The sequence below is a fragment of the Eucyclogobius newberryi genome, unplaced genomic scaffold (genome assembly GCF_026437365.1).
Source record: "Eucyclogobius newberryi isolate DKJ021-1_F unplaced genomic scaffold, fEucNew1.0.hap1 SCAF_6, whole genome shotgun sequence".
In the NCBI taxonomy this organism is placed as follows: domain Eukaryota; kingdom Metazoa; phylum Chordata; class Actinopteri; order Gobiiformes; family Gobiidae; genus Eucyclogobius; species Eucyclogobius newberryi.
Genome location: NW_027316278.1, coordinates 39,302,850 through 39,374,504, shown reverse-complemented (window position 1 = coordinate 39,374,504; position 71,655 = coordinate 39,302,850). Strand labels below are relative to the sequence as shown.

The 71,655-nt window shown below is 51.2% G+C and overlaps 1 protein-coding gene across 1 annotated transcript; it reads right to left on the bottom strand.

Moving 5' to 3' along the window:
• Window positions 1–12,000: 12,000 nt before the first annotated feature.
• On the bottom strand, window positions 12,001–56,454 carry pias2 (protein inhibitor of activated STAT, 2). The gene is made up of 14 exons (XM_072433279.1): window positions 56,411–56,454; window positions 46,159–46,318; window positions 39,841–39,928; window positions 37,620–37,670; window positions 36,131–36,221; window positions 35,097–35,231; window positions 30,239–30,344; window positions 23,735–23,808; window positions 22,285–22,445; window positions 19,864–19,991; window positions 14,179–14,350; window positions 13,232–13,377; window positions 13,131–13,168; window positions 12,001–12,327 (listed from the first exon to the last, which is right to left on the bottom strand). Exons 2-14 carry the CDS (start codon window positions 46,271–46,273, stop codon window positions 12,112–12,114), a joined length of 1,521 nt encoding a protein of 506 aa, XP_072289380.1. The 5' UTR covers window positions 46,274–46,318; window positions 56,411–56,454; the 3' UTR covers window positions 12,001–12,111.
• Window positions 56,455–71,655: the final 15,201 nt, after the last annotated feature.

Sequence of the window (71,655 nt, the reverse complement as noted above, 5' to 3'; positions counted from 1 at the left end):
AGGTGATGGTGCGTTTTTTGGGGTTGTGGGGCGAGGGTAGGGGGGCGGAGAAAAGGATGCAGAGATGATCAGAGAGTGGGAAGGGGAGGGGGTGGGGCTTAGATATGGGTAGGAGAGAGGAACAGACTAAGTCCAGAGTGTGGCCTTTGGTATGGGTGGGGAAGTCAATGTGTTGGGTGAGATGGAAGCAGTCCAGGAGAGAGAGGAAGTCGGATGTCAGTGGGGCGTTGGGGCAGTCAATGTGGATGTTGAAGTCACCAGTGAGTAGGAGGCGGGCAGAGAGAGAGGATGCGATGGTGAGGAGTTCAGACAATTCAGTGAGGAAAGAGGGGTGGGGCTTTGGGGGACGATAGATCAGGATAGCGGTGATAGAGTTGGGGAGGGAGAAGGCGAGGTATTCAAATGATGAGATGGATGGAAGGTTGAGGTTCAGTTCAGTGATGGATGTAGATTTTTTATGAATAACAGCAAGACCTCCCCCACGCCCGGAGAGGCGGGATTTGGCAGTGTAAGTGTAGTTGGAGGGAGTGGCTTGGTTGAGAGCATAGAAGTCCAGGGGCTGTTGCCATGTTTCACAGAGGAGAAGCAGATCAATGTTATTGTCCAGTAGCAGTTCAGATATAACAGGTGATTTGTTGGAGAGGGAGCGGCAGTTCAGCAGTGCAAGGGAGATGGATGGGGGCGCGGAGATGGATGGGGGCGCAGGGGTGGGGGGGCGGAGGTTGCTGAGGTTGGCAGTGCGGCAGGTGGGGGTGACAGGGGGGCGAAAACTAGTCCAGAGTGAGGGGATAGGTGAGCCGTCGTTGGAGTGTTGGTTATGGGAGAGACCAGAGCCCCGGTGGATGTAGCGGGGCCGGCGAAGGATCCCAGCTGAGCTAGCTGCAGAGGCAGCAGCAGCTGGGAGACGGTGGTTATGGTTGAGGAGGTGAAGGTCAGCAGCGGTGTAGGTGAGTAGGCGAGAAGTTGGTGGAGCGGTGGCCTGGAGGCGCGGGAGTGATAGTCCGAGGAGGAGATGGAACGTAGCAGCAGATGAGAGTAATCCAGTTAGTATGTTGGCGGTGGCTAGAAGCTGGTTAACTAGAAGCTGGTGGGCAGAGAGTTGTGAAAAAGCAGCAGTGGACCGGGTGTTGAAGCTGGTGGAGTGAGTGGCGTTGGTTGCCCCAGACCTTGTCTGCACGACAGGGAGGCCCCGTGATACCATGACGGACCTCAGCAGGTGTTAAGCCAGCTGTTAGCTGGCGGCTAGGGCAGTAGATAGTCCAGGAGTGAGGGAGGAGATGAGCGATGGACGGTGCAGTAATGTCCGATGAAGTTAAGGAACAGGGATGTAGACAGAAGACAACACAGAGACGCGGGAACAAAACAAAACAATGGAAACGACTAACAAAACAAAGACGTTGGGACAGAAGCGGCAGTCCACATACCAGACGCCGGCGTTGCTCTAGCCCAATCAAGACGCATTTGAGTCCAGTTTTGTGACCAGATCGCCCCCGTCTGTGGAGCGGGGAAAGCAGAGAAACAGGGCTGTACCTTGGTTGTATGGGGCTGCTTTTCTCCGGGTGGAGCCGGTGCCCCGCTCTCCGTTTCTGCTCCTGTGGCGGGCTGGGGCCACACCTTCGCCCAGGTACAGACCTCCGGGGCGGCGGGAGCGCGGAGCCGGTGTTCGGGCGTGGAAACGCCGGTGCAGCGGAGGAGAAGCGGCGCCGCTCGCTCGTGGTGCAGGTGTACGCCAAAGTACGCAGAAGTACGCAGCTGCGGTAAAATGCCGCTTGCAATTTCTTTTTGACTTCCAACTTAAATACAAAAGTAAATTGAAAATGCAATGTGCTGGGGTTTAGACAGTGAAACTGTACAGTACGAATGTTCACGTGTTGAGCTGCGTTCACATTTCCACGTCAATATTGGGACTAATTCTAGGACTAAACCCTGAATTAAACCTGAAGCATGATTGACAAAGACAATATATATATATATATATATATATATATATATATATATATATATATATATATATATATATATATATATATATATATGCATATGTATGTATGTATATATATATATATGCATATGTATATGTGTATATATATATATATATATATATATATATATATATATATATATATATATATATATATATATATGCATATGTATAAGCAAATAGACATTTAGTGAGTGGCGCCCCCTGGTGGTCTCTTCTACACTAACAGCCCGATAACTTGATTCCACTTTTAAACAGAAACACTAGAAATGTCACAAACATGTGATTTAACTGAAGAAATTGGGATTAAACTCAGAATATCACAGAATATGAAACATTGGGGTTTTGTGTAACAAAGATACACGTGTTGGTTTAAAGACATTATCTAGTTTTTTACTGCATTTGTTTATTCAAATTGTTAATTTTTGTTTTGTAAAACTCCAGAGAAATGTGAAGCCAACAATACTTTTTCACTTCAACAGATAAATCACATTCTTTCCAAAAATGATGCTTATTGTGAATCTCAAATCCTCTCTCATTTTTTTTACATGTTTTATAATTAAAAAGGAAAAATAATTTTGGAAATGGTTTTATTAAATATTGTTCTGTTTTTGTTCTTGATCCTGTTTCACATGTGAATTATGAAGTTGAAGTTGAAGTTTCCTCAGTGTGAGTCATGCTCTAGAGGGGACAGGGCGCCCCCATGTGGTGTGACATATGAACTACACTCATGCAAATCTAACTTAACTGTCTTTTTAACAACAAAACATTAAATTCATTATAACATGAAATAAAAAGTGTTTCGGGGTGTGGCCTATACCGCAAAGTCATCATCAGTCCATATGTTACTTTTATCAGTTACATCAGGGGCCATTATCCTCCAAGGGCCAAATTCAAATCCAGGCAAGTAGCGGAGGGAAAAATAAATACTATACATATATTATATATGTATATAAAATATATATAATATATATAAAATATAAATATATATACATGCATTAAAACATACATAAAATATATATAATATTTATAATATCCGCTACTTGCCTGGATTTGAATATGGCCTTATATAATATATATAGCATAGAGGACCCGAGCTTGAAAAAAGGACCGCGGAGGGTGAGGTGAGAGTTAGTTTAGTTTTAGTTTAGTTTTAGTTTAGTTTTAGTTATATATATATATATATATATATATATATATATATATATATATTATATTATATCACGAAATCTTACCAATGGTCTGAAGAACAGCACAGAAGCCCTGATCATGGCACAGGAGCTTATATATATTTTTGTGATGGATCCTGTACGTTTTGTCCTGGATAGTGGCTCTTACACTCACTAGTCCCCGGCCTCTTTCCTAACGGCTAGTGTACAGTCTCAGGGTGCTAGTGTACAGTCTCAGGGTGCTAGTGTACAGTCTCAGGGTGCTAGTGTACAGTCTCAGGGTGCTAGTGTGAAGTCTCAGGGTGCTAGTGTACAGTCTCAGGGTGCTAGTGTGAAGTCTCAGGGTGCTAGTGTGCAGTCTCAGGGTGCTAGTGTGAAGTCTCAGGGTGCTAGTGTGAAGTCTCAGGGTGCTAGTGTGAAGTCTCAGGGTGCTAGTGTGAAGTCTCAGGGTGCTAGTGTACAGTCTCAGGGTGCTAGTGTGAAGTCTCAGGGTGCTAGTGTGAAGTCTCAGGGTGCTAGTGTACAGTCTCAGGGTGCTAGTGTACAGTCTCAGGGTGCTAGTGTGAAGTCTCAGGGTGCTAGTGTACAGTCTCAGGGTGCTAGTGTGAAGTCTCAGGGTGCTAGTGTGAAGTCTCAGGGTGCTAGTGTGCAGTCTCAGGGTGCTAGTGTGAAGTCTCAGGGTGCTAGTGTGAAGTCTCAGGGTGCTAGTGTGAAGTCTCAGGGTGCTAGTGTGAAGTCTCAGGGTGCTAGTGTACAGTCTCAGGGTGCTAGTGTGAAGTCTCAGGGTGCTAGTGTGAAGTCTCAGGGTGCTAGTGTGAAGTCTCAGGGTGCTAGTGTACAGTCTCAGGGTGCTAGTGTACAGTCTCAGGGTGCTAGTGTGAAGTCTCAGGGTGCTAGTGTACAGTCTCAGGGTGCTAGTGTGAAGTCTCAGGGTGCTGGTGTACAGTCTCAGGGTGCTAGTGTGAAGTCTCAGGGTGCTAGTGTGAAGTCTCAGGGTTCTAGTGTACAGTCTCAGGGTGCTAGTGTACAGTCTCAGGGTGCTAGTGTACAGTCTCAGGGTGCTGGTGTACAGTCTCAGGGTGCTAGTGTACAGTCTCAGGGTGCTGGTGTACAGTCTCAGGGTGCTGGTGTACAGTCTCAGGGTGCTAGTGTACAGTCTCAGGGTGCTAGTGTACAGTCTCAGGGTGCTGGTGTACAGTCTCAGGGTGCTAGTGTACAGTCTCAGGGTGCTAGTGTCCAGTCTCAGGGTGCTGGATTTGGGATAGAACCCTCCATGGTCAGGAGCTTTTGTGTCTTAACATTTGTATCTCCTCCTTTGGCCAACTGATTATTCCTCCAGAATTCCTGCATACATATATATATATATATACATATATATATACATATACATATACATAATATGTATATGTATATATATACATAATATGTATATGTATATATACATATATATATATATATACATACATATATATATATATATATATATATACACATATATATATATACACATATATATATATATATATAAATAAAATTGTGTGTGTATATATATATATAAATATCAAATAAAATATCACTTCTGTCAAATATAGGTCATTGAATCATTTGATGTTTTAAATTAAATTCTTATTTCATAAATTTCATGTCATCTTTATTAAGGACACAAGTGCAGACAGATGTTACAGACAGTTAAAAAATAGAAACTAAAATCTTTCTAGGGGCCAGATTAAAACTTGACCCTGGGGCCACAAATGCCCAGGTTTATTAAATATTACTTGGCATGTTTGGCGGGCCGGATTATAAAGATAAACGGGCCGTATGTGGCCCGCAGGCGGTAGTTTGCCCAGGTCTGAGTTCAAAGTGAAAGGTCAGAAGTTCAGTCCATAAGGTGCATGACGTCTTCAAGAAGACCATATGTGTCTCCAGTAGAAGCTCCTCCCTGACATTCCAGGGCTGCACCTTCTCTGAGGAAAGTTTCTGAACAGAATAACCTCCTCTCATAAGAACATGTCAGGCTTTACCAGTAACCAAAAGTATCCAATAAACAAAAGTATTTTCTAGGTCATGTGATCAGCACTTCGGGCTTCGGAATTGCGTTAAAACGCCTGTTTTTCCATACGGCCATCACTACTCAAACCTGAGCAGCAGTGAGATACAAATCTGATCTTCAGGTCCATGTGGTGCTCAGGTGTCAGGTGCTTGGTCCGGGTGAAGACGCCTGAACACATCTGCAAACCACTAGACATCTGTCTTAACACCACAGACTTTCAATTCCAGGGACATTTCTACAGACAGATTCATGGCTGTGCCATGGTCTCTCCCATCGGGGACGACCTGTCCATGCAGCACTTTGAGAAGGCTCTGACCTCCTTTTCAGGCATTGCCCCAAATCTTTAGCACCGCTAAGTGGATGACACATTTGTGACGATCAAGAAACAAGAGCTGAAGCCTCCTCAGAGCACATCAATGCTGTGGACCTGAACATCAGGTTTACAAGAGAAGACCCTAAGGAGAACGCTTGGTCTTTCTTGATTGTTCCACGATCAGAGGACGAGAAGCTCCAGACAGATGTTTATATGAAACCTACAAACACCAGAGTCTGCTCCAATGCAGTGAAGAAAGTTGTAAAGAGCGTTACATTAGTAAGACTAAACGGCCTCGTCACAAGAGGCTTTATCAGCACAGAAGACACTGGAGTTCAGGACCACAGAAGACACTGGAGTTCAGGACCACAGAAGACAGAAGACACTGGAGTTCAGGACCACAGAAGACAGAAGACACTGGAGTTCAGGACCACAGAAGACACTGGAGTTCAGGACCACAGAAGACACTGGAGTTCAGGACCACAGAAGACAGAAGACACTGGAGTTCAGGACCACAGAAGACAGAAGACACTGGAGTTCAGGACCACAGAAGACACTGGAGTTCAGGACCACAGAAGACAGAAGACACTGGAGTTCAGGACCACAGAAGACAGAAGACACTGGAGTTCAGGACCACAGAAGACAGAAGACACTGGAGTTCAGGACCACAGAAGACAGAAGACACTGGAGTTCAGGACCACAGAAGACAGAAGACACTGGAGTTCAGGACCACAGAAGACAGAAGACACTGGAGTTCAGGACCACAGAGCGCCGTGCAGCTTCATCTTAAAGCCACAAATCACTCAATCGAAGACGGTGAGGAGAAGATTCTGAGCAGGAGACGAGATGGTTTAACAGAAGAGCTGAGGTTCAACCTCCCGTCGTGTATAATAGTGTGTTGAAGCCATGGAGCGGGAGACGCCCAGGGAGGAGGGAGCGGAAGTCAGATTACAATAGGATTTTGATAGCCCATTACAGGGCTGCTAGGACACAAAGAATAGTCTATAGTGAAACTGTAAGCGCCCTTCATCAGCGGCGGGGCCTGCTCAGAGTAGGATATAAAACCTGAGTTCCCAGACTTGATTCGTCGTTTGAGAATGACTCTAGAGTCGAAACGTCTTGTTTTCCTACAAACTGGTCGGCTTTTCAGGGAATCGGTGCATCGTTGATTTGTTGGTCACATGAACGTTGGACATTTTACACAGAACATATTGTAGCCACTTTCCCTCCACTTGAGGAATGGAGTTCTCTCTGATCCGGGGCAGAAGTGGGCGGGGCTGGGATAAGGTCCCAAGGCTGCGTCATCAATATGTCACATGACACACTCCATATGAACACATAGGACTAACATTTGTGGGTAAAATTGTACTCATTTCTGGGAAAGAATTCAATCTCGTGGGAACAAAAAGTTATTTGAGCACAAATTAGATCATTTTCTTGCCACATCAGCATCGGGGCTCAAAGGGAACTCTCTGACATAAACATGTGTCGCTTTGAGGGAATTAGAGAGAAATGAAGTCATGACCTGTGACCTTCAATGTCCAGGACTCATTCTGTCGTTTGTCGTGAGGTTGAACTCTCAAAGAAATAAATAAAATCAACACATTATTTTCAGTACAAAATCATTTTAATAAAAAAACACACCTGAAAAGATCAAATACACAAATGTACAACAACCAAAACATCTCCACAGCAAAGTCAGTTTTGTGGAGTCAAATTTTGATTTAAAATATTAAACCTTTTTACAATAATATTCTAAGTCCATAAAAAAGGTTCACATCAAAGACGAGACTAAACGTGGCACTGAATTCATCTGCAACAATTATATTTCACTTTATGAAATATTCATGGAGTTTAAAATATGAGCGTAAAAAAGATCAGAAATCAAATCATCAGATGAATAATAATGATTCACAAGGAAAATGTTTGAATATTTCGCCCCTTAATCCAAGTCCAACTGTCATGGAGGAAACGTTCAGCACTGCAAAAGAAACCGACGCACGAGTTCAAATGACTTGAATTCAGAATATACAGATTATTATTATGAGTCGTTTGGACTAGTTCAGATTAAGACATTTGGGTTTAAAAAAAATTATAATAATTTCTAGACTCTGGCAGAAAAAAGAGCTTGAATAAAAGAACTTGTATCGACGAATCAGAAGCGACGAAGGAAAAAAAGTCAAAAATCCAAGTCAATCCCGCGACGTTCAAACAAATCGATACAAAACAGAACATTTAGTCTTTTTATGTTGAAATGAAATGTCTTATTGGACTCGGTTTGTCCAGGAGAAAGTAACTGTACATTTAGTCTAAATGTTGACGAGGGGTAAAAGGGATTTATGAATATAATATATAATTTATATTTGATTTACTGCAAACATTGTGCCAGTTTCAGGATTTGAACCGTTTGAACAGTAAACGTGATGAACCAGAAACTGAAGACAGGGTTTTACTCAGAATATTCATGTACTCAAATATTGTGATGGACAGAAATGTGTATTTTGACACTTTTAACCCACCGGTGCATTTAAAGGTTGAATGGACGATTTTTGGGCAATTTGAGAACTCAGGCGGAAGCGCTCATGCCACTCCCCCGTGCTCATGCCACTCCCCCGTGCTCATGCCACTCCCCCGTGCTCATGCCACTCCCCCGTGCGCATGCCACTCCCCCGTGCGCATGCCACTCCCCCGTGCGCATGCCACTCCCCCGTGCTCATGCCACTCCCCCGTGCTCATGCCACTCCCCCGTGCTCATGCCACTCCCCCGTGCTCATGCCACTCCCCCGTGCGCATGCCACTCCCCCGTGCGCATGCCACTCCCCCGTGCGCATGCCACTCCCCCGTGCTCATGCCACTCCCCCGTGCTCATGCCACTCCCCCGTGCTCATGCCACTCCCCCGTGCTCATGCCACTCCCCCGTGCGCATGCCACTCCCCCGTGCGCATGCCACTCCCCCGTGCACATGCCACTCCCCCGTGCACATGCCACTCCCCCGTGCACATGCCACTCCCCCGTGCACATGCCACTCCCCCGTGCACATGCCACTCCCCCGTGTGGACTGATACAACACACACGTGCGTTTGTTTATCAGCGCGATGGATCACATCGCATCTCTCGTCTCATTGTGAATGTGTATGTATGTATGTATGTATGTATGTATGTATGTATGTATGTATGTATGTATGTATGTATGTATGTATGTATGTAAATATAATATTGCATTCAGTTCATCCTTTTACACAAATGTAGGTGTAGTTCAATGTGACAAGTTTTGTCAAAATTAAAGGGATCACGAAAAAAAGGAAGACACAAACTGCACCAACGATTAAGGACAGACATTCGGACAACGGGGAAAAAGAAACTCACGGATTCGACTTGAGGAACTCCACTAAATGGGACTTTTGTTTTGGACCTTGTGAGCCTGGACCTTTTTCATTGGACGCCCGATTTTACTTCAAATCACCATTTTTCCCTCTGGTTTTGCCCCGTTTGTTCTTGTTTTGTCTTTTTTAAGTAAAAGGTGCAAAAACAACAGTTACAATGATTCAGACCTGGTTTGGCCCGATCATAATAATAATGATAATAATGATGATGAGAGGGAATTAAATATGTCCTTTTTTTGGCAGTCTAAATTTCTTTGCACTAATGAAATAAACTGATTTCAAATATTTGTCTGGATTTGTTAAATTAGACAATTACTTAAAGGAATAATAGAGGATTTATTGCCGATTTGAGAACTCAAGCGACTGTTAGTCCCTCTTTGAAAAGTGCACACTCCCCTCGTGTGGAGGCGCGCAGTAGCCTCGCATTAGCCTCGCATTAGCCCCGTGTGGAGGCGCGCAGTAGCCTCGCATTAGCCCCGTGTGGAGCCTCGCATTAGCCCAGCGTGGAGGCGCGCATTAGCCTCACATTAGCCTCGCATTAGCCCCGTGTGGAGGCGCGCAGTAGCCTCGCATTAGCCCCGTGTGGAGCCTCGCATTAGCCCCGTGTGGAGCCTCGCATTAGCCCCGTGTGGAGCCTCACATTAGCCCAGCGTGGAGGCGCGCATTAGCCTCACATTAGCCTCGCATTAGCCCCGTGTGGAGCCTCACATTAGCCCCGTGTGGAGGCGCGCATTAGCCTCACATTAGCCCCGTGTGGAGGCGCGCAGTAGCCTCGCATTAGCCCCGTGTGGAGCCTCGCATTAGCCCAGCGTGGAGGCGCGCATTAGCCTCACATTAGCCTCGCATTAGCCCCGTGTGGAGGCGCGCAGTAGCCTCGCATTAGCCCCGTGTGGAGCCTCGCATTAGCCCCGTGTGGAGCCTCGCATTAGCCCCGTGTGGAGCCTCACATTAGCCCAGCGTGGAGGCGCGCATTAGCCTCACATTAGCCTCGCATTAGCCCCGTGTGGAGCCTCACATTAGCCCCGTGTGGAGGCGCGCATTAGCCTCACATTAGCCCCGTGTGGAGGCGCGCAGTAGCCTTGCATTAGCCCCGTGTGGAGCCTCGCATTAGCCCAGCGTGGAGGCGCGCATTAGCCTCACATTAGCCCCGTGTGGAGCCTCGCATTAGCCCCGTGTGGAGGCGCGCATTAGCCTCACAATAGCCTCGCATTAGCCCCGTGTGGAGGCGGGCATTAGCCTCACATTAGCCTCGCATTAGCCCCGTGTGGAGCCTCGCATTAGCCCCGTGTGGAGGCGCGCATTAGCCTCACATTAGCCTCGCATTAGCCCCGTGTGGAGCCGCACATTAGCCTCACATTAGCCCCGTGTGGAGGCGCGCATTAGCCTCGCATTAGCCTCGCATTAGCCCCGTGTGGAGGCGCGCATTAGCCTCGCATTAGCCCCGTGTGGAGGCGCGCATTAGCCTCGCATTAGCCCCGTGTGGAGGCGCGCATTAGCCTCGCATTAGCCCCGTGTGGAAGCGTGCATTAGCCTCGCATTAGCTTTGCATTAGCCTCGCATTAGCCCCGTGTGGAGCCGCACATTAGCCTCACATTAGCCCCGTGTGGAGGCGCGCATCAGCCTCGCATTAGCCTCGCATTAGCCCCGTGTGGAGGCGCGCATTAGCCTCACATTAGCCTCGCATTAGCCCCGTGTGGAGGCGCGCATTAGCCTCGCATTAGTCCTGTGTGGAGCCGCACATTAGCCTCACATTAGCCCCGTGTGGAGGCGCGCATTAGCCTCGCATTAGCCTCGCATTAGCCCCGTGTGGAGGCGCGCATTAGCCTCGCATTAGCTTTGCATTAGCCTCGCATTAGCCCCGTGTGGAGGCGCGCATTAGCCTCGCATTAGCCCCGTGTGGAGGCGCGCATTAGCCTCGCATTAGCCCCGTGTGGAGGCGCGCATTAGCCTCGCATTAGCCCCGTGTGGAAGCGTGCATTAGCCTCGCATTAGCTTTGCATTAGCCTCGCATTAGCCCCGTGTGGAGGCGCGCATTAGCCTCGCATTAGCCCCGTGTGGAGGCGCGCATTAGCCTCGCATTAGCCCCGTGTGGAGGCGCGCATTAGCCTCGCATTAGCCCCGTGTGGAAGCGTGCATTAGCCTCGCATTAGCTTTGCATTAGCCTCGCATTAGCCCCGTGTGGAGGCGCGCATTAGCCTCGCATTAGCCTCGCATTAGCCTCTCATTAGCCTCGCATTAGCCACAGCTACACATGCGTTTGTTTATTAGCATGACAGATCGCATCATCTCTCGTCTCCAAAGATTTAGGTCTCTTTTGAGCTGGAACACAGTCTTCCTCTGCGTCCTTCAGTAACTGAAGGAAGTCTCTAAACACACACCGGATTATGAACCTCACATGTGCAGCCATGGAAACGTGCTGCTGTCCTGGGAACGAGGCTGCAGGTGTGCAGTAGGGCACAAGGGATGATTGACATGTGGGAGGATTTATCGGCTGTCCACGAGGAAATGAGACTCAGATTTGGCGCCAAAAAATTCCTTTAAGTTTAGATGACCTGAACTAGATATTGTGAAACATTTTAAAAGTTTGGCCTCTGAGGATTAACTTATAAAGTCATGGCCAAAATCAAGATGCTCAGAGCTAGTTCTGTTTGTCACATCGAAGACTTCAAAATCAGGTACAGCACCTTTAATATTCTGCTTTCAATTCATTTTAACACAGATTTGCTCCTTTTGCAGTGTGTAGTACTATTAGTCACTTTTGCAGTGTGTAGTACTATTAGTCACTTTTGCAGTGTGTAGTACTTCTCCTGACAGAAGACGGGCACAGTATAATGGGCGGCGTGTGGGTGCGTACAGAAGTTCACCTCAGTGAGACGGGGGTGGAGCTGGTTTGGTCCGGATGGATCCTCTTAGTCCGGCTCCAGAGGTAGGCGTGTTCTGCAGTCCTGTACTTGGATGTCAAGTGGTTCATTAAATGTCCAGGTAGGGCAGGTCATGTTATCCAATAGCTTTATGTCGCCTTTAAGAGGTCATCTGTGCCATGTGCTGCTGCAGAGCGTTCACACTCGAGCCGCCGGTCACTCAGAGCAGGACTATGGCAGGACCATGGCAGGACCATGGCTGACCAATAGGACGAGTGGGTGTGTGTGCTCGTGTCTGAGCTGCACTCATAGAAAAGCACCATATTTCCAGGCGGGACAGGCCAGGCTCAGCCGTCAGTCCAATGAAATTATGTCTGAGATATTGCTCTCGGCCACGCCTCCGGAGGCTCCTCCTCCCTCTGAGATGACCCGGCTCTCATGCACGGGGCCCAACACATGTGCACTGCTGTCGTAGCGGCTGCTGGAGGCCAGGGGCCCGCTGGTACTGGCCACGGCCGCACTCTGAAGACTGCTGCTCAGATTCTCTAGGAACATGGGCGGGCGGTAATGCTGAGGAGACGAAAGAAAGAGACATAAACATGACAGTGACATCATCACCATGATTATAATATCATAATATCATAACATTATAACATGGCTGGGAAAAGTGTTGAACAATTAAAGGCGGTATGGACGATTTTTCGGCGATTTGAGAACGCATGTGGAAGTGCGCATGCGCACTCCCCCGTGTGGACTGATACAACACACATGTGCGTTTGTTTATGAGCGCAACGGAGTGCATCGCATCTCTCGTCTCCCGTAGATTTCTGTCCACTTCTGCGTCAGCTCGAACTGTCTTTCTCCGTCTTCATTTTGCCCCGTACACTGAGGGAACTATATTATGATAGATCCATGCGCTTAGGCACGCGGAAACATGAGGAGGAACCTCACGCGGCTGCAGGTGAGCAATAGGTGCGTTTTATGATTGATACGTGGCAGGACAAATGAATTATTCACGCCACGAGGAAATATGATACAAAATTTGCTGAAAAAAATCGTCCATACCACCTTTAAGCCAGACGATTCATCAGTTTGAGTGAATTATTTTTGTTATAAAGTGATAATAGATCAATAAACCCTTTGAAGTGTGAACAAATATTCAACATTTCAGAATGGAGTGAAAATTAATAAATTAAATGTAGAAACAGGGATCGTCCCCTCGGCGACGGCAGTGATGAGTCTTTAATAATACTTACATATAAATTATAATAAAATGCAGGCAAGATGATGAATGAATAAAAATAATTCACACAAACTGAGGAAGCTCGTCTGGCATGTTAGCATGTTAGCATGTTAGCTCTGGTGTGTTGTACCTGAGGATCAGTCTGAATGAGGGAGAACAGGTCCAGGCCTAAACAGAGAGAATGGTCAGTGATGGGACACACGCACTTAAGGGCCCCGGATGAACACTCACTCTGTATGTCTGTGGGGATGGAGGCCAATGTGGAGGGGTGGAACGGCACTGCGTAATCTGCCAGACTAGAGCTCAGCTGGTACGGGTCCAAAGAAGACACCTGCACTGGAGGCATCCGCACCGAGGGCGGCTGATAGGCCAGGACACTGCCATGAGACAGAGACAGGGACAGGGACAGAGACGGGGACAGAGACAGAGAGACATGTTAAACCAGGGTCTGCAACAGCACTCACTGCACTTACTGCACATGCTGAGAGGACATGTGTTACTAGGCGGGCTTCACCTCAAATATTTTCCTTGACTAATCTGATTGTGTGTCCATTGTCTTAACATAATTCACTTTGTAAGTCCAGTCTTGTGTTTCTGATTCCTTTTTTGCACACGTAAACCTTTTAAATAAAGCTTTGATCCGTAGTGCCTGTCAGTCCCTGTCAGTCCCTGTCAGTCCCTGGCCACACAGACCTCGACATCAAAAACTCCACTGTCCCTGAGATGGTCCAGCCCATCTCTGCAGAAATGGGAATTCCAAAAACTAATGTTTTATTCAGCTTATTCTGCCGTCCACGGATCAGCGCTCTGTCCACTTCAGTGAAGAAGTAGATTCATTTGTGTAAAAATATCCACGTTCTTATTCACGTTCACACTTATCTTCTGTCTTTGATCCATGTGTGTGTTGTGTGGCTCTCAGACGTTAAAGTTAAGACTCTTTGAGCCTTTAAACTGCTGTGACTCCAGGTCTTTGTGTCTTTGTGTCCTTAGTGTCCAGAGCAGCCCTCGTCAGTGACCTCGTCTCAGTTCTACTTTAAATGTGAATTAATCCTTTATACTAACCTATATTGAAGGATTTAATATAATGTGTTTCAGTTTTGGGATGCCACTGGCATCAGAAGACTAAAACACATTATTTGAACGCCTCCTTGTTCCCAGAAAGCTGTGCGGTGCTCTACCTCTTGGGGTGCAGCTCGGGCTCCTGGCTCTTGATGTAGGCACAGCGCTTCTTGAGGGGCGGCTCGCTCTCCTCTTCGTCAGAGCTGTCCGCCGTCAGGTCGATCACGTCGGCCTTCTTCACGGCGCAGGAGTCCGAGGGGGCGGGGCCTGCGTGCCGGACAGGAGCTGAGGCTGACGCAGACACACGCACACGCACACGCACGCAAACACACAAACACACAAGACACACACACACAAGACACACACACACACACACACACAAGACACACACAAGACACACACACACACACACACACACACAAGACACACACACACACACACAAGACACACACAAGACACACACACACACACACAAGACACACACAAGACACACACACACACGCACACACACGCACACACACACACACACACAAGACACACACACACACACACAAGACACACACACACACGCACACACACACACACACACAAGACACACACACACACACACAAGACACACACACACACACAAGACACACAAGACACACACAGACACGCACACACACACACACACACACAAGACACACACACACACAAGACACACACAGACACGCACGCACACACACACACACACACAAGACACACAAGACACACACAGACACGCACACACACACACACACACACAAGACACACACACACACAAGACACACACAGACACGCACACAGACACGCACACACACACACACACACACACACAGACAAGACACAGACACAGACGACACACACACAGACAAGACACACACACACACACACAGACAGACACACACACACAAGACACACACACACACAAGACACACACAGACACGCACACAGACACGCACACACACACACACACACACACACAGACAAGACACAGACACAGACGACACACACGACACACACACAGACAAGACACACACACACACACACAGACAGACAGACAGACACACACACACAGACACAGCACAATGTCAATGTCATGAAGTCCTGAATCTAGCACTGTCACCGGCTCCAGCACAAAAGGATCAGTCACTATTTTTTATATCAACTGACTAATTGCTAGAAGCTCACGGATGACAGCTGTGGAGTTTGTGCATTTGTGTGTTCTAATGCACAGGAACTTAAAACTATTTAGAGGGACAAATATAGGTTACACCATACAGCAAATGGACTGGGCTGAGAAAAAAGTGTTTTGGAAAAAAAAAAAGGTGTTCAATTGTATCACCAAAGCGCCTAAAAAAGCACTGATCACTCGTCAATCGATCGTCAATAACGGCATGACACATGTAAGACGCTGTGTTGACGTGACGAGGTCCTGCTGCTGCTCGCGTCAGCCACCAGAGGGCGGGAGGAGCCACCGGGAGAGCGGGAGGAGCCACCGGGGGAGCGGGAGGAGCCACCGGGAGGAGCCCCTCGTGGCCTCCGCTCTCCCGTTTTCACCTCGAGGATGTGAATTTCAAAGGGGTCAAAGTCACTCATGTCCAGGACAAGACGTGTTGTGCGTGAGAAGTTATTCTGATACAAACAGCTCATCGTCATGACGACTCCGGTGGTGATATGCAACTTGTGAGTGTAAAGACAATTCATATGTAAATGAGACTCATCTGATGATGATGGGGAAGAAAGTTGCAAATAAGGTCTGACTTGGTGTTGAGTAAAACAATTTTTTTATTTGCAAGTTTTGTTTTATTTAGAAAAAAATTAAGTTAATTTGTTAGTTAAAAAAAAAGAAAAGAATATTTACAAATACATTTGAAATAAATAATCTTGTTCAATCAATGGAAAATATTGATTGTTCGTCACTTTCATGTTTTGCTATGTAAATTATCAAATTGCTGTACAAATTTGAAAAAAAACAATGGACTGTTTAGCAGCTGCTGCTGTACAAGAGAAAGTCCAGTGGCGTGCGGTCAGGGCAGTCAGTGATAAGCCAATAAAATCTAAAATTACACACAACTATATGAATTGTTCTCAAATATATCCAAATAAGACCGTATTCCCCTCACTTCTGCACTGTTAAAGTGTGAAGACATGAAATAAAAACTGGGAACAACCTGTTTATGTTGCATTTGTGTCTTTTTTTTTAAAATGTGTTATGAAAGTATCGGATCGGGACTCGGTATCGGCAGATACTCAAAATCAGATGACTCGGAATCGGATCGGGGCCAAAAAAACCTGATCGGGACGTCCCTAGCTGCAGCCCTACAGTCCACAGAGCACCACCTGGTGGTGAGTTGGATCCTCTGGTGGAGGAGGAAGCCAGACAGACTTGGCAGACCCAAGCGCATTGTGAGGGTCTGTTGGGAACGTCTTGCGGAGCCCTCGGTCAGCAGGGTCTTCTACTCACACCTCCGGGAGAGCTTCTCCCAGATCCCGGGGGAGGCTGGGGACATGGAGTCCGAGTGGACCATGTTCTCCACCTCCCGGAGCTGTAGTCGCAAGGTCTCGGGTGCCTGTCACGGCTGCAACCGCCTGAACCTGGTGGTGGACACCGGAAGTAAGGGATGTCGTCAGGCGGAAGAAGGAGGCCTATCGTGAGGCAGTTGACAGGTATCGGCGGGCCAGGTGTACTGCAGCTTGTGCTGTTGCAGAGGCAAAAACCCAGGGTTGGGAGGAGTTCGGGGAGGCCACGGAGGAGGACTATAGGTCGGCCCCAAAGACATTCTGGCAAACCGTCAGGCGCCTCAGGAGGGGGAAGCAGCACCGTTTATGGTGCGGGTGGAGACCTGCTGACCTCGACTGGGGATGTCGTTGGACGGTGGAATGAATACTTTAAAGACCTACCACTGTCAAGTCTTCTGAAGAAGAAGCAGAGACAAAGGACTCGGAGGCTGACTCGTCCATGACTCAAGCCGAAATCCCTGAGGTTGTTGGCAAACTCCGTCGGTGGCAGGGCTCCGGGGCGGATGAGATCCGGACAGAGTACCTAAAGTCTCTGGATGTTGTAGGACTGTGTCCTGGTTGACACATCTCTGCAACATCGCGGGGCGGTCGGAGACAATATCTCTGGACTGGCAGACCAGGGTAGGGTCACAAGAACCAGCACCTCCAAATCAGGCCATGGTTCTCAACCGGAAAAAGGTGGCTTGCCCTCTCCAGGTGGGTGGGGAGTCCTTTGAACGTGAGATTGACAGTTGGATCGGTGCAGCAGCTGCAGTGATGCAGTCGCTGCATCGACTGTTGTGGTGAAGAAGGAGCTGAGTCCAAAGACAAAGCTCTCAATTTACCGGTCAATCAATATTCCTACCCTCACCTATGGTCATGAGCTTTGGGTAATGTCCCACCGGGAAGAGGCCCCAGGGAAGACCCGCCTCGGGATCCCCCTGGAGGAGTTTGAGGAAGTGTCTTGGGATAGGGAAGTCTGGGAGTGCCTGCTTAGACTGCTGCCCCCGCGACCCGGCCCCGGATAAGCAGAAGAAGATGGATGGATAAACTTGTTTTTACCATTTTACTGCCTGGTTAGTCTCCTCTTTAAGGGAATAATTAACCGTTAATCCATTAATTAAATTATTATTATTTATCATTATTAAAGCTACACGTGGCGATAAAGGCCCTCGCCCCCAGTGACCGTGGGGTACGAGCCACCTTGAAGAGCACACCTCTGATCCCCCTCTGATCATCCGTCCCACACAAACAGTACCAACTTTATACTACTTCATTCAACATGTTCACGACCGCACGGTTCGAGATCGTTATGTCCCCACTGGCTTTTATGTTCAGTGTGACGTGGAGAATAAATGTGCCAAACTTTAACTGTTCAAGACAAAGTACATGTTTTAATCTGATTCAAAATGCTAAACGTAAACCAAAACACATGTAAGTCTATGGCAGTGTTTGTCATGTTGCCATGGTAATATAGTTGCAGCTAGAGGTGGTAATATAGTTGCAGCTAGAGGTATGCAGTCATTGGCTTTTTTTATTCAGAATGGCAAGAAATTAAGATAAATTTGTCATAAGTTTTGGAGCAGGACCACACCGCTTTCATGCCCCTTCCCGCAGCTAATCTATTCAGGTGTTCAGGTCACACACATCAGCGTTCGTGACATCGTGCCCCTCCCTCTTCTAATTATGATTCAAATTCATGTCAATAAACACTTTGTAACGTGGCTGGGGATGTGGTCATTGCATGTCTGGCCCAAATCTAATTTGTCTATGTCAAAGTACATTTTTTCATCCCTTTCAAAATGCTTGTAAACCAAAACGCATGTTAATCAATGACAATATTTGTCAGGTTGTCATGGTAACATGCGTGCAGATGGAGGTATGCCATCCTTGGCTTTTTCGATCAGAATGGTAAGAATTCTGTGCCGGGAAACAGAACATCTCATGCCAGAGATACAGAGTTTTAACACCTAAAAAAGTTGCAATGGGTTAGGCCAACTCTGTGGGTTAGGCCAACTCTGTGGGTTAGGCCAACTCTGTGGGTTAGGCCAACTCTGTGGGTTAGGCCAACTCTGTGGGTTAGGCTAACTCTGTGGGTTAGGCCAACTCTGTGGGTTAGGCCAACTCTGTGGGTTAGGCCAACTCTGTGGGTTAGGCCAACTCTGTGGGTTAGGCCAACTCTGTGGGTTAGGCCAACTCTGTGGGTTAGGCTAACTCTGTGGGTTAGGCTAACTCTGTGGGTTAGGCCAACTCTGTGGGTTAGGCCAACTCTGTGGGTTAGGCCAACTCTGTGGGTTAGGCCAACTCTGTGGGTTAGGCCAACTCTGTGGGTTAGGCCAACTCTGTGGGTTAGGCCAACTCTGTGGGTTAGGCCAACTCTGTGGGTTAGGCCAACTCTGTGGGTTAGGCCAACTCTGTGGGTTAGGCCAACTCTGTGGGTTAGGCTAACTCTGTGGGTTAGGCCAACTCTGTGGGTTAGGCCAACTCTGTGGGTTAGGCCAAACTCTGTGGGTTAGGCTAACTCTGTGGGTTAGGCTAACTCTGTGGGTTAGGCCAACTCTGTGGGTTAGGCCAACTCTGTGGGTTAGGCTAACTCTGTGGGTTAGGCCAACTCTGTGGGTTAGGCTAACTCTAACCCTAACCCATTTTTGTTAACGAGCTTACCACGCCCACATTTGGAATTGTATAAAAAACGAAATAATTACTAATAATTACTAGTTGCACATGTGTGTAGTTCATTTTGATTTCAAGCCTTTTGACTGAAAATCCAAGGTGGAAAAATATTATCTTTACCCTAAAAATCTTTACCCTGCGACTCTTTAAAAGTGCTTTATTCAACCAGTAAAAACATGTACAATAGGCTCCTCCCATGAAAAAGAATTACAGCTCAGTGTTCAGCCTGCCCGGGGACTACAAATGAACATTATTACTTGATCTGCAACTGGTACAATGCATCTCTCCTGTCAAGGTTAATGTATATTGTGTCCTGAGGATATGAGGGAAATATTTTCTGTTGATACAGTAGTCTTAAACAAGAGTTGATAAATGTATATTATTAGTTGTTGGCCTACCAAAGTGATTTATCTAGGTCTATAACCTCAAAATCAAATCAAACATAAGATGTGAGGCTACATTAGCACTTTGGGGTAGCCTACTTTTTATGTTTGGCTGTTGCGATTGCCACTTGTTATTTTAAATGTCTGAAAAAGGTTGTTAACTGAGGTGAGTGCACTTGGAATCCTCTTTGCATGTAAACATAGTGACTGTCGACCTGGTCCACTCACCCTCTACTTTGGCAACAGCCTGCAACTTGAGGGCCTCTTTCTTGGGTCTCATGGGACACCACGTGCCGTCCTCCTGGAACTTGATCTCGTCCACATCTGTGCAGTCGTTCAGGATCTCCAAGAACAGCCTGAAACAGACAGACACAAGCTCATCACTGCCTGAAAAGAACAGCATCATCACAGATGAAAAGGACCAGAAGATTGAAAAAAACTAAAATTAAATCAAACAAAGGCAAAAAAACAACATTACCGGATGTGGCTGGACACACTCACAATACCACACTCACAATACCACACTCACAATACCACACTCACAATACCACACTCACAATACCACACTCACAATACCACACTCACAATACCACACTCACAATACCACACTCACAATACCACACTCACAATACCACACTCACAATACCACACTCACAATACCACACACACAATACCACACATACAATACCACACTCACAATACCACACTCACAATACCACACTCACAATACCACACTCACAATACCACACTCATAATACCACACTCATAATACCACACTCACAATACCACACATACAATACCACACTCACAATACCACACTCACAATACCACACTCACAATACCACACTCACAATACCACACTCACAATACCACACTCACAATACCACACTCACAATACCACACTCACAATACCACACACACAATACCACACTCACAATACCACACTCACAATACCACACTCACAATACCACACTCACAATACCACACTCACAATACCACACTCACAATACCACACTCACAATACCACACTCACAATACCACACTCACAATACCACACTCACAATACCACACTCACAATACCACACTCACAATACCACACATACAATACCACACTCACAATACCACACTCACAATACCACACTCACAATACCACACATACAATACCACACATACAATACCACACTCACAATACCACACATACAATACCACACATTTCACACGCGAAATTTGCGCTGGAAAAGACGTAAACACTGCGATGCGCCGCCGTCAATAGCGCACACGGACCTTAATTAGCGACGCACGCGTCTTCCGGGCATAAGTTGAAGCCGGCATATGTTGAAGCCGCAGTGTTATTACAGACTATCTCCTTTCCTCGAATCTCCAAACTGATGGGCGGTGGGACGAAATACACGTCCAAAAGGCTGACGAGATCAGAAAACGTGGTGCGTAAAATCTTGTAGGCGCGCACAGAAAAAAATGGCTCTTCATTGCATGAGAAAGGTGAAGACTCTGTCTGGGTGCTTCCTAAAACCCACCCACTGTTCGAAAGCTTGGCCCATTGGCTAGAATAATATGTCAATCAAAATGTTCCATGTCACCGTTTTAGCATGCTAGGACAGCTGAAAGACTCAACAGGCATGCGCAAGAAAGGGACAAAATGGAGGCGCAAGTTATATTCAAAGGAATGTGCCAGACGAAAGTGTGAGGAAAACTAACAAACCCAGCGGCATTTTGTATCCAGAGCAGGTGTTTTGATATGGACGGAGAAATGTGCCGCACAAGCTTTATTTGTGAATGTTTACTGGACTATTTCTTCAAATGGGATAACTTCAGGAAAAATATAAGTGGATATTGTTTTTCTGTGGATTATTACGGACAGAATGAGTTCAGCTACTGATGGTCAGAACCGGAATACAAGAAATGAGTTATGGAAAAGTTGAGTTTTATCATTGTTGAGAAAATAATCTTTGAAACGATGTATAGCTTGCTGGTATTGACAATAAAAATAAGTGATGATGCAATAGAAGGTCTAAAGTTTTGATTTTGCCCGCGCTCAGGCTGGTGGGAGTAAAGACGTTAATAATCATGTCAAAAAGTTGCCAGTTTGCACTGCTAGTTTTTGCACTCTGACTAAAGTGTAAATTGTGTGTATATATTCAAAATGTATAGTATAGTATAGTATATGTTTATTTTTATTTTATTTGGTCAACACAATTTTCATTCATACCTTATATTTATTGTTTGATATTTTGATTTTGCATTTGTTGTTTCATGTTGCACCTTTTCACCAAAGCAAGTTCTTAGTTTGTGAATCCTGTTTTTATTCACCGACAATGGCAATAAACCTTTTTTCTGATTCTGAAACGTGTAATTATCAATGTTTTAACTGTTAAAGCTCGGGTAAACTGGTAACGTTAACATAATTAAGAGTGCTTTATTAATCAGTGCATTCAAAATACACTGTCAGAGTCACTGCCACGTGTTCTCTTGTAATGCACAGTGGGGCCAATTATAACAATTCAAACATTGTTGAAAATATGCAATGTAGATTAAGTGTAGTGAACAGTGAACAGAAGTCAAATCACTATCACAATTCATACAAAATGTCACAATAGACAAAGTGATGAGGATGGCGCCGCTGGCTCGTACCCGTCGATGATAAGGCTCTCGTACGTGGCCTTCTTGTCGCACACGGGGCAGATCCATGACGCTTTCTTCTCGTTCATCTGGAGGTACAACGCCGCGTCGAAGCATTGAAGGTGAGAGCAGGTCACGGCTCGGCAGGGCACAGTCAGCCGCATTTTACCCAGCTGCCCCAGACAGACAAATGGCATGGTTAGCAATACACTGAGGGCTATAAAAGACCATTCTGGACACGCTAAACTGCTTAACATATTCTAGTAAAAATCAGGCATAAAAGCTCAAATTTGTACAAATGTTAGAGGCAAGATTTTTAAGTTGAAGCATCGAAGCAATTTAGCCACATTAGCCATGTGCCACATTATAGCATTAGGCCCGATTAGCACTGAAATATCCTACACTAGAGCTTCTCAAAGTGTAGGGTGCGTCTGTTTAGGGGGGCAGAGAGAATTGTAGGAAATGTGTCCACATTAGTTGTGATGGACGTGTTTTCAGCAGACAAACGCCAACAGGGGGTTAAACTCTAAATACTGGAGTGCAGGGGATGAGTGAGGCAGCCTGCGCTCTTTAACTCTCCGCAACCTTTTCTCACTCCCTAAACCTCTGCTCCTCTACACTCATGTCCTTCCTCCCCCTCCAGAATCTAACTCACTCCACTAACTGAACGCTCATTTGATGATACAAAGCAAAGCTGAAGAATATGTTGCGTGTGTATTGCGTGTGTAGGTGCCTCCTTTCCACTTTAATCCCATGCGCTTTTAGCGCTAAAAGTGAAACATGAGCACAGCAATAAGTTAGCGCCGCAGGAGCAGTGTTTTGGTGACGCAGACCTCGGGTGATAGAAGTGATCCACAGTGACCTGCAGTAACACAAGTACATCTTCTCCTTGTAACAGACTTTCATAAAGCGCCAGTTCTCCGCTGTCTCAGAGGTGACTGACCAGAGCTGAGAGGAGGAGAAACAAAGGGAGAGAAGAGGGTGTGGAGCAGCACTCAGAAAGTCCAGGAGGCCTTTATTTGCAAAGCAATGAGGCTTTGTGTTGTGCCAGTGCGTGGTTCATGTACAAAGACAGTCACAGTCATTGAAAGCTTATTTAATGGCAATGACACTGGCACCAACAATAAATTGCATTTATAATACTAAAATCTCATTCTTGTCATTTCAGGTTTATTAACGCGGCCATATAGTGAAATAGCCATTTTATTGTTTTACCATTTTCACGTTTAATACTTTATACATTCTCAAGACTATGGGGGGCAAGGATACAATTTCATCCCCTTAGGGGGACAAACCAGAAAAAGGTTAAAAGGCACTGTCCTAAACTAAGAAAGAAGAATTATGTTAAATATCTTTAACCCAAAAAATATTTACCAAGAGCCAAAGACTAAGACACAAAAGCGCACATTCTCCAGAGTTTGCTTCATGTGTGTGTGGGAGGTGAGAGCGTTTGGACATTTACCGGACACATGAGGGACACACGCAGACTTGTTGTAGCCACCTCACTGTCTGGGTCAGCAGTCAGCTTCTCTTTTACTGTAACACAGAGATCCACATCGTTAGAGCACCATCCAAAAAGGGACGCACACAAAAACAAGGGACTTCATAAACACCACCAGTCCAAATAGACTTCACATTATTTTGTTGATTAGGCCGCCCCAAATAAATTGTATGTTTGCTGTAACCCGACCCAACATTTTTCAAGTGGGTCGGTCGGTAAATTCTCTTTTTTTTTTACTTTGAAGGCTAAAAAAAAGATCAAAATCATCGTCCTTTTTGGACCCGCAGTGACCGCCAGGGGTCAGGTTTCAACAGTCCAGGGGTCAGGCTTCAACAGTCCAGGGGTCAGGCTTCAACAATCCAGGGGTCAGGCTTCAACAGTCCAGGGGTCAGGCTTCAACAATCCAGGGGTCAGGCTTCAACAGTCCAGGGGTCAGGCTTCAACAGTCCAGGGGTCAGGCTTCAACAGTCCAGGGGTCAGGCTTCAACAATCCAGGGGTCAGGCTTCAACAGTCCAGGGGTCAGGCTTCAACAGTCCAGGGGTCAGGCTTCAACAGTCCAGGGGTCAGGCTTCAACAGTCCAGGGGTCAGGCTTTAACAGTCCAGGGGTCAGGCTTCAACCTGATCGGGAGACTAAATCTCCAGATTTTAAGATATTTCAATCGACCTTTTGTACATCGTTATCCTTTATTTTGGTAGCGAAAGCGAGCGGGGGGAACATGCGGGGGACACGGGCGCCGCCATGTTTTTGTGATCACGCTGCTGGGCGTGTTTCAATCCCAGAATGCAAAGCGCGAAAGTGCGCAGGTCAAATTTAATATGAAATCGACACCATGATGAAGAACGACGTGAGCGGTCAGGGCGGACAAAACCAGTGGCGCCGACAATGACATACCATCAAAAAAAAGAAATACAGGTTAAATCCTGCATGGTCTGTTCTATACAGAAGCATATGGAGGACTGAAAATGTTTACCGATTTGCGTCGTGCAAACAGATTTTTTTGCTCAGCCTTATTTAGGTTTGCCTGCCTGCCTGGAAAGACACAGCCAACCAGCCCCCCCTCGCCCTAACAGACTCCCAAATTCCTTCCACTTCCTCTGCACCACCATCACCCAGGGCCTCAAGTGGGGGCCCACAATCAGCTCCTCATCAAGAAGACCCAGCAGAGGATGTACTTCCTGCAGCAGCTGAAGAAAGACAAGCTGCCAGAGCAGATGATGGTGCAGTTCTACACGGCCATCATTGAGTCCATCCTCACCTCCTCCATCACCTCCTCCATCACATCCTTCATCACCTCCTCCATCACCGTGTGGTACGCTGGAGCCACAGCCAGGGACAAACAGAGACTACAGCGCCCTCTGCTGAGAAGGTGATCGGCTGCAGACTTCCATCTCTGCAGGACCTGTACGTCTCCAGGACTCTGGGACGAGCAGGTCGGATCACAGCCGACCCTTCTCACCCTGGACTATTTCATTCAATAATTTTATTTATTTAGACAGGGAAAACCCAATGAGAAAAGTTATTTTTCATGGTCCAAGTTAAAACTCAACACAAAATAAACAAACAAACAGGATACTAAAACACAAATCAACAAGTGCATTGGCACTGAGGGTCGTCCTTGACCATTAAATGATTTAATTTAAAAAGTCTGTGTTTTGTTCCACAGGAGGGACAAAGTTGACGAAAGCCTTTTTTCCTGTCTCCGAGTTGAAACTATGGGATTTTAAAATAAAAATGTCCCGAGACCTCAAACGGTGAATACCTGAACTCATGTGCAATAGACCTTATGAATATTCAGGCAAAATGCCAACTAGAGCCTTATCCACAAACAAAAGGCAGAGCTGTTCTCTTCTTACAGTCAATAATTGCAATCCTACTTTAGAATATAATTCACAGAGGTGAGTTCTGCATCCTTCTGTAATGAACCTTAGAGCTGAGCCTCAGAGCTGAGCCTCAGAGCTGAACCTTAGAGCTGAGCCTCAGAGCTGAACCTTAGAGCTGAACCTTAGAGCTGAACCTCAGAGCTGAACCTTAGAGCTGAACCTTAGAGCTGAACCTCAGAGCTGAACCTTAGAGCTGAACCTCAGAGCTGAACCTTAGAGCTGAACCTCAGAGCTGAACCTTAGAGCTGAACCTTAGAGCTGAACCTTAGAGCTGAACCTCAGAGCTGAACCTTAGAGCTGAACCTTAGAGCTGAACCTTAGAGCTGAACCTCAGAGCTGAACCTTAGAGCTGAACCTCAGAGCTGAACCTTAGAGCTGAACCTCAGAGCTGAACCTCAGAGCTGAACCTTAGAGCTGAACCTCAGAGCTGAACCTCAGAGCTGAACCTCAGAATGTCTGCTCCAGTGGACTTTTCTGATATATAGAGAGCAACATACTTGATACTTCATACTGTGTATTTAATACTTCATACTGTGTATTTAATACTTCATACAGTGTATTTAATACTTCATACAGTGTATTTAATACTTCATACTGTGTATTTAATACTTCATACTGTACTTCATACTGTGTATTTAAGTATTTAATACTTCATACTGCACTTCATACTGTGTATTTAATACTTCATACTGTGTATTTAATACTTCATACTGTACATCATACTGTGTATTTAATACTTCATACTGTGTATTTAATACTGTGTATTTAATACTTCATGCTGTGTATTTAATACTTCATACTGTGTATTTAATACTTCATACTGTGTATTTAATACTTCATACTGTACATCATACTGTGTATTTAATACTTCATACTGCACTTCATACTGTGTATTTAATACTTCATACTGTGTATTTAATACTTCATACTGCACTTCATACTGTGTATTTAATACTTCATACTGTGTATGTAATACTTCATACTGTGTATTTAATACTGTGTATTTAATACTTCATACTGTGTATTGAATACTTCATACTGTGTCAAGGGCTTCAGGGACAATACTTGATCAGGTCTTTCATGTATTGTGGAAACATCAACAGCATCAAAGATATTTCCAGCGTGAACAAAGTGCTGATTAAACGCATCACAATATTTTTTTTTTGTCGTCAAGCAGATTGAATCTTTAATCATTTAATTAGGTGAAGAGGGAGAAGAATTTTGTGACAAGGATTTAACTGATTTAATTTGACAGAATTGCCTGTGACTCAGTGAAAGTTCTGACGTGTTCAGATGTTTCAGCTTCACGAACAGAAGAGACATATTTATTGCACTTATGACTTAACTGCTGATGGTTTGGTTGCCGTGGTTTCTGCCCAGGCTTTATCACACTCTCGAGATAATGCAGCGATGTCTGGACAGAACCAGGGATTATTCTTATTTTTGACCCTGACTCGTTTAAGAGAGGCGTGGGTCATCAGTTATATCATTAAATGTTTGAATGAAAGTCCAGTGCCGTGTTGGGTTCTGGAATACTAGAGGTAAAACTGTCACTATAGAAACGATCAGACACAAATGCTTGTTCATTAAAATGCTTAGGACAGGGGTGTCAAGCATCCGGCCCGCCAAACATTTTAATCCGGCCTGCCGAACATTTCAAATTCATATTTAAAAAAAAAAAAAAAAACGTAGTTACATCCCTAACCGTTTTTATTGCTAAAACTACACGACCCACAATGCCGCTGGTGGCCGCTCCTCCCCCGCGCAACTCTTCACTGCCGTGTGAGCTGCCCAGGGAGAAGTGCTGAGGGAAGTAAGATGCGCACTTTACAGCACTTACGCACCTCAGAGCAGAGGTCTGAGCGAGGAAAGAGACATGTGGTTTGGGAAACACATGGAAGAAAGAAAGGAGACGGTTTTGTGGATGTTAGAGCTGTGCTGAAAGTGGAGCTAATGTGGAGCTAACAACAAGAAAACTAACTTGTGTGATGATGCTCTGTGAGGAAAACATCCTCTACAAACCTGGACAGATCAGAAGCCGCAGGTAAAAACACAGATCAGAGTGTGATAAAGTCTGAACATGACTGTGTCCACACTAATGTGACTGTGACACAAACACAATGACATCATTTGAGTCACTACATGAATCATTTGTCACTAAGATCAACTTAAACTATAAAAATATCTCATATTGAGTTTGAGCAGAAACATGTCTGTGATATGAACGTTTCACATCATAAATCACATCAAAGGTCCATGTTCCTGTTCCTGCTGCTGCTGAATATGGACTCAGTCTTTCACCTGCTGCACATTTGTGCAACACTCTCACAACTATTATTAAACTGTAAGAAAGCTATTTATTTCTTATATTTTTTATTGTTTATTTTGTACATAATATTTGGCCCACGGTTTGACACTGTGGCTCATGCACTTATTCTATATTTTTAAGGCAAGAGGGGTAACTTGTGTCCCACGTGTGTTTGTATTTTGTGGTGTCAGTTCAGGTGTACAGAGAACTACAGAGAACTACAGAGAACTACAGAGGACTACAGAGGACTACAGAGGACTACAGAGGACTACAGAGAACTACAGAGAACTACAGAGAACTACAGAGAACTACAGAGGACTACAGAGGACTACAGAGGACTACAGAGAACTACAGAGGACTACAGAGAACTACAGAGAACTACAGAGGACTACAGAGGACTACAGAGAACTACAGAGGACTACAGAGAACTACAGAGAACTACAGAGGACTACAGAGGACTACAGAGGACTACAGAGGACTACAGAGGACTACAGAGGACTACAGAGAACTACAGAGGACTACAGAGGACTACAGAGAACTACAGAGGACTACAGAGGACTACAGAGAACTACAGAGGACTACAGAGGACTACAGAGAACTACAGAGGACTACAGAGAACTACAGAGAACTACAGAGGACTACAGAGAACTACAGAGGACTACAGAGAACTACAGAGGACTACAGAGGACTACAGAGGACTACAGAGAACTACAGAGGACTACAGAGGACTACAGAGGACTACAGAGGACTACAGAGAACTACAGAGGACTACAGAGGACTACAGAGAACTACAGAGAACTACAGAGAACTACAGAGGACTACAGAGGACTACAGAGAACTACAGAGAACTACAGAGGACTACAGAGGACTACAGAGAACTACACAGACGTGGAAATGTTAGTACATTTAAAAGGTTTTTTAGATCTCGAGAAGTTTATTTTGTTAAGTCAAATACAATATTTTTCAGTTCCAAATACCTATTTAACAATCTATTCAACAACAGACTAAATGTTTTGCTCTGTAGATCAACTGTGATCTGAAGTTGTGATGCTCATAAACTGAAGCACAGTGTTGGTGAAATTACACTTGTTTTTCTAAATACATTTCAGTTTATGAGAACAAACGTTTTGTCATTTCTTTTAATCGATCCAGTAATTGCTTCAAAACAGCGTAGACTATATAAAGCTATTTATTTCTTATATTTCTTATTGTTTTACGTTTTATGTTATGTTCGGCCCGCGACCCAGCCCGAGCGTCAAAATTCGGCCCGCGGCCCAAAATGAGTTCAACACCCCTGGCTTAGGACCTTTAAACATTTATACTTGATTTGGACTTAATACACTTTGTATTCGGCACACACCCAATAGGACAGTGGTCACTTAAGTCCAGAGGAAAGACACCACTACATTGGTCATTCTGAGGCTTGTTGCTTAAGATACGATACGTAAGTTGCTTTGACTTGAAGTGGAAAGTAAAGAAGTCGTCGAGCTCACGAGAGGCTCAGACCGAGGACAATAAAACCTACAACTGTCATTTTCCCAGTCGTTCACTTTCTGCACTATTTGACCATCTGTAAATTATAACCTTATTTCATAAGCAAATTCTTAATTTATGCACACCTCATTTGATTCTATAGTTCCTATGTGTGCGCATTGTGTTCAATGACAATGGCAATAACCTTTTTTGATTCTGAGGTTTGCGCTCGGTGGAATGTAAACAACGGGCAGAATGAATAAAGATGACATCATGGAGAGTAGAATGTTTTGCAGTTAATGAAGAGATCTTCCAGAGCAGTGTTTGGAGCTCACGTCACATCGGAACACGATGGGCTGAAATCCCTGGAGATGCAGCGCAGTCCGGGATCGACTCGCTAAGCCACATCTCTGACAAAGAAAAGCCTGTTTCTTCTCATCAGCAGCGCCAGTTCCTCCATCTTATTCCCGAGTGAGTGGACATTAAGAGCCCTCGCTTGTTTTCCTCTCACTTTATTCCAGGTACTGGAAGTAGATCCGTAGGAGTTGTTCTGATGTTCTGAGCTCTTCATGGGTGCAAGAGCATAATGCCACACAGTGTATGCACAAAAACACACAAAAAGAAGCGCACTTAAGTGCCAGGGCATCCGTCAGCGACATCATCTGGAATTAACTATAGATAATGTGTGTATTGTCAAAATGTAACTCATCAACTGCCGTATTGACATTTTGAATACAATGCAAGTAGAAAATAGCAGTTACGCTTGATGCAAATGCTTTACATTTTCAATGTAAGACTTACTGAGTGCTCTGGAGTGGTCTGGGTTCCTAATGCCCTTCATCCTGAGCCTCTGCAGCAGGAGGGGGGAGGTAAGCTGCCTGACCAGGTACACCGATATGGAGTAAGTCTGCAACAAACAACAAGACCCAAACACAGGAACAGGAAGTGAACTAAAGGTACATAGGACTAGATGGAAGAGAAGGCTTGTTGTTTGCAAAGGATGGGAATCTAAATCAATGGTACAATCAATTTATCTCATCCATCTGGTTCCTTTAAACGTTCTCTTATTGATTCCTAATTAATAACACATTTTGTATTTTTATGCATCTAATGTCATAAAGCATGGATTTGAGCGGAGCTCCTCCAAGTGGTTTTAACAAACACCTGGTTAATCGCTGGTCAGCTCCTCAAACACATTTGTTGTGGATTTAGAGCGTCACGGCTTTGGCTTCTAAACCCGCAGTATGCACCTCTGTCTTGGGTCCCTTTGCGCTAGTCTATTCAATCAATTTTTGATCATACTATACAGGGCTCAGATCAAGGATTTTCTCTTGTACAGACCTGGTGCAGCTGAGGTCAGCGGGTCACGTGACACATGTCGCTGGATGGCAAACCAAACCACCACGCGAAGTGAAACCAATAGATCCACGAGTAAAACACTGCAGACACTTCACTTTATCATCTCTATTCACCTCAAACATAACCACGAAAACATGATAATCTCATGCTTAGCATATGGATGTACCAATCGACAAGGAAAGAAAGAAGGCGTTTCATTTTATCGCTTACCAAAAGCCCCAGAAAGGCAAGCAAGATGAGGCTGCGGTGAAGAGACAACCGAGGCGACCGAGTGCCACTGGCAGAATTTCCAGTATATCACACTTCCCGAACGTTTAGTTTTTTGAGCCCAAACTATTGTATTGAACTGCAACAGGCCTTGGACACGATCAGTGGACTCCACTAACCCGTCCTGACACCAAATAACTGTATCTAAACTTTTATAAGCTTTCATCGCTTTCCCAGTGAAGTAGGACTGACCATTCACCAAGTCATTGTCCAGGTCGTGGGAGACAAAGTCGGGGCTGTCTGATGGTGTTAGAGCCCTGTTTACCACTGCATATGTTGGCACTATTTTGTTGTGCGCAAGGTTACGTGAGCGGGGCCTCCTGTCACTCTCTGAAACAGAGCGGCTTCCAAACGTGAAAGACACATGTCTTCTGACTCGTGTGTCGCTAACTTGGTGTGCTACTGTCTACCCAATCAGAAGGCACGGGTGAGAGCTCCTGTGCACAAGCAGAGCGACGCTGCGACCCGCGGCGGAGCGACCCGCAGCCGCAGCGGAGCAACCCGCAGCCGCAGCGGAGCGACCCGCAGCCGCAGCAGAGCGACCCGCAGCAGAGCGACCCGCAGCAGAGCGACCCGCAGCAGAGCGACCGGCAGCCACAGCGGAGCGACCCGCAGCCGCAGCAGAGCGACCCGCAGCAGAGCGACCCGCAGCAGAGCGACCCGCAGCAGAGCGACCCGCAGCCGCAGCGGAGCGACCCGCAGCAGAGCGGAGCGACCCGCAGCAGAGCGGAGCGACCCGCAGCAGAGCGGAGCGACCCGCAGCAGAGCGGAGCGACCCGCAGCTGAGCGACCCGCAGCCGCAGCGGAGCGACCCGCAGCAGAGCGACCCGCAGCCGCAGCGGAGCGACCCGCAGCCGCAGCGGAGCGACCCGCAGCCGCAGCGGAGCGACCCGCAGCCGCAGCGGAGCGACCCGCAGCCGCAGCGGAGCGACCCGCAGCCGCAGCGGAGCGACCCGCAGCAGAGCGGAGCGACCCGCAGCAGAGCGACCCGCAGCCGCAGCAGAGCGACCCGCAGCCGCAGCAGAGCGAGCCGCAGCAGAGCGACCCGCAGCCGCAGCGGAGCGACCCGCAGCGGAGCGACCCGCAGCGGAGCGACCCGCAGCAAAGCGACCCGCAGCAGAGCGGAGCGACCCGCAGCCGCAGCGGAGCGACCCGCAGCAGAGCGACCCGCAGCAGAGCGACCCGCAGCAGAGCGGAGCGACCCGCAGCCGCAGCAGAGCGACCCGCAGCCGCAGCGGAGCGACCCGCAGCGGAGCGACCCGCAGCAGAGCGACCCGCAGCCGCAGCGGAGCGACCCGCAGCAGAGCGGAGCGACCCGCAGCAGAGCGGAGCGACCCGCAGCAGAGCGACCCGCAGCCGCAGCGGAGCGACCCGCAGCCGCAGCGGAGCGACCCGCAGCCGCAGCGGAGCGACCCGCAGCCGCAGCGGAGCGACCCGCAGCAGAGCGGCCCGCAGCCGCAGCAGAGCGAGCCGCAGCAGAGCGACCCGCAGCCGCAGCGGAGCGACCCGCAGCGGAGCGACCCGCAGCGGAGCGACCCGCAGCAAAGCGACCCGCAGCAAAGCGACCCGCAGCAAAGCGACCCGCAGCAGAGCGGAGCGACCCGCAGCCGCAGCGGAGCGACCCGCAGCAGAGCGACCCGCAGCAGAGCGACCCGCAGCAGAGCGGAGCGACCCGCAGCCGCAGCGGAGCGACCCGCAGCCGCAGCGGAGCGACCCGCAGCGGAGCGACCCGCAGCGAAGCGACCCGCAGCAGAGCGGAGCGACCCGCAGCAGAGCGACCCACAGCAGAGCGACCCGCAGCAGAGCGACCCGCAGCCGCAGCGGAGCGACCCGCAGCAGAGCGGAGCGACCCGCAGCAGAGCGGAGCGACCCGCAGCAGAGCGGAGCGACCCGCAGCAGAGCGACCCGCAGCAGAGCGGAGCGACCTGCAGCAGAGCGACCTGCAGCAGAGCGACCCGCAGCCGCAGCGGAGCGACCCGCAGCAGAGCGACCCGCAGCCGCAGCGGAGCGACCCGCAGCCGCAGCGGAGCGACCCGCAGCGGAGCGACCCGCAGCCGCAGCGGAGCGACCCGCAGCCGCAGCGGAGCGACCCGCAGCAGAGCGACCCGCAGCCGCAGCAGAGCGAGCCGCAGCAGAGCGACCCGCAGCCGCAGCGGAGCGACCCGCAGCGGAGCGACCCGCAGCGGAGCGACCCGCAGCGGAGCGACCCGCAGCGGAGCGACCCGCAGCGGAGCGACCCGCAGCGAAGCGACCCGCAGCAGAGCGGAGCGACCCGCAGCCGCAGCGGAGCGACCCGCAGCAGAGCGACCCGCAGCAGAGCGGAGCGACCCGCAGCCGCAGCAGAGCGACCCGCAGCCGCAGCGGAGCGACCCGCAGCGGAGCGACCCGCAGCCGCAGCGGAGCGACCCGCAGCAGAGCGGAGCGACCCGCAGCAGAGCGACCCGCAGCAGAGCGACCCGCAGCCGCAGCGGAGCGACCCGCAGCCGCAGCGGAGCGACCCGCAGCCGCAGCGGAGCGACCCGCAGCCGCAGCGGAGCGACCCGCAGCCGCAGCGGAGCGACCCGCAGCAGAGCGGAGCGACCCGCAGCAGAGCGACCCGCAGCCGCAGCAGAGCGAGCCGCAGCAGAGCGACCCGCAGCCGCAGCGGAGCGACCCGCAGCGGAGCGACCCGCAACGGAGCGACCCGCAGCAGAGCGACCCGCAGCAGAGCGGAGCGACCCGCAGCCGCAGCAGAGCGACCCGCAGCCGCAGCGGAGCGACCCGCAGCGGAGCGACCCGCAGCAGAGCGACCCGCAGCCGCAGCGGAGCGACCCGCAGCGGAGCGACCCGCAGCAGAGCGACCCGCAGCCGCAGCGGAGCGACCCGCAGCAGAGCGGAGCGACCCGCAGCAGAGCGGAGCGACCCGCAGCAGAGCGACCCGCAGCAGAGCGACCCGCAGCCGCAGCGGAGCGACCCGCAGCCGCAGCGGAGCGACCCGCAGCCGCAGCGGAGCGACCCGCAGCAGAGCGGAGCGACCCGCAGCAGAGCGACCCGCAGCCGCAGCAGAGCGAGCCGCAGCAGAGCGACCCGCAGCCGCAGCGGAGCGACCCGCAGCAAAGCGACCCGCAGCAAAGCGACCCGCAGCAGAGCGGAGCGACCCGCAGCCGCAGCGGAGCGACCCGCAGCAGAGCGACCCGCAGCAGAGCGGAGCGACCCGCAGCAGAGCGACCCGCAGCAGAGCGGAGCGACCCGCAGCCGCAGCAGAGCGACCCGCAGCCGCAGCGGAGCGACCCGCAGCGGAGCGACCCGCAGCGAAGCGACCCGCAGCAGAGCGGAGCGACCCGCAGCAGAGCGACCCGCAGCGGAGCGACCCGCAGCGAAGCGACCCGCAGCAGAGCGGAGCGACCCGCAGCAGAGCGACCCGCAGCAGAGCGACCCGCTTGGCAGTGTAAATATGAGTATTTTGGCATGTGAATGATCTGCAAAGACTTTTGCGTTTAGGAGCTATTGACCTCAGAAGTCTGAATCTGTGAATATGACACTAACTTTACCACACTGTGGCTCCTCCCACTTTCAGACTCGATCTGAGACAGCAGCGGGACTCGTCATGTCACACAGCGTCCACATGTGTCATGCCGTTGTTGGCGATCGATTGACAAGTGATCAGTACTTTTAGGCGCTTTGGTTATACAATGGAACACACATTTTTGTATCACAAAAGCTGCGATACAAAAACATTTTTTTTCTGACGAACGCATCGCATTTGAGAGAAATTGCATCGCATTTTGCGATGCGATACCGCTTATTCTGAACCCTGCTATATCATTTCTGGAGATTGCGGGTGCGTGGGGAAGAGGGGGCATGGATACATGTTTTATCCCCTAAGGGAGGCACACAGGAACAAGTTTGAGGAGCATTAGAATAGAGGAATCAATAACGGAGGATAATTGTGAATTTGGGGATTTTTCGAGTAAAAAGCTGTTCTGAATTCCCATCCCTCGTGTGAGCTGTGCAGGTGGGGGACAGAAGTGGACAGAAGTGGACAGTGGCTGACCTTTCCGATCTCTGGGGCCCAAGTGACAGAGATCTGATTGGGCACAGCAGAGGAGAGTCTCACCAGGGACGTAATGTTGAGGGGCCGACCTGGTCTTTTCTGCTCCACGCCGTTTTTGGGAGGAGGAGCATGGCCCTGTGCGTGCAAACACACAAACCAATGAGACATGAGAGTCAGTGGAATCATTCAAAATACTCATCTTTGTCATTATTTAACATATAATATATACATATATATATCATATCCCCTGCACCAGGACACCAGCCGGTCCACCTCCTCCTGGAGACAGACTCATCCCTGTCCCAGATGAGCCCATAAGGGTGGTGTCGTCATGGTGATGAGGGCGGGGCCCACTGCATGTATCAGGGTTCTGGAGTCAGAACCCTGATATATGCAGTGGGTTCTCCTAGCCAGTCTCCAGACCTACATCTATAGAATCTAAGGAGGGAGGGTCAGAATCCTGCAGCAGTGTTCTACAGGAACCGTTTGACCTCTGGAAGTGTAAACTAAGTCTTCTGAGCTTTTGAAATACTCATTTGTAGCAATAACATACAAACAAGGATTTCTAAGTAGAAATTGAAACCATTTGGAACGGTCCCTTTCCTGGCGTTCTCCTGGTCCTGGTCCTGGTCCTGGTCCTGGTCCTGGTCCAGGTCCAGGTCCAGGTCCTGGCTCTGGGTTTAGAGGCAAAGCTTTACTTCGTAAGCAACTGCCGCCAGTTGATTATTTTCTTTCTTTTTCTCTTTTTTTTTTAGAATTTTTTTATTCTTAATCTTTTTGCAGTCTTTTGTATTTGCATATCTTAGTTGTTAAGATTTTTCTCAACAACTAGAATGTATACAAGACTCATCTTGATACCAAATAATGGTAGGACCTTGAAGCATTAATTATAATTAATTATACTGGGAAAGTAATTATGGTTCAAATACAGAAATGCTATTTTCACCTAAAAAAAAACTTTTTACTCCTTTTAAGAGAGTGGAGACACATAACCATAACCATTTTAATAGCAATTTGTGACGACTGTGACTTACTGGCAGAGGAAAGAGCTTCCCGTTGACTTTGATGCACAAACTGTTGGGATAGTTGTCCTCTTGAGGGCAGCTGGTCTCAGACAAACAGAACCTACAACATGTACACAAAACTATTACTTCATTTTTAAAACTTGGCAATTCAATTTAAAATCAGGATTTCACAGGCAAAATGTACTGGTGTCACTTTGGCATTATCACATTAAAGTACTTTCTAACAGCGGCGTGCGGTCAGGGCAATCAAGGCCAGCAGTGATTTACCAATAAAATATGAAACTACCATACTATATTTAAAATGTTTTTTTAACATTTTAATAAGCCCATTTTCCCTCACTTCTGTCTTTTATTGGCCACTACAGGCCGCTGAGCAGTACTGCGGCAGGTTTGGTTCTTCTTCTGCTTCTCCTTTTCATTCTGGGGCCGTGTTCAGAGGCCCATTCGTGCTCTGCTCACTCACTGAGCGGACAGCAGCTTGTTTAAGAGGTGCTCTGAGGACAGCTGCTTGTTTTAGAGGTGCTCTGAGGACAGCACAGCCTCAAACACACTGAATATACCCGTGTGGCAATCTTGGGTAGTCGCAGGTTGTGCTCAACAGTATCAGAGGAGCCGTGAAGAAAAAGCAGCGCCAAGTTTCAAAAAGTGACTTAAAACTAGCTTTTAGAGACGAGTCTTTGTTTGTAGCTCAGGCTCTGTTCACGTTTAGACTGATGAGACGTGAGTTAGAAACACAGGCAGTATTCTAATAACAGGATGTGTAATGATCGGTGAAGTGAGACTATTTAATTAGTTCAGCATTTGAAACAGGAATTTATACACTTTTGCATGCAAATGTTATCCACAAATATTGATGAAATATCCATAAAAGTCATTGCACACTACGGCTTTCCAAATCATATTTTTCTTCCTCCAAAATTCTAATACACATAGTTATAGAAAGAAGTTATTAAAAGGTGTTGGCATAAAGATTAGAATGTTTCTTTGTTTAAATGACGCTGTTAAATTTTTGAAACGCCCAAAATCACAACACCAGTTACAGGAAATTAGCAAATGAATAATCTCCCATCATCCCTTGTCCTAAGCTTTTAAACCCTTCTTCTTGGCAAGGAAAACCTTTTGGGGAAAAGTAGAAACCCCACGGAGAACACAGTGAAGGAGAGATCCTGCACCCACAGATGTATTATGTAGTTTATGATTTTTCTTAACTTGGCAAATTTGCCATGAATGTGCTGTAGTGTTACAGGGAATGTCACACGTTTAAATATTTCAAATTAAAAGAGTTACACAAGTGAAATGATACTTGTGAAAAGCCTTCCCTTCCTTACGATTGTTGTGGAACATGCTCGAGGTCTAATTCCAGGGTAAACAGGGTTCACCCCAGACATTTAGGTCTCTGGAGAGGACATTATATCAGCATTATATAGAATACAAGCCTTTCATATTTGACACTTGTGATCTGAATACAAAATGCATGGAAGAGTTTGCTCTGCCTCACCTCAGTTGGATCTGAACCATGTAGTCCCTCCTGCCTCCCGGGAGAAAGTCCCTGTCCCACACACACAAAGGGGTAAATAAAACCACATTAGACAAAAAGGACTTGTATGGACGTGAAGGAGGCGGGACGTGAAGGAGGCGGAACGTGAAGGAGGGGGGACGTGAAGGAGGCGGGACGTGAAGGAGGCGGGACGTGAAGGAGGCGGGACGTGAAGGAGGCGGGGCGTGAAGGAGGCGGGACGTGAAGGAGGCGGGACGTGAAGGAGGCGGGACGTGAAGGAGGCGGGACGTGAAGGAGGCGGGGCGTGAAGGAGGCGGGACGTGAAGGAGGGGGGACGTGAAGGGGGGGCGTGAAGGAGGCGGGACGTGAAGGAGGCGGGACGTGAAGGAGGCGGGACGTGAAGGAGGCGGGGCGTGAAGGAGGCGGGACGTGAAGGAGGCGGGACGTGAAGGAGGGGGGACGTGAAGGGGGGGGCGTGAAGGAGGCGGGACGTGAAGGAGGCGGGACGTGAAGGAGGCGGGACGTGAAGGAGGGGGGACGTGAAGGAGGCGGGGCGTGAAGGAGGCGGGACGTGAAGGAGGCGGGACGTGAAGGAGGCGGGACGTGAAGGAGGCGGGGCGTGAAGGAGGCGGGGCGTGAAGGAGGGGGGACGTGAAGGAGGCGGGACGTGAAGGAGGGGGGACGTGAAGGGGGGGCGTGAAGGAGGCGGGACGTGAAGGAGGCGGGACGTGAAGGAGGCGGGACGTGAAGGAGGCGGGGCGTGAAGGAGGCGGGACGTGAAGGAGGCGGGACGTGAAGGAGGGGGGACGTGAAGGGGGGGGCGTGAAGGAGGCGGGACGTGAAGGAGGCGGGACGTGAAGGAGGCGGGACGTGAAGGAGGCGGGGCGTGAAGGAGGCGGGGCGTGAAGGAGGGGGGACGTGAAGGAGGCGGGACGTGAAGGAGGGGGGACGTGAAGGGGGGGCGTGAAGGAGGCGGGACGTGAAGGAGGCGGGACGTGAAGGAGGCGGGACGTGAAGGAGGCGGGGCGTGAAGGAGGCGGGACGTGAAGGAGGGGGGACGTGAAGGGGGGGCGTGAAGGAGGCGGGACGTGAAGGAGGCGGGACGTGAAGGAGGCGGGACGTGAAGGAGGCGGGGCGTGAAGGAGGCGGGGCGTGAAGGAGGCGGGACGTGAAGGAGGGGGGACGTGAAGGAGGGGGGACGTGAAGGGGGGGGCGTGAAGGAGGCGGGACGTGAAGGAGGCGGGACGTGAAGGAGGCGGGGCGTGAAGGAGGCGGGACGTGAAGGAGGGGGGACGTGAAGGAGGGGGGACGTGAAGGGGGGGGCGTGAAGGAGGCGGGACGTGAAGGAGGCGGGACGTGAAGGAGGGGGGACGTGAAGGGGGGGGCGTGAAGGAGGCGGGACGTGAAGGAGGCGGGACGTGAAGGAGGCGGGGCGTGAAGGAGGCGGGACGTGAAGGAGGGGGGACGTGAAGGGGGGGCGTGAAGGAGGCGGGACGTGAAGGAGGCGGGACGTGAAGGAGGCGGGACGTGAAGGAGGCGGGGCGTGAAGGAGGGGGGACGTGAAGGGGGGGACGTGAAGGAGGCGGGACGTGAAGGAGGCGGGACGTGAAGGAGGCGGGGCGTGAAGGAGGCGGGGCGTGAAGGAGGCGGGGCGTGAAGGAGGGGGGACGTGAAGGGGGGGGCGTGAAGGAGGCGGGACGTGAAGGAGGCGGGACGTGAAGGAGGCGGGGCGTGAAGGAGGCGGGGCGTGAAGGAGGCGGGGCGTGAAAGAGGCGGGACGTGAAGGAAGCGGGACGTGAAGGAGGCGGGACGTGAAGGAGGCGGGGCGTGAAGGAGGCGGGACGTGAAGGAGGCGGGGCGTGAAGGAGGCGGGGCGTGAAGGAGGCGGGGCGTGAAGGAGGCGGGGCGTGAAGGAGGCGGGGCGTGAAGGAGGCGGGGCGTGAAGGAGGCGGGGCGTGAAGGAGGCGGGGCGTGAAGCAGGCGGGACGTGAAGGAGGCGGAGCGTGAAGGAGGCGGGGCGTGAAGGAGGCAGGACGTGAAGGAGGCGGGGCGTGAAGGAGGCGGGGCGTGAAGCAGGCGGGACGTGAAGGAGGCGGGACGTGAAGGAGGCGGAGCGTGAAGCAGGCGGGACGTGAAGGAGGCGGGGCGTGAAGCAGGCGGGACGTGAAGGAGGCGGAGCGTGAAGCAGGCGGGACGTGAAGGAGGCGGGTGTGTGGAGCACCTGGATATGCAGACCTCTCGGACCTGCTGAGGCGTCAGGGCGAAAATGAAGTACTTCTCCTGGTGGAACCTCTGAGCAGTACTCGCTCCTGCACACACCAAATACACAAGGCAAATGTTGCTCAGGAAACGTTTCAGGATCTGGCGTCATCACCCGAACGTGCTCAAGGTTTAAGATTTAAGGGCTGGAGAACAATAAGGTCCAAAAGTTTTTTACCAGATTTGAAAATAAATCAAATGAGAAGTTCTTATAACTCCAGCTCAAACCCTAAAAGGCGCAAGTATGAGCGTGATCAAGTCCATTTAGAGTTAAACATTTCAAAATCCACAAGGTTAAGTCTAAAAGAAAATTGAGGCAATAATTCCAGCGTTTCATTCACAGATCTCAGTCACAGGATTGTGGGCCACATTTGATGGGACACGCCTTCTTATGCCGACACACATTTGGAAGACATTGACTTTTACCTGGACAGATTCACTCATGCCACAGTAAAAGACAAACATTGCTCTGATAAAATTAACATCCATTTTGAAAAAAAAAGGTGGCTTCATTGACCGACAGTCTTCTTACCACGGCATGACATCCATTAAATTAAATAAAACTACAATTACGGCACAACAAATAAGTCCCATTCTAATCGAGGCATTTTCCCCCGCAGTCAGGAGTTTGTTCCTATGGTATCCATTTATCATGTCCATGGCAGGGGTTCTGAGGCCCAGCTAGTCATTTTTTTCCTTCAGTTCCAATACTTCAAATGCCAATGGGTTGATCATAATGATTTTGTCATTAATAATATTCGTGTCTTTAAACTCTGAGTTTAAAGACACAATATACAAACACAAGAACAACAAAAAAACAGGATACAGATGAAAGGATCTTGTGAATGATCAAAAAGTGGTTGGAAGTCCATTCCTAATGAAGGGCCCCGGAAGCTCCAATCCCCACAAAGACCAGGACACACCTCCCCAGCTCGTCATGGCCCCAAAACGGCTTCTTAGTCCGAGTAGAACTTATTTTCTATCGAGGTTGCAGTGCTGGAATGGTAAATATGCCTCATACAGGGTCGCATTTTCCTCCAAGGATGGTTTAATGTACCTTCATTATTTCCAAAAGGTACATGCACCATAAACATACTATTACATGGTGTATAAGCCTAAACACCATGTAACACTATTACAGGCCTGGCCAACCCGCGGCTCTTTTACGTTCATATCGACATTTGTGTTTGTGTTGTGCCAGACGCGCTCTGCGTGTGCGCAGGCGCCCGCACAGTACTTCTGCGCACGGGCCTCAGGTCGCTGAGTGTGTTGGCCCAGCGGTTAGTGACACGGTTTTGAGTGCGGAGGTCCGTGACATCAATACTCGACATAAACTCTTAATCTTGCATTTTTTTCCCTCGTCTCCTAACGACATAGTAAAAGAGGACTAGAGAGGAATGCTGCCAAAACCCCTGAACTAATTTGTTATTGAAATAAATGGGAAAATTATTTGTTGTTTTTATTTGTGTTTCACTTTTCACATTTAATCTAAGTCTATATTCGACAAAGCCTAAAGATCTACCTAGAGATCTAAATAATTGTATACTTTAGTATTATTTTAATTGTCAGTATTAAACAGGTTTTTATTTTTGTTGAACAAATTAGTTCAGGGGTTTTGGCAGCATTCCTCTCTAGTCCTCTTTTACTATGTCATTAGGAGACGAGCGAAAAACAAGCAAGTCTAAGAGTTCAAGTCGGGTATCGATCTCAGGAACCTCTGCACTCAAAGACGTGTCGCTAACCGCTGGGCTAACACGATCGTTGATTTTCACTGAAGTGAAGCCGGTGAGATCGCTGGCTTTATCTGAACTGTTTTAAGCTGTGGCCGCCGCATGCGATGTTGTGATGGTTAAAGGGGCGGCGTCAGCGTGGTCTTGTCTGGGTTGTGCTTTGGTCTGGGTGTAAATATGAATGAAATAACTTAAGTGTTATGTTGTGGTGTGATGTATTTGGCATTAAGTAAATACTAAGTCAAAGTAATATTGCTTAATTGCTGCATTCATTGATTGGAGTTTATATTTTGTAATAGTATTTTGTATTTGTATTCTACTGTTGTTAAATATGGTCTGGTGTTTAATGCTGCTAATATGATGTATTATTTTGATTTGTTGTGTAAAATATTTTCATATTCTACTTTTGATACTGCCAAGTTGATGCTTTATAGTGATTCAAGTTGACTTTTATGCTAGTTTTTGTAACTCTTATTTTACACTGTGACTTAATTATTTACACTGGTGTTTTGTCTGTTTGAAGGTTTTGACCTGACTTTTGATGCCAATGGATCTGAACATTAAAGGAAATGTGTCTAAAGGCAAAACATTGTATCAGATGAAACAGCTGCTTTGACCCTTGACCCAGACTGACCCTGTCAACAATACTCAACATGCTCTTGTTCAAAAGCAACACATGAATGTGTGTTAGCTGTTAAGCTATAGTTTAGCTGTTAGCTAGTAGCTTGTGATTTCTAAGTTGTAACTTCTGTTAAAAACAGTGAATAAATCAGACAAGTTGAGTTTATTTCAATCTGCAGTTAAGCCTTGTGTTTGATAGTCGTCCTTGTTCAAGTGTCTTCAACTTAATTTAGCCAAGTAGCTTGTGTTACGCTGTTGTAACATTATGCAAATATGGCATGGTTTAGGTTTGGTTTCAGGTCCGGACCCAATGAGTCCGGACCTGAAACCAAACCTAAACCATGCCATTGCATGAACCTAAACCTCTGGATTCGAATTTGGACTTGAACCTGAAAGTGGGTTTAGGTATGCATCCCTATCTTCATATCAAATAACAGATAAAAGTACTTTAAATTGTTTTACATGCTAATAACCAGGTTTAAAACAACACATTTATCTTGTTGTTATGACGCTGCGATGCCGCGCGCGATTGTGGGCCCCTGAAATTGCTTGGGGGCAACTAACTTTGAAAATCTATTTCTCAGCCTGCATGGTGTAAGTCTAAACACACTATTACATGGTGTATAAGTCTAAACACACTATTACATGGTGTATAAGTCTAAACACACTATTACATGGTGTATAAGTCTAAACACACTATTACATGGTGTATAAGTCTAAACACACTATTACATGGTGTATAAGTCTAAACACACTATTACATGGTGTATAAGCCTAAACACACTATTACATGGTGTATAAGCCTAAACACACTATTACATGGTGTATAAGCCTAAACACACTATTACATGGTGTATAAGTCTAAACACACTATTACATGGTGTATAAGTCCAAACATACTATTACATGGTGTATACGTCCAAACATACTATTACATGGTGTATACGTCCAAACATACTATTACATGGTGTATAAGTCTAAACATACTATTACATGGTGTATAAGCCTAAACATACTATTACATGGTGTATAAGTCTAAACACACTATTACATGGTGTATAAGTCTAAACACACTATTACATGGTGTATAAGCCTAAACATACTATTACATGGTGTATAAGTCTAAACACACTATTACATGGTGTATAAGTCTAAACACACTATTACGTGGTGTATAAGTCCAAACATACTATTACATGGTGTATAAGTCTAAACACACTATTACATGGTGTATAAGTCTAAACACACTATTACATGGTGTATAAGCCTAAACACACTATTACATGGTGTATAAGTCTAAACACACTATTACATGGTGTATAAGTCTAAACACACTATTACATGGTGTATACGTCCAAACACACTATTACATGGTGTATAAGCCTAAACATACTATTACATGGTGTATAAGTCTAAACACACTATTACATGGTGTATAAGTCTAAACACACTATTACATGGTGTATAAGTCCAAACATACTATTACATGGTGTATAAGTCTAAACACACTATTACATGGTGTATAAGTCTAAACACACTATTACATGGTGTATAAGTCTAAACATACTATTACATGGTGTATAAGTCTAAACACACTATTACATGGTGTATAAGTCTAAACATACTATTACATGGTGTATAAGTCTAAACATACTATTACATGGTGTATAAGTCTAAACACACTATTACATGGTGTATAAGTCTAAACACACTATTACATGGTGTATAAGTCTAAACACACTATTACATGGTGTATAAGTCCAAACATACTATTACACGGTGTATAAGTCTAAACACACTATTACATGGTGTATAAGTCTAAACATACTATTACATGGTGTATACGTCTAAACACACTATTACATGGTGTATAAGCCTATCCACCATCAAGAAATTTGAATTAATATTAATATCATATTAAGTGAATATCCTTATTTGCTCCAAGAGCTGCGTCTTGAGGATTTTTTCAAAGCGTCAAAAGCGTCCAGCGCTCGAACGCCCCCGACGTGCCGCATCAGATGCTCAAAACGCAGGATTCGCGCAGCAAAAATGCTCAAAACACGGCACAAAAACACTGGACGCCCAAGACGTGCGTGCACATAGACTTTGAACGTAAAACTGGACAAATCGGATGGCGGGCCTTTTTGATTGATCTTGTTAGGGATGGCGGGGATGCTATAAGTACGTAGGAGAGCCCTGGGTGGACAGCCCCATGTTAACTAATAAAGTTGGAAGAAGGATTACGTCGTAAGGCAGGGGACTCCCCGTCTATTCTGTAAAGAATATACTTTATTCTTTAAAGCCTAAAGAATAAAGTCTAAGACGTACAACTACAGTAGGTGGCGGTAATGTAACGCTTGGATACCAACCGCCATAAACCACCAAAAAGTGTAGTGGCTTTAAGTCCAAAAAATATTTAATGGTAAGGCTGCCCCAAATAAATTGTCCGTTTGCTGTAACCCAAGCAAACATTTTTCAAGTGGGTCGGACGGAAGGCAAATTCTTATTTTCTATTATTTTGAAGGCAAAAAAAAGATAAAAATTTTGCCATCGTTTGACTCGGAGTGCAGGGGTCAGGCTTCAACAGTCCAGGGGTCAGGCTTCAACAGTCCAGGGGTCAGGCTTCAACAGTCCAGGGGTCAGGCTTCAAAAGTCCAGGGGTCAGGCTTCAACAGTCCAGGGGTCAGGCTTCAACAGTCCAGGGGTCAGGCTTCAACAAAAGTCCAGGGGTCGGGCTTCAACAGTCCAGGGGTCAGGCTTCAACAGTCCAGGGGTCAGGCTTCAACAAAAGTCCAGGGGTCAGGCTTCAACAAAAGTCCAGGGGTCAGGCTTCAACAGTCCAGGGGTCAGGCTTCAACAGTCCAGGGGTCAGGCTTCAACAGTCCAGGGGTCAGGCTTCAAAAGTCCAGGGGTCAGGCTTCAACAGTCCAGGGGTCAGGCTTCAACAGTCCAGGGGTCAGGCTTCAACAAAAGTCCAGGGGTCGGGCTTCAACAGTCCAGGGGTCAGGCTTCAACAGTCCAGGGGTCAGGCTTCAACAAAAGTCCAGGGGTCAGGCTTCAACAAAAGTCCAGGGGTCAGGCTTCAACAGTCCAGGGGTCAGGCTTCAACAGTCCAGGGGTCAGGCTTCAACAGTCCAGGGGTCAGGCTTCAACAGTCCAGGGGTCAGGTTTCAACAGTCCAGGGGTCAGGTTTCAACAGTCCAGGGGTCAGGCTTCAACAAAAGTCCAGGGGTCAGGCTTCAACACGATCGAGAGACTAAATCTCACGAATTAAAGATATTTCAAATCAACCTTTTGTACATCGTTATCCTTTATTTTGGTAGCGAAGGCGAGCGGGGGGAAAATGCAGGGGACACAGGCGCCGCCATGTTTGTTGTGATGACGCTGCTGGGCGTGTTTCAAACCCAGAATGCATTGCGTAAGACAACGTGATAGAGCGTGGCATTTACTATGGACACTTCAGTGGCGCCGACAGAGGATAACCAACTTGTAAAAAGCAATTTATTGACACTAACGCGCACTCTGTTTCGTTACAGAAGCATGTGGAGGACTGAATATGATGACGCACATGTGTTGCGCAGTGCGTCATCAGTTCTTTGGGATGAGAGATAGGTTTACCAGTGTGATAAAAATATTCGACACGACGGTTTAGGAAAGACCAGTCGGCGAAATAAATTGAAAAATAAAAGATTTTGAAGTTCTTTCAACAAAATGCTGATAATTTTTTTTTTCAGTCGGCTAGTTTCATACCGGGTCGGTCGGGTTAGGGCAAACAGACATATTATTTTGCTCAGCCTAAGTAATCTTGACGTGAAAAAAATCTATTTTGTCAATATTTTTAGCATTTCCAAAGAATACACCGTAGAAAATAGACAAACTAAATTATAAGTGATGGTAAACTGCAAGAAATGAAATGTAGCGCGTCTTACCAAGGCTGGAGGGTTTAATGAGGACGTCCAGCACGTCGTAGAAGGGCAGGGGCTTCATTTGGACGTCGGGGTGCACCGGCGGGAGCAGGGGGGCCGAGGGCTGCTGAAGGTTCATCCTGTTTGACTCTGCTGCACGATGAGAGGCCGCTTACACCAGAGTCTGCAGCGCACACACACAGGAGAGCACACGTTAGGCCGGACCACACGCCCACTGGACCAGAACAGACCCGGGCCCAGCCCACTGGACCAGAACAGACCCGGACCACACGCCCACTGGACCAGAACAGACCCGGACCACACGCCCACTGGACCAGTACAGACCCGGACCACACGCCCACTGGACCAGTACAGACCCGGACCACACGCCCACTGGACCAGTACAGACCCGGGCCCAGCCCACTGGACCAGAACAGACCCGGACCACACGCCCACTGGACCAGAACAGACCCGGACCACACGCCCACTGGACCAGAACAGACCCGGACCACACGCCCACTGGACCAGTACAGACCCGGACCACACGCCCACTGGACCAGTACAGACCCGGACCACACGCCCACTGGACCAGTACAGATCCGGACCACACGCCCACTGGACCAGAACAGACCCGGACCACACGCCCACTGGACCAGAACAGACCCGGACCACACGCCCACTGGACCAGTACAGACCCGGACCACACGCCCACTGGACCAGTACAGACCCGGACCACACGCTCACTGGACCAGTACAGACCCGGACCACACGCCCACTGGACCAGTACAGACCCGGACCACACGCTCACTGGACCAGTACAGACCCGGACCACACGCCCACTGGACCAGTAGACCCGGACCACACGCCCACTGGACCAGAACAGACCCGGACCACACGCCCACTGGACCAGTACAGAGCCGGACCACACGCCCACTGGACCAGTACAGACCCGGACCACACGCCCACTGGACCAGAACAGACCCGGACCACACACCCACTGGACCAGTACAGACCCGGACCACACGCCCACTGGACCAGAACAGACCCGGACCACACACCCACTGGACCAGAACAGACCCGGACCACACACCCACTGGACCAGAACAGACCCGGACCACACGCCCACTGGACCAGAACAGACCCGGACCACACGCCCACTGGACCAGAACAGACCCGGACCACAGGCCGACTGGACCAGTACAGACCCGGACCACACGCCCACTGGACCAGAACAGACCCGGGCCCAGCCCACTGGACCAGTACAGACCCGGACCACACGCCCACTGGACCAGTACAGACCCGGACCACACGCACACTGGACCAGAACAGACCCGGGCCCAGCCCACTGGACCAGTACAGACCCGGACCACACGCCCACTGGACCAGTAGACCCGGACCACACGCCCACTGGACCAGAACAGACCCGGACCACACGCCCACTGGACCAGTACAGAGCCGGACCACACGCCCACTGGACCAGTACAGACCTGGACCACACGCCCACTGGACCAGAACAGACCCGGACCACACGCCCACTGGACCAGTACAGACCTGGACCACACGCCCACTGGACCAGAACAGACCCGGACCACACACCCACTGGACCAGAACAGACCCGGACCACACGCCCACTGGACCAGAACAGACCCGGACCACAGGCCGACTGGACCAGTACAGACCCGGACCACACGCCCACTGGACCAGAACAGACCCGGGCCCAGCCCACTGGACCAGTACAGACCCGGACCACACGCCCACTGGACCAGTACAGACCCGGACCACACGCACACTGGACCAGAACAGACCCGGGCCCAGCCCACTGGACCAGAACAGACCCGGACCACACGCCCACTGGACCAGTACAGACCCGGTTCCCTCAGTCATTTCATACCACACGTCCAAGCAAGAAATAAAACTATTCAACGAGGTCTGCAATTAACAATGATTTTAGTGGTCGACTCATCTGTAGGGCTGAAACGAGTAATTGGATTATAAAAAAAGCTTTGATTATTTTATAGCCACAGTTATTCATTTAATTTGCATATTTAATTAACCTGTTACCATCCACCTATTTTCGCCCTGTGCACAATGGTTGGACATACCCAAATGGCATTGCTTATTAAAAGAGGATCTTATGTTCCACATGCAAGTGTGATGCATCATTAGAAAGCTTAGGCCTTCTAGTTTCTGCAGATGTGCACATGAACACTGTCAGGGCTTCAGAACTTACACTACAGAGGCCCAAACATAAACAAAACATCCTTTTTTAGTCTCGCCTGAATATTGTTAATTTGTAATGGCCCTGAGCATGACATACTTCGTTGTGTGCTTATGCTGTTCACTGTACATGATGTTTATCTTGTTGACAACAACTGTGTAAAGTTTCAGATCTCTAGGAACAGGCATTTTGGTGCTGTTGACCTTTTTGTATCAAAAGGTATATTCGGAACAAGTGATCCAAATATGTGCCAACTGTGCCAAACTGTTTTATTACAATTTTAGCTCCTCTATGATCATAAAACATACATTTTGATGTTTTGTAGGCCACTAATAGCAATTATAACCGCTAAAAAAAAAATATGTGAAAATGTGTAAATATGAGTTTACCCATGAATTTCTCATATAGAGGTTTAAAAAAAAAAATTATAATATTTTTATTTTATTTTTGTATTGGTATAATAATACATATATCTAACAATATGCACGTCCAAAAGGCTAATAAAATCAGAAAACATTATGCGCAAAATCCTGCCGAGAAATCTGTCTCTTTACAGCCTTCCCGGAGCCTTACGCACGAGAATACAGAAGATTCTGTGTCAATAAGCTCTTTGTCCCGCCTCTCTTTCTAAAGCTATTTTCATTGGCTAGAATAATATGTCAATCAATCTCAGCTACGCCATTCGCACGCGGCGCTATTTAGATGTAAACAGACTAATCCATGTGCGTCGCAAGCGGCGCATTTTTTTCCTCCGGAGGCTGTAGCAAACAAACCCGGTGACAGAAAAAATCGTGGATGGTCTCATTCTGTAGGTAACAGTCTAAGGAAGATATCGATGTCAAACACTATCTTATAAGTCAAACAGGTCATTTGTTATGGACGGAGAAATGCGCCGGACAAGCGCATTCTCGTCCGGCGAGAAACGAAGAAAAGTTTGTTTACTTGACAATATCTCGAAATCGGATAACTTCAGGAAAAATACAAGTGGATATTGTTTTTCAATGGTTCCTTACGGACAGACTGAGTACAAGGATGAACAGAATTAAAGCCGTTTCGTCCGTCATAAACAGCAAACAGGACATGCGTTTGTAAAAGTTGAGACTTTCTCACAAACTATTGGCAATTGCTTCTAGGGGCATATTATTCAATGTAAATCAATGACATATTCGTTTTGTTGAGAAAATAAGCTTTAAAATGATGTATGGCTTGCTGGTATTGACCACGGAAATAAAAGTGATGATGTAAGAGAATATTTGAGATATAGAAAATGTTCGCCGGCGGACAGGTGGGTGGTAACAGGTTAAAACTGTGTGAAACTGTGTCACACGGAGCACCTTGTGGCACTTGTGTCACACAGAGCTGCTGGAGCTAAAGTGAAGGACACACGGGGACGTCAGGGAAGAATCATCTGCAGAATTACAGCGCTCAAACCAGAACACAAGAGACACAAACACAAGCCTCAAGTAACAACGTTTTACAAACAAACTACAAGACAAAAACTGGTTCAACCGAGCAGTGTTTTCAATCCAATGCAGAGGAGACAGTTCTAAAGAGTTACATAGTGAGACTAAACAGCCACTGCACAAGAGCCTTTATCAGCACAAAAAGACACTGGAGTTAAGGACCACAGAGCGATGTGCATCTTCATCTTAAAGCCACAAAGCACTTGTTTGAAGACAGTGAGGTGAAGATTCTAAGCAGGAGAAAGGTTGTGTTGAAAGGAGAGTTAAGGAAGCCATTTTGTTCAAAAATAGAATCCCCTTTAAATAAGAAATGGAGGTTTAAGGTTCAATGTTCCTGAAGTCATTTTGAAGCTATGGGGGGGGGGGGGGGGGGGGCATCAGCCCGGGCCCAGTGATGAGGGAGCTGCAGCCAGGTAACAATAGGATTTCTATTGTCCATTACAGGGCTGTTAGGGTGAAACTCAAAGAGTAAACTAAACAAAAACAAAACAGGCTAAATCAGAAGATTCCACCCGGTGGGAGGAGCTTACTCAAGTAAGATAAGTATCAGGAGTTCTCAGACCAGGGGCCTCATTTATAAAGCCCGGTATGCACAAAGCGAAGCCCAAAATGTGCATATGCATTTTTCCACCCAAGGAATGTGATCTATTAAAAAAAGGTTTTTGAAAGAGGTGGGCAGAGGTGAAATAGCGCCTCAAATGGACCATTAACTAAAATGTCAATTCAGTCAAACTAACAGTAAAATGTGCTTTACGATCTTTGTGAGGGTCCGCACAGTCATAGGGGCTTCACGTTTACCATCACACACTCGCTTCATGCACACACACCAGTCACGTATTTGAACGTCTTCCTTCATTGCTCCTCTGTTCAGATGCCCTCCCTCAGTGTCACAGATCCTTCTCTGAGCCACTCCCCCGCTCTCACTGTTACATTATTATGACTGAGGCCTTAGATGGATGACTGCGCACAGGGGATTATCACGCAGGGCAGTGTGGGTCTGATCACATTCAGCACAATCAGGATCATATTATGACAGAGTACACATTTTTTGTGTATTGTTGTTAATACGCCGCTACAGTCTGCGTTGCCACGCCCTCAGATGAGCAGCAGAGCAGCGCCTTGTAAAGGTTTCTGTTTAAAGACTCGCCGACTAGCGTCTTCACCTCAGAGAATTTCCATTTTTTCCTCCCGATCTCCATCTGCCATATATGGTATATCAGGGCGGACTCGGGGCGGGCACGGGGCGGAAACTCATGAGGAATTGCTGCGCCAATTTGGAAAAGAGACGTGCAAACAGGCGTGCTGTTTTTATAAGTCGACTTTTTTTGCGGTGGTTAAATTTCTGCTTTCCAATACGCACTCTTTCAAGCACAATTTGACGCACTCTTTTATAAATGAGGCCCCTGGTCAGCAGATTGAGAATAACTCTTGGATAAGAGTCCAAACAATGAGTCTCTTGTTTTTCCAAAAACAGTAACCAGATGACTACAACTGAATCTTTTTCTACAATGGATGACTCCTGGACAAATGAGGGATTACAGAGTGTAAATATGTTTTAAGGTTGCACATGTTAATATTGTCAACAAAATCTCCTGATTAACTCCTTAACATCCGCCTATTTGGCCCTGTACACAATGGTTGGACCCAAATGGCAGTGCTTATTAAGATCTTACAGAATGAAATCCAAAACATCTTGTTTTTAAAAAGGGCCCAGATGTTACAACTGAAACTTTCTACGTCATATGTAAAAGATTATGCTCTACCCCTTAGCTTAAAACAAATGAGGGGAACCGTCTGTGTGGAAATAATCTTACCCAGGATTAGGCATCACTAAAGCAAACCTCTAATCAGTCGAATCAGCAACCAGCAAAAATTTTTTAAAAAAAGATTAGATAAAGTATGATTTAAGATATGAGCAATTATATTAAGCTATACATTTTTGTCCATATCATCGTGCCCGACCTCTCCATATATTAAAGCAGAACCAAGTAGCATTTTCATCTTACTGAACATTGTTGTAAGTCCTTGTGATGGTTAAATATGTTTTTTAGGGGCGTTTGAAGTGTCCGTGGTCGCCCCCTGCTGTCCATCAACCTGAAGACAACTGTCCTCAATAACCCGGGCTCTTTTTTTATATTTGACAATATGGAAATGTTTTTTGAGACTTGACTGTCTTTTTATAATGAAGAACGTGCTTTATTTTTACATCTATTTTCTGACCATGTATTATCACAAGGAAGCTGCAACTATCACCAAAGTTACTTAGTTCTGCTTAACTGAGCCACTCCGTTTCACACTGTCCAGAGCGCTTCTGGCTCCACAGCCCGCCCTAGACCCTCCGCAGCCCGCCCTGGACCCTCCGCAGCCCGCCCTGGACCCTCCGCAGCCCGCCCTGGACCCTCCGCAGCCCGCCCTGGACCCTCCGCAGCCCGCCCTGGACCCTCCGCAGCCCGCCCTGGACCCTCCGCAGCCCGTCTTGGACCCTCCGCAGCCCGCCCTGGACCCTCCGCAGCCCGCCCTGGACCCTCCGCAGCCCGTCTTGGACCCTCCGCAGCCCGCCCTGGACCCTCTGCAGCCCGCCCTGGACTAGAGCTGGGTTGAAATAAATTTTTCCAATTTTTAATCGATTCGCATATTAATGACCGATTATCGATTCGTACGTCCAAAGATCGATTTTTTTTTTAAATTAAAATTATTTTCTACATTTCCCTCAGTGAACTTCAATCTACCTTCAAGAAAGATAATTCAGGACTCCTGGATTATCTTTCTTGAAGGTAGATTGACCCTTAACCTTTTCATCAGTCTTCCATCAGTAACTACAATACTTGTAAGATTTGCTGTTTAATATTGATATAATACTAGTTTTAATATGTTGCTTCTCTGCACAGTCATGAAGTGAAGGAAACGGTTCAAATACATTTTTCATTTTTAATAACATTAACCCCCGGATTGAATCGAAATCAGATCGAAATTGGATCGAATCGGATGGGATCTGAGAAATCGGGAAAAAAAATCGATTTTGAAACGTAAAAATCGGAATCGAATCGATTCTTAAAATTTGAATCGAAACCCAGCTCTACCCTGGACCCTCTGCAGCCCGTCCTGGACCCTCTGCAGCCCGCCCTGGACCCTCTGCAGCCCGCCCTGGACCCTCTGCAGCCCGCCCTGGACCCTCTGCAGCCCGCCCTGGACCCTCTGCAGCCCGCCCTGGACCCTCTGCAGCCCGCCCTGGACCCTCTGCAGCCCGCCCTGGACCCTCTGCAGCCCGCCCTGGACCCTCTGCAGCCCGCCCTGGACCCTCTGCAGCCCGCCCTGGACCCTCTGCAGCCGGTCCTGGACCCTCTGCAGCCCGTCCTGGACCCTCTGCAGCCCGTCCTGGACCCTCTGCAGCCTGTCCCTTCTGCAGCCCGTCCTGGACCCTCTGCAGCCTGTCCCCTCTGCAGCCTGTCCCTTCTGCAGCCCGTCCTGGACCCTCTGCAGCCTGTCCCCTCTGCAGCCTGTCCCCTCTGCAGCCCGTCCTGGACCCTCTGCAGCCCGCCCTGGACCCTCTTCAGCCTGGACCCTCTGCAGCCCGCCCTGGACCCTCTGCAGCCCGCCCTGGACCCTCTGCAGCCCGCCCTGGACCCTCTTCAGCCTGGACCCTCTGCAGCCCGTCCTGGACCCTCTGCAGCCTGTCCCTTCTGCAGCCCGTCCTGGACCCTCTGCAGCCTGTCCCCTCTGCAGCCTGTCCCCTCTGCAGCCCGTCCTGGACCCTCTGCAGCCCGCCCTGGACCCTCTTCAGCCTGGACCCTCTGCAGCCCGCCCTGGACCCTCTGCAGCCCGCCCTGGACCCTCTGCAGCCCGCCCTGGACCCTCTTCAGCCTGGACCCTCTGCAGCCCGTCCTGGACCCTCTGCAGCCTGTCCCTTCTGCAGCCCGTCCTGGACCCTCTGCAGCCTGTCCCCTCTGCAGCCTGTCCCCTCTGCAGCCCGTCCTGGACCCTCTGCAGCCCGCCCTGGACCCTCTGCAGCCCGCCCTGGACCCTCTGCAGCCCGCCCTGGACCCTCTGCAGCCCGCCCTGGACCCTCTGCAGCCCGCCCTGGACCCTCTGCAGCCCGCCCTGGACCCTCTGAAGCCCGCCCTGGACCCTCTGAAGCCCGTCCTGGACCCTCTGCAGCCTGAACCCTCTGCAGCCTGGATAACCCTCAATTTTCCATTTGCCTAATTCATGTGAACGTTGGTTAATCTGCCTTGACCAATGACAGTTTTGTTGATGGATTTTCTAACTTTCTGCCCGTAAAAGCAATAAATTAGTTCAACCCTGCGAAGCAACTGCAATTGAAACTTTGGCCATAACTATAATTAGTTAAGTTAAAGAGTGAAACAATGATTTCTATTGGACATTAATTAACGGTTTGAATATGGTGATTGAAGACTTGGTGGCTAATATTTACCAATAAAATGTATTCATGAAAATCTGAGATTTCCCATCTTCGACTTTTTGTTATAATAATGACACTGTCTTTCCTATAAAAATGTATTTTTGTTAGCGTGGGTCTGGTCCAGAGAATTCACTCTAAATACAACAACAAATATTTCAACCTGTCACGATTCATCGACTCATCGTCACAGCCTTAAATTAATGAATCAAACATTTTGCAGACCTAAAGGTCGACTAAATGTCAATTTGGGTCAACTGATAAAAGCCTTCAGCTCAAGTAAGGAGTGGGGACTCTTTAAATACCTCAGTGTTCTGGGTTGTAAAATGATCATAGAAGATCATTCTATTACATTTGTTATTATATAACAGGCCAAAGGAACGAATATACTTTGGTTTGCACGAGGGAAATCGTCAAATTATCGTGACTAGTTGCATATTAAAAATGTAATTTTGATAATGTGATAATAACAATACTAAACACACATTAAAAAAATCTGAACGTTATTAAAACACGTTATTCACTGAACATTCTCGATCTAGAAGACTTCAGTCACCAACATTTTACATAATGAAAAAACTCAATGTTATTATTATTATCCGTTATTCGGACAAAGTCTTCCTTTAAGACCTTAGATTGTATGGATCCTTTAAGACCTTAGATTGTATGGATCCTTTAAGACTTTAGATTGTATGGATCGTTTAAGACCTTAGATTGTATGGATCCTTTAAGACCTTAGATTGTATGGATCCTTTAAGACATTAGATCGTATGGATCCTTTACATTAGATTGTATGGATCCTTTAAGACGTTAGATCGTATGGATCCTTTACGACCTTAGATTGTATGGATCCTTTAAGACATTAGATTGTATGGATCCTTTACGACATTAGATTGTATGGATCCTTTAAGACATTAGATTGTATGGATCCTTTACGACATTAGATTGTATGGATCCTTTAAGACCTTAGATTGTATGGATCCTTTACGACATTAGATTGTATGGATCCTTTAAGACATTAGATTGTATGGATCCTTTACGACATTAGATTGTATGGATCCTTTAAGACCTTAGATTGTATGGATCCTTTAAGACATTAGATTGTATGGATCCTTTACGACATTAGATTGTATGGATCCTTTACGACATTAGATTGTATGGATCCTTTAAGACATTAGATTGTATGGATCCTTTACGACATTAGATTGTATGGATCCTTTAAGACCTTAGATTGTATGGATCCTTTAAGACATTAGATTGTATGGATCCTTTACGACATTAGATTGTATGGATCCTTTAAGACCTTAGATTGTATGGATCCTTTAAGACCTTAGATTGTATGGATCCTTTACGACATTAGATTGTATGGATCCTTTAAGACATTAGATTGTATGGATCCTTTACGACATTAGATTGTATGGATCCTTTAAGACATTAGATTGTATGGATCCTTTAAGACCTTAGATTGTATGGATCCTTTAAGACATTAGATTGTATGGATCCTTTAAGACATTAGATTGTATGGATCCTTTACGACATTAGATTGTATGGATCCTTTACATTAGATTGTATGGATCCTTTACGACATTAGATTGTATGGATCCTTTACATTAGATTGTATGGATCCTTTAAGACATTAGATTGTATGGATCCTTTACATTAGATTGTATGGATCCTTTAAGACATTAGATTGTATGGATCCTTTACGACATTAGATTGTATGGATCCTTTACATTAAATTGTATGGATCCTTTAAGACATTAGATTGTATGGATCCTTTACGACAATAGATTGTATGGAGTTGAAAGCTAATCCCCGCGCATTTTACGGCAGTAGAAAGACTCGCTGTGCAGGAGAGGAACTTTTGTAGATTCTACAAATGTGAAGGAGCCGCGTGTTCTCAGCCCACGTCAAACAGTAAAGTGCATTCACACATGAAACGCTGCATAGTTACTTTATGATTTATGAATGTGATATAGACAGAAGGCATGAAAAAGCACTCTTAGATCAGTTAGCTTTGGGACAAATACAACATGTAAACACGCTCGTTTTGGATATTTTACAATCTTAGAATATAACACCAAAAGCGTAAACATAATATGTAGTCTTTGCTTGAAGGTAGAGGTGAAATAAAGGAGAATCCAGAGAGAAATATGCAGTGTTTTGGTCCAGACTCACCCTCAGCTGCTCCAAAGCCGCCATCTTGTTGTTCCGGGGTGAGACTAACCGCGTGACCACCGAGCGCCTCCTTTTCTTCTTCTGCTGCTTTTCTGGCAGCTTTAAGTGGCTTTATCGCCACCTACTGTTCTGGAGTTTGGGCCAGCCGATCTACGTTTCTATTTTATATATATATATATATATAGATATATATATATATATATATATATATATATATATATATATATATATATATATATATATATATATTCACATTCAAAACTCAAAACTGTGTTCAAAAGGGTGATTGGGTTCAATATGCTGTTAAAGTCAAAGGATGCCACATGTAAAACCTCCGATGCCATTAGGCTAAATATGTTATTAAATATTTTACCATTAATAATTTTTGATTGGCTTTAAACTCTCAGGTCGACCACAACACACAAACACAGGAACTACAAGGCGATAAGCTCTTTCTATTGTAATGGGGGGATTGCAACTCTTGAGCCCGAAATTAGGTTAGGAATGACCTTCTCAAGACAATCTTCATTATTTTAAGTCTGATATTGTTTCTGGGAGAACCAGGATCCACTTTTCATATGCTTGACCTCCTTCCGCAGTGCCACTGCCTCAGCCCACAGCCCACAGCAGCTCATCTGTAGTGTTTGATATTTGCTGCCAAGCCTCACCAATGTGTGCTCCACCTGCTCCTTCCTCGTTTGACTCCTTTACGTCGGATCCCATTTGATCACGTAGGGCCGTGCTAACCACCTCTCTAACGTCCGCTCCTGTTGGATGCAGTGAGTGGATCCACGTATTCCATATTCACCCGCTATTAGTGAAAAATAGATCTGAGTGTCGTCTGCATCATTGTGTGACACACTTTCACTGCGTATCAACTGATCTAACGGCAGCATGTTGAGGATGAACAGAAGGGGACCCAGGATTGACCCTTGGGGCACTCCACAGGTCAGGGTCATGGGGTCTGAGACACAGCTACCAATTTCAACAAAGTACTTCCTGTCTTCCAGATAGGACCTTAACCAGTTTAGGGTTAAAGGTTGTTTACAACAGTCACAGATTTCCTCTTAATAAACAACTCATTTGATGTTTTTCAGTCAGGTTTTAGACCTCATCACAGCACTGAGACTGCTCTTGTCAAGGTGACAAATGACATCCTCCTGAACACTGACACGGGCAAAGCCTCAGTCTTAATTCTGTTAGATCTGATGCTGCATTTGACACTGTTCATCATGGGATCCTCTTACAGAGACCAGAGGACTGGGTGGGCATCACTGGCCCGCCTTAAACTGGTTAAGGTCCTATCTGGAAGAAGGAAGTACTTTGTTGAAATTGGTAGCTGTGTCTCAGACCACATGACCCTGACCTGTGGAGTGCCCCAAGGGTCAGTCCTGGGTCCCCTTCTGTTCAACCTCTACATGCTGCCGTTAGGTCAGTTGATACGCAGTGAAAATGTGTCCTATCACAATGATGCAGACGACACTCAGATCTATGTTTCACTATCGGCAGGTGAATATGGACCAGTAGATTCACTCTGTCACTGCATCCAACAGATCAGTTTGTGGAGGCAAAACAACTTTCTCCAGCTGAACTCAGACAAGACTGAAATCATCAGAAACAATGAGAAAGTGTTAGCGTCACCTCCAGAGTCTCGCTGTAAAACCTACGAATCAAGTTTGAAATCTGGGGGTGATAATGGACTCAGACTTATATTTTAACAGCCACATCAAATCAGCAGCTTTTTTACCATCTAAAAAACATTTCCAAAATCAAAAATATAGTGTCTAAACCAGATTTAGAGAGACTTCTCCATGTGTTTGTCTCCAGTAGATTAGACTGTAACGGCCTGATCACTGGTCTCTCCAAACGAGCAGCAGGAGGCCGGTCCATGTTTAGTCCTGACTCTGGCACCAGCAGGAGGCCGGTCCATGTTTAGTCCTGACTCTGGCACCAGCAGGAGGCCGGTCCATGTTTAGTCCTGACTCTGGCACCAGCAGGAGGCCGGTCCATGTTTAGTCCTGACTCTGGCACCAGCAGGAGGCCGGTCCATGTTTAGTCCTGACTCTGGCACCAGCAGGAGGCCGGTCCATGTTTAGTCCTGACTCTGGCACCAGCAGGAGGCCGGTCCATGTTTAGTCACTAGCATGTCCAAGATGTACTTTGGTGCTAGGCCATGGAGAGACTTGTACACAAGCAGAGCTGCTTTAAAGTCTATTCTCTGAGCCACAGGGGGCAGTGCAGAGACCTGAGAACAGGACTAATGTGATGGTACTTCCTGGTTCTAGTCAGGACTAATGTGATGGTACTTCCTGGTTCTAGTCAGGACCCGAGCAGCAGCGTTCTGGATGAACTGCAGCTGTTTTACAGCTCGTTTGGAGAGGCCAGTGAGCGGCCGTTACAGTCTAATCTACTGGAGACAAACGCATGGAGAAGTCTCTCCAAGTCTGGTTTAGACACTATATTTTTGGCAATGTTTTTTAGATGGTAAAAAGCTGCTGATGTTATTGATTTGGCTGTTAAAATATAAGTCTGAGTTCATTATTACCCACAGATTTCTTCCTCCTCCTCTCCCCCCCTCCTCTCCCCCCTCCTCTCCCCCCTCCTCTTCCCCCTCCTCTCCCCCCCTCCTCTTCCCCCTCCTCTTCCCCCTCCTCATCCCCCTCCTCTCCCGCCTCCTCTTGCGCCTCCTCTTCCCCCTCCTCTCCCCCCTCCTCATCCCCCTCCTCATACACCTCCTCTCTCCCCCCTCCTCTTCCCCCTCCTCTCCCCCCTCCTCTCTCCCCCCTCCTCATCCCCCTCCTCTTCCCCCTCCTCATCCCCCTCCTCTCCCCCCTCCTCATCCCCCTCCTCTCCCGCCTCCTCTTGCGCCTCCTCTTCCCCCTCCTCTTACACCTCCTCTTCCCCCTCCTCTCCCCCCTCCTCTTACGCCTCCTCTTCCCCCTCCTCTCCCCCCTCCTCTTACGCCTCCTCTCCCCCCTCCTCATCCCCCTCCTCATCCCCTCCTCTCCCCCCTCCTCTTCCCCTCCTCTCCCCCCTCCTCTTCCCCCTCCTCTCCCCCCTCCTCTTCCCCCTCCTCTTCCGCCTCCTCTCCCCCCTCCTCTTCCCCCTCCTCTCCCCCCTCCTCTTCCCCCTCCTCTTCCGCCTCCTCTTCCCCCTCCTCTTCCCCCTCCTCTCCCCCCTCCTCATCCCCCTCCTCATCCCCCTCCTCTTCCCCCTCCTCATCCCCCTCCTCTTCCCCCTCCTCATCCCCCTCCTCTCCCGCCTCCTCTTCCCCCTCCTCTTCCCCCTCCTCTCCCCCCTCCTCATCCCCCTCCTCTCCCCCCTCCTCATCCCCCTCCTCTCCCGCCTCCTCTTGCGCCTCCTCTTCCCCCTCCTCTTACACCTCCTCTTCCCCCTCCTCTCCCCCCTCCTCTTACGCCTCCTCTCCCCCCTCCTCTCCCGCCTCCTCTCCCGCCTCCTCTTCCCCCTCCTCTCTCCCCCCTCCTCATCCCCTCCTCTCCCCCTCCTCTCCCCCCTCCTCATCCCCTCCTCTCCCCCTCCTCCTCTCCCCCCTCCTCTTCCCCCTCCTCTTCCCCTCCTCTCCCCCCTCCTCTTCCCCCTCCTCTTCCCCCTCCTCTCCCCCTCCTCATCCCCTCCTCTCCCCCCTCCTCTCCCCCCTCCTCTTCCCCCTCCTCTTCCCCCTCCTCTCCCCCCTCCTCTCCCGCCTCCTCTTCCCCCTCCTCTCTCCCCCCTCCTCATCCCCCTCCTCATCCCCCTCCTCATCCCCTCCTCTCCCCCTCCTCTTCCCCCTCCTCATCCCCCTCCTCTCCCCCCTCCTCTCCCGCCTCCTCTTCCCCCTCCTCATCCCCCTCCTCATCCCCTCCTCTCCCCCCTCCTCCTCTCCCCCCTCCTCTTCCCCCTCCTCATCCCCCTCCTCTTCCCCCTCCTCTCCCCCTCCTCATCCCCTCCTCTCCCCCCTCCTCTTCCCCCTCCTCATCCCCCTCCTCTTCCCCCACCTCTCCCCCCTCCTCTTCCCCCTCCTCTTACGCCTCCTCTTCCCCCTCCTCTCCCCCCTCCTCTTACGCCTCCTCTTCCCCCTCCTCTCTCCCCCCTCCTCTCCCCCCTCCTCTCCCCCCTCCTCATCCCCTCCTCTCCCCCCTCCTCTTCCCCCTCCTCTCCCCCTCCTCATCCCCTCCTCTCCCCCCTCCTCTTCCCCCTCCTCTTCCCCCTCCTCTTCCCCCTCCTCTCCCGCCTCCTCTTCCCCCCCTCCTCTCCCCCCTCCTCTCCCCCCTCCTCTCCCGCCTCCTCTTCCCCCTCCTCTCTCCCCCCTCCTCATCCCCCTCCTCATCCCCTCCTCTCCCCCCTCCTCTTCCCCCTCCTCTCCCGCCTCCTCTTCCCCCTCCTCTCTCCCCCCTCCTCTCCCCCCTCCTCATCCCCCTCCTCATCCCCCTCCTCATCCCCTCCTCTTCCCCCTCCTCTTACACCTCCTCTTCCCCCACCTCTCCCCCCTCCTCTTCCCCCTCCTCTTACGCCTCCTCTTCCCCCTCCTCTCCCCCCTCCTCTTACGCCTCCTCTCCCCCCTCCTCTCTTACCCCTCCTCTCCCCCCTCCTCTCCCCCCTCCTCTCTTACCCCTCCTCTCCCCCCTCCTCTCCCCCCTCCTCTTCCCCCTCCTCTTACGCCTCCTCTCCCCCTCCTCTCTTACCCCTCCTCTCCCCCCTCCTCTCCCCCCTCCTCTTACGCCTCCTCTTCCCCCTCCTCTCCCCCCTCCTCTCCCCCCTCCTCATCCCCCCTCCTCTTCCCCCTCCTCATCCCCTCCTCTTCCCCCTCCTCTTCCCCCTCCTCTCTTACCCCTCCTCTCCCCCCTCCTCTCCCCCCTCCTCTTACGCCTCCTCTTCCCCCTCCTCTCCCCCCTCCTCTCCCCCCTCCTCATCCCCCCTCCTCTTCCCCCTCCTCATCCCCTCCTCTTACACCTGCTCTTCCCCCACCTCTCCCCCCTCCTCTTCCCCCTCCTCTTACCCCTCCTCTCTCCCCCCTCCTCTCCCCCCTCCTCATCCCCCTCCTCTTCCCCCTCCTCTCCCGCCTCCTCTTCCCCCTCCTCTCTCCCCCCTCCTCTCTCCCCTCCTCTCCCCCCTCCCCTCTTACGCCTCCTCTTCCCCCTCCTCTCTCCCCCCTCCTCTCCCCCCTCCTCTCCCCCCTCCTCATCCCCCTCCTCTTCCCCCTCCTCATCCCCTCCTCTTCCCCCTCCTCTTACACCTCCTCTTCCCCCACCTCTCCCCCCTCCTCTTCCCCCTCCTCTTACGCCTCCTCTTCCCCCTCCTCTCCCCCCTCCTCTCTTACCCCTCCTCTCTCCCCCCTCCTCTCCCCCCTCCTCATCCCCTCCTCTTCCCCCTCCTCTTCCCCCTCCTCTCCCGCCTCCTCTTCCCCCTCCTCTTCCCCCTCCTCTCTCCCCCCTCTCTCTCCCCCCTCCTCTCCCGCCTCCTCTTCCCCCTCCTCTCTCCCCCTCCTCATCCCCCTCCTCATCCCCTCCTCTCCCCCCTCCTCTTCCCCTCCTCTCCCGCCTCCTCTTCCCCCTCCTCTCTCCCCCCTCCTCTCCCCCCTCCTCGATCCCCCTCCTCATCCCCTCCTCTTACACCTCCTCTTCCCCCACCTCTCCCCCCTCCTCTTCCCCCTCCTCTTACGCCTCCTCTTCCCCATCCTCTCCCCCCTCCTCTTACGCCTCCTCTTCCCCCTCCTCTCTTACCCCTCCTCTCCCCCCTCCTCTCCCCCCTCCTCTCTGACCCCTCCTCTCCCCCCTCCTCTCCCCCCTCCTCAACCCCTCCTCTCCCCCCTCCTCCTCTCCCCCCTCCTCTCCCGCCTCCTCTTCCCCTCCTCTTTCCCCCCTCCTCATCCCCCTCCTCATCCCCCTCCTCATCCCCTCCTCTCCCCCTCCTCTTCCCCCTCCTCATCCCCCTCCTCTTCCCCCTCCTCATCCCCTCCTCTTTCCCCTCCTCTTCCCCCACCTCTCCCCCTCCTCTTCCCCCTCCTCTTACGCCTCCTCTTCCCCTCCTCTCCCCCCTCCTCTTACGCCTCCTCTTCCCCCTCCTCTCTCCCCCCTCCTCTCCCCCCTCCTCATCCCCCTCCTCCCCCCTCCTCTTCCCCCTCCTCATCCCCTCCTCTTCCCCCTCCTCTTCCCCCCCTCCTCTCTCCCCCTCCTCTCCCCCCTCCTCTCCCCCTCCTCTCCCGCCTCCTCTTCCCCCTCCTCTCTTACCCCTCCTCTCTCCCCCCTCCTCTCCCCCCTCCTCATCCCCTCCTCTTCCCCCTCCTCTTCCCCCTCCTCTCCCGCCTCCTCTTCCCCTCCTCTTCCCCCTCCTCTCTCCCCCCTCCTCTCTCCCCCCTCCTCTCCCGCCTCCTCTTCCCCCTCCTCTCTCCCCCTCCTCATCCCCCTCCTCATCCCCTCCTCTCCCCCCTCCTCTTCCCCCTCCTCTCCCGCCTCCTCTTCCCCCTCCTCTCTCCCCCCTCCTCTCCCCCCTCCTCATCCCCCTCCTCATCCCCTCCTCTTACACCTCCTCTTCCCCACCTCTCCCCCCTCCTCTTCCCCCTCCTCTTACGCCTCCTCTTCCCCATCCTCTCCCCCCTCCTCTTACGCCTCCTCTTCCCCCTCCTCTCTTACCCCTCCTCTCCCCCCTCCTCTCCCCCCTCCTCTCTTACCCCTCCTCTCCCCCCTCCTCTCCCCCCTCCTCATCCCCTCCTCTCCCCCCTCCTCCTCTCCCCCCTCCTCTCCCGCCTCCTCTTCCCCCTCCTCTTTCCCCCCTCCTCATCCCCCTCCTCATCCCCTCCTCATCCCCTCCTCTCCCCCCTCCTCTTCCCCCTCCTCATCCCCCTCCTCTTCCCCCTCCTCATCCCCTCCTCTTTCCCCTCCTCTTCCCCCACCTCTCCCCCCTCCTCTTCCCCCTCCTCTTACGCCTCCTCTTCCCCCTCCTCTCCCCCCTCCTCTTACGCCTCCTCTTCCCCCTCCTCTCTCCCCCCTCCTCTCCCCCCTCCTCATCCCTCCTCTTCCCCCTCCTCTCCCGCCTCCTCTTCCCCCTCCTCTCCCGCCTCCTCTTCCCCCCCTCCTCTCTCCCCCCTCCTCTCCCCCCTCCTCTCCCCCCTCCTCTCCCGCCTCCTCTTCCCCCTCCTCTCTCCCCCCTCCTCATCCCCTCCTCATCCCCTCCTCTCCCCCCTCCTCTTCCCCCTCCTCTCCCGCCTCCTCTTCCCCTCCTCTCTCCCCCCTCCTCTCCCCCCTCCTCTCCCCCCTCCTCATCCCCCTCCTCATCCCCCTCCTCATCCCCTCCTCTTCCCCCTCCTCTTACACCTCCTCTTCCCCCACCTCTCCCCCCTCCTCTTCCCCCTCCTCTTACGCCTCCTCTTCCCCCTCCTCTCCCCCTCCTCTTACGCCTCCTCTCCCCCCTCCTCTCTTACCCCTCCTCTCCCCCCTCCTCTCCCCCCTCCTCTCTTACCCCTCCTCTCCCCCCTCCTCTCCCCCCTCCTCTTCCCCCTCCTCTTACGCCTCCTCTCCCCCTCCTCTCTTACCCCTCCTCTCCCCCCTCCTCTCCCCCCTCCTCTTACGCCTCCTCTTCCCCCTCCTCTCTCCCCCCTCCTCTCCCCCCTCCTCATCCCCCCTCCTCTTCCCCCTCCTCATCCCCTCCTCTTCCCCCTCCTCTTACACCTCCTCTTCCCCCACCTCTCCCCCCTCCTCTTCCCCCTCCTCTTCCCCCTCCTCTCTCCCCCCTCCTCTCTCCCCCCTCCTCTCCCCCTCCTCTCCCCCCTCCTCTCCCGCCTCCTCTCCCCCCTCCTCTCCCGCCTCCTCTTCCCCCTCCTCTTCCCCCTCCTCTCTCCCCCCTCCTCTCTCCCCCCTCCTCTCCCCCTCCTCTCTTACCCCTCCTCTCCTCCCTCCTCTTCCCCCTCCTCTTACGCCTCCTCTCCCCCTCCTCTCCCCCCTCCTCTCCCCCCTCCTCTCCCCCCTCCTCTTACGCCTCCTCTTCCCCCTCCTCTCTCCCCCCTCCTCTCCCCCCTCCTCATCCCCCCTCCTCTTCCCCCTCCTCATCCCCTCCTCTTCCCCCTCCTCTTACACCTCCTCTTCCCCCACCTCTCCCCCCTCCTCTTCCCCTCCTCTTACCCCTCCTCTCTCCCCCCTCCTCTCCCCCCTCCTCATCCCCTCCTCTTCCCCCCTCCTCTTCCCCCTCCTCTTCCGCCTCCTCTTCCCCTCCTCTCTCCCCCCTCCTCTCTCCCCCCTCCTCTCCCCCCTCCTCTCCCGCCTCCTCTCCCCCCTCCTCTCCCGCCTCCTCTTCCCCTCCTCTTCCCCCTCCTCTCTCCCCCCTCCTCTCTCCCCCCTCCTCTTCCCCCTCCTCTTACGCCTCCTCTTCCCCCTCCTCTCCCCCCTCCTCTTACGCCTCCTCTTCCCCCTCCTCTCTCCCCCCTCCTCTCCCCCCTCCTCTCCCCCTCCTCATCCCCTCCTCTCCCCCCTCCTCTTCCCCCTCCTCTCCCCCTCCTCATCCCCTCCTCTCCCCCTCCTCTTCCCCCTCCTCTCCCGCCTCCTCTTCCCCCTCCTCTTCCCCCTCCTCTCCCGCCTCCTCTTCCCCCCCTCCTCTCTCCCCCCTCCTCTCCCCCCTCCTCTCCCCCCTCCTCTCCCGCCTCCTCTTCCCCCTCCTCTCTCCCCCCTCCTCATCCCCCTCCTCATCCCCTCCTCTCCCCCCTCCTCTTCCCCCTCCTCTCCCGCCTCCTCTTCCCCCTCCTCTCTCCCCCCTCCTCTCCCCCCTCCTCTCCCCCCTCCTCATCCCCTCCTCTCCCCCCTCCTCTTCCCCCTCCTCTCCCCCTCCTCATCCCCTCCTCTTCCCCTCCTCTCCCGCCTCCTCTTCCCCCTCCTCTCCCGCCTCCTCTTCCCCCTCCTCTCTCCCCCCTCCTCATCCCCCTCCTCATCCCCTCCTCTCCCCCCTCCTCTTCCCCCTCCTCTCCCGCCTCCTCTTCCCCCTCCTCTCTCCCCCCTCCTCTCCCCCCTCCTCTCCCCCCTCCTCATCCCCTCCTCTCCCCCCTCCTCTTCCCCCTCCTCTCCCCCTCCTCATCCCCTCCTCTTCCCCTCCTCTCCCGCCTCCTCTTCCCCCTCCTCTCTCCCCCTCCTCTCTCCCCCCTCCTCTCCCCCCTCCTCATCCCCCCTCCTCTTCCCCCTCCTCATCCCCTCCTCTTCCCCCTCCTCTTACACCTCCTCTTCCCCCACCTCTCCCCCCTCCTCTTCCCCCTCCTCTTCCCCTCCTCTCTCCCCCCTCCTCTCTCCCCCCTCCTCTCCCCCCTCCTCTCCCCCCTCCTCTCCCGCCTCCTCTCCCCCCTCCTCTCCCGCCTCCTCTTCCCCCTCCTCTTCCCCCTCCTCTCTCCCCCCTCCTCTCTCCCCCCTCCTCTCCCCCCTCCTCTCTTACCCCTCCTCTCCTCCCTCCTCTTCCCCCTCCTCTTACGCCTCCTCTCCCCCTCCTCTCCCCCCTCCTCTCCCCCCTCCTCTCCCCCCTCCTCTTACGCCTCCTCTTCCCCCTCCTCTCTCCCCCCTCCTCTCCCCCCTCCTCATCCCCCCTCCTCTTCCCCCTCCTCATCCCCTCCTCTTCCCCCTCCTCTTACACCTCCTCTTCCCCCACCTCTCCCCCCTCCTCTTCCCCCTCCTCTTACCCCTCCTCTCTCCCCCCTCCTCTCCCCCCTCCTCATCCCCTCCTCTTCCCCCTCCTCTTCCCCCTCCTCTTCCGCCTCCTCTTCCCCCTCCTCTCTCCCCCCTCCTCTCTCCCCCCTCCTCTCCCCCCTCCTCTCCCGCCTCCTCTCCCCCCTCCTCTCCCGCCTCCTCTTCCCCCTCCTCTTCCCCCTCCTCTCTCCCCCCTCCTCTCTCCCCCCTCCTCTTCCCCCTCCTCTTACGCCTCCTCTTCCCCCTCCTCTCCCCCCTCCTCTTACGCCTCCTCTTCCCCCTCCTCTCTCCCCCCTCCTCTCCCCCCTCCTCTCCCCCCTCCTCATCCCCTCCTCTCCCCCCTCCTCTTCCCCCTCCTCTCCCCCTCCTCATCCCCTCCTCTTCCCCCTCCTCTCCCGCCTCCTCTTCCCCTCCTCTCCCGCCTCCTCTTCCCCCCCTCCTCTCTCCCCCCTCCTCTCCCCCCTCCTCTCCCCCCTCCTCTCCCCCCTCCTCTTACGCCTCCTCTTCCCCCTCCTCTCCCCCCTCCTCTCCCCCCTCCTCTCCCCCCTCCTCATCCCCCCTCCTCTTCCCCCTCCTCATCCCCTCCTCTTCCCCCTCCTCTTACACCTCCTCTTCCCCCACCTCTCCCCCCTCCTCTTCCCCCTCCTCTTACCCCTCCTCTCTCCCCCCTCCTCTCCCCCCTCCTCATCCCCCTCCTCTTCCCCCTCCTCTCCCGCCTCCTCTTCCCCCTCCTCTTCCCCCTCCTCTCTCCCCCCTCCTCTCTCCCCTCCTCTCCCGCCTCCTCTCCCCCCTCCTCTCCCGCCTCCTCTTCCCCCTCCTCTTCCCCCTCCTCTCTCCCCCCTCCTCTCTCCCCTCCTCTCCCCCCTCCTCTTACGCCTCCTCTTCCCCCTCCTCTCTCCCCCCTCCTCTCCCCCTCCTCATCCCCCTCCTCTTCCCCCTCCTCATCCCCTCCTCTTCCCCCTCCTCTTACACCTCCTCTTCCCCCACCTCTCCCCCCTCCTCTCCCCCCTCCTCTCCTGCCTCCTCTTCCCCCTCCTCTTCCCCCTCCTCTCCCCCTCCTCTCCCCCCTCCTCTTACGCCTCCTCTTCCCCCTCCTCTCTCCCCCTCCTCTCCCCCCTCCTCTCCCCCTCCTCATCCCCCTCCTCTTCCCCCTCCTCATCCCCTCCTCTTCCCCCTCCTCTTACACCTCCTCTTCCCCACCTCTCCCCCCTCCTCTTCCCCCTCCTCTTACGCCTCCTCTTCCCCCTCCTCTCCCCCCTCCTCATCCCCTCCTCTTCCCCCTCCTCTTCCCCTCCTCTCCCGCCTCCTCTTCCCCCTCCTCTTCCCCTCCTCTCTCCCCCCTCCTCTCCCGCCTCCTCTTCCCCCTCCTCTCTCCCCCCTCCTCATCCCCCTCCTCATCCCCTCCTCTTACCCCTCCTCTCCCGCCTCCTCTTCCCCCTCCTCTCTCCCCCCTCCTCTCCCCCCTCCTCATCCCCCTCCTCATCCCCTCCTCTTACACCTCCTCTTCCCCCACCTCTCCCCCCTCCTCTTACGCCTCCTCTTCCCCATCCTCTCCCCCCTCCTCTTACGCCTCCTCTTCCCCCTCCTCTCTCCCCCCTCCTCTCCCCCCTCCTCATCCCCCTCCTCATCCCCTCCTCTTACACCTCCTCTTCCCCCACCTCTCCCCCCTCCTCTTCCCCCTCCTCTTACGCCTCCTCTTCCCCCTCCTCTCCCCCCTCCTCTTACGCCTCCTCTTCCCCCTCCTCTCTCCCCCCTCCTCTCCCCCCTCCTCATCCCCTCCTCTTCCCCCTCCTCTCCCGCCTCCTCTTCTCCCCCTCCTCTCCCGCCTCCTCTTCCCCCCCTCCTCTCTCCCCCCTCCTCTCCCCCCTCCTCTCCCCCCTCCTCTCCCGCCTCCTCTTCCCCCTCCTCTCTCCCCCTCCTCATCCCCCTCCTCATCCCCTCCTCTCCCCCCTCCTCTTCCCCCTCCTCTCCCGCCTCCTCTTCCCCCTCCTCTCTCCCCCCTCCTCTCCCCCCTCCTCTCCCCCCTCCTCATCCCCCTCCTCATCCCCCTCCTCATCCCCTCCTCTTCCCCCTCCTCTTACACCTCCTCTTCCCCCACCTCTCCCCCCTCCTCTTCCCCCTCCTCTTACGCCTCCTCTTCCCCCTCCTCTCCCCCCTCCTCTTACGCCTCCTCTCCCCCCTCCTCTCTTACCCCTCCTCTCCCCCCTCCTCTCCCCCCTCCTCTCTTACCCCTCCTCTCCCCCCTCCTCTCCCCCCTCCTCTTCCCCCTCCTCTTACGCCTCCTCTCCCCCTCCTCTCTTACCCCTCCTCTCCCCCCTCCTCTCCCCCCTCCTCTTACGCCTCCTCTTCCCCCTCCTCTCTCCCCCCTCCTCTCCCCCCTCCTCATCCCCCTCCTCTTCCCCCTCCTCATCCCCTCCTCTTCCCCCTCCTCTTACACCTCCTCTTCCCCCACCTCTCCCCCCTCCTCTTCCCCCTCCTCTTCCCCCTCCTCTCTCCCCCTCCTCTCTCCCCCCTCCTCTCCCCCCTCCTCTCCCCCCTCCTCTCCCGCCTCCTCTCCCCCCTCCTCTCCCGCCTCCTCTTCCCCCTCCTCTTCCCCCTCCTCTCTCCCCCCTCCTCTCTCCCCCCTCCTCTCCCCCCTCCTCTCTTACCCCTCCTCTCCTCCCTCCTCTTCCCCCTCCTCTTACGCCTCCTCTCCCCCTCCTCTCCCCCCTCCTCTCCCCCCTCCTCTCCCCCCTCCTCTTACGCCTCCTCTTCCCCCTCCTCTCTCCCCCCTCCTCTCCCCCCTCCTCATCCCCCCTCCTCTTCCCCCTCCTCATCCCCTCCTCTTCCCCCTCCTCTTACACCTCCTCTTCCCCCACCTCTCCCCCCTCCTCTTCCCCCTCCTCTTACCCCTCCTCTCTCCCCCCTCCTCTCCCCCCTCCTCATCCCCTCCTCTTCCCCTCCTCTTCCCCCTCCTCTTCCGCCTCCTCTTCCCCCTCCTCTCTCCCCCCTCCTCTCTCCCCCCTCCTCTCCCCCCTCCTCTCCCGCCTCCTCTCCCCCCTCCTCTCCCGCCTCCTCTTCCCCTCCTCTTCCCCCTCCTCTCTCCCCCCTCCTCTCTCCCCCCTCCTCTTCCCCCTCCTCTTACGCCTCCTCTTCCCCCTCCTCTCCCCCCTCCTCTTACGCCTCCTCTTCCCCCTCCTCTCTCCCCCCTCCTCTCCCCCCTCCTCTCCCCCCTCCTCATCCCCTCCTCTCCCCCCTCCTCTTCCCCCTCCTCTCCCCCTCCTCATCCCCTCCTCTCCCCCCTCCTCTTCCCCCTCCTCTCCCGCCTCCTCTTCCCCCTCCTCTTCCCCCTCCTCTCCCGCCTCCTCTTCCCCCCCTCCTCTCTCCCCCCTCCTCTCCCCCCTCCTCTCCCCCCTCCTCTCCCGCCTCCTCTTCCCCCTCCTCTCTCCCCCCTCCTCATCCCCCTCCTCATCCCTCCTCTCCCCCCTCCTCTTCCCCCTCCTCTCCCGCCTCCTCTTCCCCCTCCTCTCTCCCCCCTCCTCTCCCCCCTCCTCTCCCCCCTCCTCATCCCCTCCTCTCCCCCTCCTCTTCCCCCTCCTCTCCCTCCTCTCCTCATCCCCTCCTCTTCCCCCTCCTCTCCCGCCTCCTCTTCCCCCTCCTCTCCCGCCTCCTCTTCCCCCTCCTCTCTCCCCCCTCCTCATCCCCCTCCTCATCCCTCCTCTCCCCCCTCCTCTTCCCCCTCCTCTCCCGCCTCCTCTTCCCCCTCCTCTCTCCCCCCTCCTCTCCCCCCTCCTCTCCCCCCTCCTCATCCCTCCTCTCCCCCCTCCTCTTCCCCCTCCTCTCCCCCTCCTCATCCCCTCCTCTTCCCCCTCCTCTCCCGCCTCCTCTTCCCCCTCCTCTCTCCCCCTCCTCTCTCCCCCCTCCTCTCCCCCCTCCTCATCCCCCCTCCTCTTCCCCCTCCTCATCCCCTCCTCTTCCCCCTCCTCTTACACCTCCTCTTCCCCACCTCTCCCCCCTCCTCTTCCCCCTCCTCTTCCCCCTCCTCTCTCCCCCCTCCTCTCTCCCCCCTCCTCTCCCCCCTCCTCTCCCCCCTCCTCTCCCGCCTCCTCTCCCCCCTCCTCTCCCGCCTCCTCTTCCCCCTCCTCTTCCCCCTCCTCTCTCCCCCCTCCTCTCTCCCCCCTCCTCTCCCCCCTCCTCTCTTACCCCTCCTCTCCTCCCTCCTCTTCCCCCTCCTCTTACGCCTCCTCTCCCCCTCCTCTCCCCCCTCCTCTCCCCCTCCTCTCCCCCCTCCTCTTACGCCTCCTCTTCCCCCTCCTCTCTCCCCCCTCCTCTCCCCCCTCCTCATCCCCCCTCCTCTTCCCCCTCCTCATCCCCTCCTCTTCCCCCTCCTCTTACACCTCCTCTTCCCCCACCTCTCCCCCCTCCTCTTCCCCCTCCTCTTACCCCTCCTCTCTCCCCCCTCCTCTCCCCCCTCCTCATCCCCTCCTCTTCCCCCTCCTCTTCCCCCTCCTCTTCCGCCTCCTCTTCCCCCTCCTCTCTCCCCCCTCCTCTCTCCCCCCTCCTCTCCCCCCTCCTCTCCCGCCTCCTCTCCCCCCTCCTCTCCCGCCTCCTCTTCCCCCTCCTCTTCCCCCTCCTCTCTCCCCCCTCCTCTCTCCCCCCTCCTCTTCCCCCTCCTCTTACGCCTCCTCTTCCCCCTCCTCTCCCCCCTCCTCTTACGCCTCCTCTTCCCCCTCCTCTCTCCCCCCTCCTCTCCCCCCTCCTCTCCCCCCTCCTCATCCCCTCCTCTCCCCCCTCCTCTTCCCCCTCCTCTCCCCCTCCTCATCCCCTCCTCTTCCCCCTCCTCTCCCGCCTCCTCTTCCCCCTCCTCTCCCGCCTCCTCTTCCCCCCCTCCTCTCTCCCCCCTCCTCTCCCCCCTCCTCTCCCCCTCCTCTCCCCCCTCCTCTTACGCCTCCTCTTCCCCCTCCTCTCCCCCCTCCTCTCCCCCCTCCTCTCCCCCCTCCTCATCCCCCCTCCTCTTCCCCCTCCTCATCCCCTCCTCTTCCCCCTCCTCTTACACCTCCTCTTCCCCCACCTCTCCCCCCTCCTCTTCCCCCTCCTCTTACCCCTCCTCTCTCCCCCCTCCTCTCCCCCCTCCTCATCCCCCTCCTCTTCCCCTCCTCTCCCGCCTCCTCTTCCCCCTCCTCTTCCCCCTCCTCTCTCCCCCCTCCTCTCTCCCCTCCTCTCCCGCCTCCTCTCCCCCCTCCTCTCCCGCCTCCTCTTCCCCCTCCTCTTCCCCCTCCTCTCTCCCCCCTCCTCTCTCCCCTCCTCTCCCCCCTCCTCTTACGCCTCCTCTTCCCCCTCCTCTCTCCCCCCCTCCTCTCCCCTCCTCATCCCCCTCCTCTTCCCCCTCCTCATCCCCTCCTCTTCCCCCTCCTCTTACACCTCCTCTTCCCCCACCTCTCCCCCCTCCTCTCCCCCCTCCTCTCCTGCCTCCTCTTCCCCCTCCTCTTCCCCCTCCTCTCTCCCCCCTCCTCTCCCCCTCCTCTCCCCCCTCCTCTTACGCCTCCTCTTCCCCCTCCTCTCTCCCCCTCCTCTCCCCCCTCCTCTCCTCTCTCCCCCTCCTCTCCCCCCTCC

Excerpts from the sequence above, each read along its gene's own strand:
- pias2 (XM_072433279.1), bottom strand. The coding sequence starts at position 46,273 with ATGAACCTTCAGCAGCCCTCGGCCCCCCTGCTCCCGCCGGTGCACCCC. Across the intron at positions 36,222-37,619 it reads ATGGTTCAGATCCAACTGAG|GTTCTGTTTGTCTGAGACCA; the intron begins GTGAGGCAGAGC and ends TACATGTTGTAG. Across the intron at positions 19,992-22,284 it reads GAGAGCCTTATCATCGACGG|GCTGTTCTTGGAGATCCTGA; the intron begins GTACGAGCCAGC and ends TGTCTGTTTCAG.